This window comes from Otolemur garnettii, unplaced genomic scaffold (assembly GCF_000181295.1).
Source record: "Otolemur garnettii isolate 467f Iridium unplaced genomic scaffold, OtoGar3 scaffold00001, whole genome shotgun sequence".
NCBI classification, from domain to species: domain Eukaryota; kingdom Metazoa; phylum Chordata; class Mammalia; order Primates; family Galagidae; genus Otolemur; species Otolemur garnettii.
In genome coordinates, this window is record NW_003852396.1 from 33,886,732 (window position 1) to 33,952,834 (window position 66,103).

Below are 66,103 nucleotides of genomic sequence, written 5' to 3' on the forward strand. Positions count from 1 at the left end.
TCAACTGAAAGGAGTTGTGTCAGAATCTTTGATGATATTTGGGAAAATATCCCTCTGAAAGGAGTGTGTCAGAATCTTTGATGATATTTGGGAAATTTTCATTTATAATATTCTCTAGTATGGCTTCCATTCCCCTGAGGCATTCTTCTTCCCCTTCTGGGATACCTATAACTCGTATGTTTGAATACTTCATAAAGTCTTCATAATTCTGTCAGTGAACACTCTGCTTTCTCTCTCTTCTTTTCTGCTTCTTTAACTATCTGAATTATATGAAGAGCTCTGTCCTCTACCTCTGAGATTCTTTCTTCTGCATGGTCTAATCTGTTGTTGATACTTTCTATTACACTTTTAAGTTCCCTAATTGAGTGCTTCAGTTCCTTCAGCTCTGCTATATCCTTTCTATATTCTTCATATCATTCATCTCTTCTTTGATTCTGCTTTTAGATTTCCTTTTGGTTATTTTCTACTATATCAGCAGTTTCCTTCATTGTTTCCATCATTTTCTTCATTGTTTTCATCACCTGTATTCTAAATCCCCCTCTGTCATTTCTAATATTTCTGTATAGGTGGAATCTTCTGCAGTAGCTACCTCATGGTCCCTTGGTGGGGTTGCTCTGGACTGTTTTTCTTGTTGCCAGGATTTTTCTGCTGATTCTTCCTCAAGAGTGTTTTCTTTTATCTGTTTCCTTGCCCTAATTTTCCTTTCATATCATCTTGCTCTTTAAGTTATTATGCCTCTCACCTAGAGTTCTGATGAGTCAGCTGCTGGTAGGATTAGACTGAATGAACACAACAAACCACTTACCAGTTCTCCACTGTTTTTTGTCCTTCTCATGCAATCCAGAAGTCTTGCACTGACTCCCTGTGTTCCCAAAGAGTGTTTCTGGTTAGATCCCACCAGCCAGAGATGCCTGGAGTCTTTTCTCCCCAGACTCACTGTGCTCAGTTGCAAGGAAACTGTCACTTGGCCACCATCTTGCTCCAAGTCAAATCCATTAATTCTTTATCAGTAGAATCTTCTGTAGTAGCCTCATGGTCTCTTGGAAGTGTTGCTCTATTTTAGTTCTTCATGTTGCCTGAATTTTTCTGTTGATTCCTCCTGTGTGTGTTTTTTGTTGCTCACCTCCTTGTTTTCTTCTTCTTTTTTGTCTCCTCCTTTGCTTCTAATTACCTTGTCTCAGAGCTTAGGTTTTAAAGTGGTCTGTTTGTATAAGGCCAAATGGAAGAGAAGGGTGAAGAGTAAGCAGAGAGAAACAAGAGGAAAAGAAAGAAGAAAACAGAAAAATAGAAGAAAAAGGAGAAAAGGAAGGGGGACAAAAGAAAGAAATTGAAGCACAGGAGAGAGGAAGGACAGTAAAAGGCAATGAGAATGATAGATGAAGTAGTATTCATGGGCATGTTGCAAAGGCTACACCTATAACTCAAGGATTTTGAAGGGCTGGACTGAATGGGTTCCTCTAAATCAGGAACTCCATCAGCCTGAGTAAAGCCAGACTCTTCCTCTAGCATGTCAGATCTTCACCACTCCTGATCATGTGCTGTCTCCTGTACCCCACTATCACGCTGTGCACCCTGAGCTACAACTCCGGGTAAGGTCGCCACTCCAGGTATGGCTGAGTTTTCTTTTTTCCCCCAGACTTATTAGGAGATCTCAGCTGAATGATTCTTTCTAATCTACTACCTTGGTCTGCCCCCATCTACCTTCAAATTTTAGATCTATTTGGAGAGTTCTGTCTCCGTACTTCTTTTCAATATTTCCCATCACCAATTTTCTCATCCCTTTTCTTCCAGTTTGTTCCTGGCCTACCCAAACCATTGGCCACTTCCTATGAGTTAGTCTATAATCACATATCTGGTCATTTCCCTTTCTCAGCAATTTAAACAAGTCAGGACACTGCTTCATATTCTGTCCACCTACAACCCTTGAGCTTATTCAGATCAAAATCAAAGTTCACTTTTATGAACTGTGTACAAAATCAAAGTTCACTTCTAGGAACTGTGTATACATATAAACCTATTCTTATTGTTTTTTTAAAATTATTTTTTTAACTTTTTTTTTTTTATTTTTTTAACTTTAATAGAGTATGGGAGTACAAACATTTTGGTTACATATACTACTTTTATACCATTTGAGTTAAAGTTATAAGTGTGCCCATCACCCAGATAGTGCATTTTGTGTTAGATTTAAATTTAGCCATCCCTTCTTCTACCTTTGTACTACTTTATTTTTGATGAGTGTTATTTCCATATGTTCACATAAATGTTTATTGATTAGTTCCAATTTAATAGTGAGTACATGAGGGGTTTGTTTTTTTCATTCTTGTGACATTTCACTTAGAAGAATGTTTTCTAATTTCATCCAGGTTAATACTAGAGGTGTTAATTAGTTCATGATATATATATATATATATATATATACACACATTTTATTAATCCACCCATATATTGATAGACACCTGAGTTGTTTCTGTGTCTTTCCAACTGTATATTGTGCTTCTATAAACATTCAAGTATTTTTTTTTTTTTGAGACAGAGCCTCAAGCTATCCCCCTGGGTAGAGTGCCATGGCATCATGCTCACAGCAACCTCCAACTCCTGGGCTCAAGTGAGTCTCCTGCCTCAGCCTCCCAAGTAGCTGGGACTACAGGCACCCGTCACAGTGCCTGGCCATTTTTTGGTTGCAGCCATCATTGTTGTTTGGTGGGCCCGGGCTGGGGATTCCAACCCGCCACCTCAGGTGTATGTGGCTGGCGCCTTAGCCGCTTGAGCCACAGGCACCGAGCCAACATTCAAGTATTTTTAATAAAATGTTTTTTTTTTTTTCCTTTGGGTAAAATACCAAGAAGTGGGATTGCTAGATTGAATGGTAAGTCTACTTTTACTTCTTTGAGAAATGTCTGTACTATTTTCCATAGCCCCACCAACAGTGTCTGAGTTTTCCTATCTCTCTCTCATCCACTCTAGAATTTATTTTTTTGTTACTTTTAGATAAAAGCCATTCTCACTAGAGTTAAATCTTATTGCTCTTTTGACTCTTCTGTCCATTATGATAATCATGCCTGCCCACCTTGCCTTACTGTTTAAGTATCATCAGTTTAGCCCACGAACCCTATGACCCAATCATCCCTATTGCATGTAGGTCTTCCAATTTAGTATTAACAATTCCCACTGTAATGTCTGACCTGCACAGAAGAGCAATCAGAGATTATGAGGAGGATGTTGTTTCTTCCTTTTCACTCATGCTGCAAGGTATGCCCTCTTGATCTTCCGAACTTGGGCAAACAGGTCTCAGGCAACAAATCTGCTCTAAAAATTTCAAAGTTTTTTTGAGGGGCGGAGAATAGAGTCTTACTTTATCACCCTTGGTAGAGTGCCATGGTGTCATAGCTAATAGCAACATCAAACTCCTGAGCTCATGTGATTCTCTTGCATCAGGCTTCGAAGTAGGTGGGACTACAGGCACCTGCAACAATGTCTGGCTATTTTTAGAGACAGGGTCTTGCTCTTGCTTAGGCTGGTCTCAATCCTGTGAGCTCAGGAAATCCACTCACCTTGGCCTTCCAGAGTGCTAGGATCACAAGCAGTAGCCACCACGTATAGCCCTCCTCCTAAGATTTTAAATTCCTTCCTCTGCAGTATACCATGGTATAAATGGCATTTAATCTTCATTTATTATAGGACATCTTTTAGTCCATGTTTTAGGCAATCAGTCAAGCGGAATTCTTTCTAACCCCTAGAGCTGTACAATTAAATAGAATCTCTGCTTAGTGGTCCCACGTCAATAAATTGAGCTAGATATATTTTTATATTCCTTCAACCCTTATCCCATGCCCTTAACATCTATGCTGGATGAAAACACATGTTTTCTGGATTACTATCTGTATAAAGTATAAAAACAATCATTTGGGAGTATGGCATACCATCTTTATACCACATCTGTTGAGGGTAATTATAAATCTAGAAGAAAAGAGGGGTGTTAAGCATGGATTATGAGAATAGGCAGACAACTACCTCAGGAAAGACCATTATAGTTTCCTCAGAAATAGCAAGCGTAATATTCTGAAATGGAGAGTGAGGTGTGGCGGAATGTCTCCTTCTCCTTGCAAACAAGATACCATAATTCAAGGTTAAATGTTCCCAGCTTCAACAGATCCCTTTTGTATGTAACCATTTTGATTTTCATAATCCTATTCCATCCTCCATTTTAGCAGAAGATACCTCAGAAATTCAATTTTCTTGTAATTCAGTCACTTGCAGAATGAGATTATAGATTTTGTTTTTAACAATCTCAGCTACATTAGAAAAATGTAGACTTTTTTTTTCACCTATGTAGACTTTGAGCTGGCATTTGGAATCCCTAAGACCATCCATTTATTTTCCTACTTTGTCTAGCAACACTAGGAACTAACTAATGCCCTACTTGCTATCATGACAAAGATGTTGAAAGGTATCATACGCATGGTCATGCTGAATTTTTCCCTTTATATGCATTTGATAAAGAGAATCTAGTGGTGATATTTTGCATGCATATATTGTCACATCATGCCATGAAACATCAGGGTTGCCTTTACAGTGAAAAATAAAAAACTAATTGAAATATGATTCACATATGGAATTCTGTATATATTTGATATATACTGTTGACTGTCAATAAAATGTGGCAGTGAAGACTAAACATAATTTTTTTACCCCCAGGGCCAACAGATGTACAACCATTTGCTTTTAAAATCCACAAGAAATTCAAAATTCAGACACTTATATTGGGTCTGCACACATGGACTGCCAGTGGTTAAAAGATGCTGAACCAGCATTGAAAGGCTGTCTTGCCTGCAGACCCTGGCCAAAGTCAATAATAACACTTCCAAGATTCTGATTCCCTGATCCAGTAGGCCAGGACATTTCTTGTGGTAGTTCACAGTAGACTTCCTGTCCCATTCAGAGTTGCATTGGATCCAGCTTGCTGATGACACTTTCTCTGGTTTGGTCTATCCATCTTAGTTCATTCTATTGATTTGGGCCATCCTATCTGTGTCCAAGATAGACACATTTGTTTCCTATTTGGGTTTCCTGAGAACACTGGATCTGAATACACTTATGATCCTGGATTTATGGCCCAAGCTTCACATTAGTGGGCCAATCATGGAGTATAGGATGAACTCTCCATTATCGATATCATCCCCAAGCTCCAAAGGTCATTGAGCTTTTTAATGGCAATTAAAAGACAGGCTTTTATGTTGACTTACTTAAAGAACCTTTAGTTTGGGTTTGAAATACTTTCACAGTCCTTGTGTAACTCTTAACTGCATTCCAAACAGAGGAAATATGATATTGTCAGGACATAGTATTTTATACTGTGTCCTGTATATTATACTATGTATAGGTACATGTCCTAACAATAAGGCACCTCCAAGTTTTAAACTGACATGATGTGTTTCTTGAACAAATTTTAGGAAGCTTTGAAACAGCTTAAGAAATAGTAGTAAGAAGCTGAGGATTTGGAAAGTGATATCAGATAAAAGATGTCTTGGAAAACAGAGAATGCTCTTCTGAACCCTTGAATTACTCCTTCAGTACATTCTCTGAAACTAAGTAAATTAGTTTTGTTGAGAAAAGAAGTTGAGAGGTAAGAGAGTGTCATTTAATAAATAAACAGAAGTGCTTTGTCTGTATTCCATGAGAAGTAAATGGTACAAATGTAACTTTCTCCTTTCCTGCAAGCAAATTGAAAAATTAATAAATAGTGGGAAGGCACCTGTGGCTCAAAGAGTAGGGTGCTGGCCCCATATACCAGCAGTCGGAGTTTGAAGCCTGGCCCTGAGCAAAACTGCAAAAAAGCCCTCAAAATTAATAGAAATACAATAAAAAATAAGTGAATGAAATTGAGTTTTCAGGTTCTGGGCAAACAGATACTAATGGCATCTTTACTGATCATGAAAGTAAAATAAAATAAGAATTTTTTGTCAGAGATCCACAAATCCCTAGGTTTTTCAGGGATCCAGATTTAGAGAAAGGACTCAGTACCTTAGAAAAATACTTAGATTCTGAAAGTGATTTTAATCATTCTTTCATACTCAGAAGCCAAATGAGGTCACTTCTTGAAGCAAGGAGTGAGTGTAGGTTTTATAAGCAGACTGAACACACCCACACTATGAAAGCACCTCCAAAAATCAAAGTTTATAGAGAGCACCTGCTCTGGAGATGTGAGTGGTATAGACTCATTTTGTCCTTGGGAACTGAAACAAACTTCCTTTGTCTCAGAAACTTGATATTTGATATTCATGAACTCACTACTAGCTCAGGATCCCAAACCAATACATTAAGCTTCGATTTAGGACAGAATTTTCTAAGAAAAAAGGTTGAGATACCTGGAAGGGTTAACATAGGAAAAAAGTAGGGAAGAAAGAGATGTCAGAGGGAATCTCCTACTCAAAATGATCCTACAAACAGGAGACATGAAAACAGAGAATGTATATCCACACATAGAACAAATATATAAAAACTAAATAGCAAGAGGAAAGGCAATAAAACCAAACAAGACCTTTAAATGCATGTATTATTGCCCATATATCTAGCATATTAAAATTAACCAAGTATCGTACATTCAACAAACATAATTTACAAAGTATGTGGTAGACAAAATAATGACCCTCCAGAGGATATCCTTTTTCTAAACCATAACCTGAGATTATATTGAATTGTATGGCAAAATGGAATCAGTTCTTAAAGTAGGGACATTTCCTCCTTTGTCTGGATGGGTCAAATGCACTCAGAGAGTTTTTAGAGGTAGAAAAAGGAGTCAGAGTAGGGCAGGGAGAGGAAATATAACTGTGGCAGAAAGGCAGAAGTAACATCACTGGCTTTGAAGAGGAAGGAAAAGAGCTATCAGAGGCCAGAAAAAGCTGAGGAATAAATTTTCTGTCCAGAAAACATTCAGCCTTCTTGACCCCCTTGCTTTTAGACCAGTGGAATCTATTCTGGACTTCTGAATATATCTGTGTTGTTTTAAACCATGAAGCTTTTTAAGGATAGGATAATAATATATACTGGTACTCAAAAAAGGGTATTTGTATATTTTAAGTATGTATGAAATATATAAGGACATTTAAATCCATTGTTGAGAAAATTGAAAAACTACATTAATGAAGGGATACATCAATTAAAAAACTAATAACATGATATACATTATTCTAATCACATCAAATATTTCCATTTTAATATATAGATTCAATACATACATTTGTCAAATTAAAGCCCTAAGAGTGTGTGTGTGTTTGTGTTTTGAAATTGAGAAAATGCTAACAAAACATTCATGGCAATGCAAGGCACTGAGAATGACACAGAAAATTTTAAAGAAAAAAATGGGAAGATGTACTCTCCTATCTCAAGTACAGAGAAAGTTTTAATTATATTTGTGTAGTATTGGTGCAAGTTTATACAAATACACTAATTAAAGAACAGTGAAAGTACATAAGCACTCTCAGTCTTTTGAGAATTCTACCTCAACTGATTGTGTCTGATTCATCTTAGTTTGAATCTCGAAGGGCTACAAAATCCACAGGCCACTAAAACCCTCAGGCTGCATTTTATCCCAGGAGAAAGGAGGAAATACTGTGGCTTCCATCCCATGTGTGGGAGTAGAAAATTGAGGGGCCCATATAACCTAAGTTATCTCCTGGAAATATGGGAAAATACATAAATATTCCTCTTGCCTCTTACTAGAATATTTCCCAGCCTAAAATTTAACTGACTTTTCACTAATCCTGTAATCTTAGAGACAGAGAGAGCCTGGTGAGTGGAAAACAGTGGTCAGTTAGTGAGAAAAAAACGCTAAACTGCTTCTGTGATTTCATCAAATAACAGAGCCTCTGGTTTGTTCAACAATTGGGGTTGTTCCCTGGATGACATGACTATGGGTAAGAGGAGTCTTGACACTGATGGCTCCATCATAGAAAGATGACATCAGTGAGAGGCTCGATTTCATGTCAGACCAGCTAATGTGATTAGTGGTACAGCAGAAGATTCAGGAGGAGAATGCTTTGTACATAGAGAAAATGAAGGCAGAATGGGCTTTGACTGAACCCATAGACCTTGGTTAGGATATTTTCTCTGGGTACCCTTTACAGTGTTAATGATTAGTGATTTATTTTTCTCCTCCTAAAATGTATTCTCTGTAACTCAGGGTGAATGTGCTTTCTATTAGGAGACAGTGAATCTATGCTCCAAGAGGTTGAAATGCAATTCAGCCTAAACTGTAGAAACACTTTTGGTGTTTATTAGTCACTTGGTTTTCAAACTATAGGAGGTCATGTAACCAGCATTTTAAGGAGGACAAGACTATGCTGCTCTGTGTTTTTCAGATAAGAACAGTATCTGTAGGAGTTCAGTCTATATCAGACCTAGGGACGTGATGTAGAGCGGATGTTCAGGGAACTGCCTTTGGGCAATGGAAACCAGTTGCCTTCTCTTAGTTAGATGTAATATGTCAATTTAGACTAATTATGGGCTCTGCTGATGGCAAAACTATGAGATGGAAGCTCACTACGTAAGCTCCCTGTGACTCAGGACTTGACAAAGACATCACCAAGTCCTATATAGCTCTATCCACTCTACTTCCCTTATGCACAAGGCTATACATTCCTGCTAAACACAATCATATAGAGCTGCTGTGACTTGCTCCTAAAATCTACTTCCTCTCTTAAAAAACTTTTTAAGGGACGTTGTAAATGTGTTGAGGCAGATAAGACCCCAACATGGCTCAAGTTCTGTGGGGCCTCTCCAATGCTGGGCTCCCTAATACCAATTTCCTGATTCCCTTTCCTTCCCTTTTCAAAGTACTCCATAAAATAGGTGATACAGGGTTAAAACTCAGAAAGTATTTTCAATGCCAAAGCTGCCTTCAAAGGCAGCCTCTACTTAGCACAAAACTAGAGAGTCCCATAGACTGAGTCCAAGCATTGAAAACATTGTGCTACAACTTCGAAATTATTCTTTCTTTCATATCTAGGAGGTGAGAATGTGCTCTGTGTGTCTTTGCTGATAGCACTAGGTATTTTTGGAGGCATTGTCAGACTCACTTGTAGAGTCATTTCTCCTACTAATATGAGGGAACAGAGATGCTGCGAGGTTTAGGTTGCTGCCCCTGAAGTCATAAATTATTCTGAATATGCTGTTCTCTGCTTGAGTCAGGCTAATGATGCTTAACTTGACTGTGCATGCTTCTTGATAGATACATTCTCTCATATCAATATCTAAGTAAGCCTACTGTCTAATTTGTCTATATTTTAATCCCTATGGAACAAAAGTCTCACACCACCCACAGTACTGAAATCTGATCTTTTCCTTCTTGTTCTGTCATTATTTTTTCTCCTGGTTTCTTTATTTTATTAGACCCATTGTCTAAAACGTATTAACTCTGGAAAAATCCATTTTGCCCCTTTCTTCAGAGTTCATTTTTATCTAATTGATATTTTTAAATATTTTTAGTATTCTTCCTCCCTTCTCTGTCCTCTCTTTTCTCTCACACTTGTTTGTTTTTCCCTCTTTTGAACTTGAGTTTATCCTAAATATTCTGCACTCAGAAAGGAACACAGGTAATTATGTTTAGCATCAACAATTACTGGCCTACTACAATAACTCTTTTGTATGTTTTATTAGTCAATATACAAAGATACGAAGTAGGGCCAAGGGCAAAGAGAAGGGCTGAAAGCCAATTGGTCATGTATATGACCGGTCTTCCTGGGAACGAGCAGTCCTTCTATTGTGGGAGCCCTGAATATGACAGTTGCATTCTCCAATGATTTTCCGTACCAGAGTAAACTGTTAGCCTCCACAGCCCATCCTGACAGTTGGTTTGTCTTCAGGGCTTGAGGACCAGACAATCCCAGACTGAAGAGAACATGTCTAATTTGAGCTGCTACAACCCCAACTCCTTTACTCTTGTTGGAATACCTGGCCTGGAGAAGTTCCACATGTGGATTGGGATTCCCTTTTTTGTCATCTATGCCATGGCTATTGTGGGCAATAGCATCCTCCTCTATCTCATTGCAGCTGAGCGCAGCCTCCACAAGCCCATGTTTTTCTTCCTCTCCATGCTGACCACCACCGACCTCATCTTGTCCACTGCCACAGTGCCCAAACTGCTCAGTAGTTTCTGGCTTGGCTCCCAAGAAATAACCTTCTCTGGTTGTCTCACTCAGATGTTCTTTCTGCACTTCAGCTTTGTAGTGGACTCAGCCATCCTGCTGGCCATGGCATTTGATCGCTATGTGGCCATCTGCTTTCCCCTGAGATATTCCACCATTCTCACTCCGCAGGTGGTCATCAAGCTTGCAGTGAGCATCATCATGAGGAGCTTCTCTGTCATCTTGCCAGCTGTTTTTCTTCTAAAACGACTACCGTTTTGCAGGACACGTGTAATCCCACACACATACTGTGAGCATATAGGTATTGCACATCTGTCCTCTGCTGACATCTCTGTCAACATCTGGTATGGATTTTGTATACTTCTCATGACTGCGATCTCAGATGTGATTTTCATCGCTGTTTCTTATGCCTTCATCCTCCATGCTGTCTTTCAGCTTTCGTCCCAGAGTGCCCGCCAAAAAGCCCTCGGTACTTGCGGCTCCCATGTCTGTGTTATCCTCATGTTTTACACACCTGCCTTCTTCTCCATCCTTGCTCATCGCTTTGGGCACAGTGTCCCGAGAAATGTGCTCATCCTATTTGCTAACCTCTATGTGTCCATCCCTCCTGCTCTAAATCCTGTTGTTTATGGAGTGAAGACAAAGCAGATCCGGGACAAATTTATTCTCCTCTTTTCTTTGTAGAAGTCATAATGAGTAGACACTGAAGGACATATTTAGGTAAAATTGACCCATAACATAAGAAATTACACAAGCATAGAAAAATATGAAAATAAAGCTGCAACTACTATTAATTTTAGCATTCTAACCAGGTGGAAAGTATTGGCAGGAGAGAGAGGGTATTGATAGAATTTTTTTATCTTGCTGTCAAAGATTTGAAGAATGCACTCATAGACTACAAATTAATAATAGTGAAAGTTGTGCTGGAACTTTAAGCAGTGGGTTCGTAGGTGGTCAAAGAGTTGAAAGACATGGGCAATGCCTGTGGCTCAAAGGAGGAGGGTGCTGGTCCCATATGCCGGAGGTGACGTTTTCAAAAAATGTCTGTACAACCAAGAACACAACAACCAAAGCAAATACCCACCCAATGGGAAATAATGTTTGCATATGCACAAAAGCTTAATAACTAGGATCTATAGAGAACTCAAATTAATCCACATGAAAAAATCCAACAATCTCATACATCAATGGGGAAGAGAGATGAACAGAACCTTCTCTAAAGAAGACAGATGAATGGCTGGCAAACATATGAGAAAATGCTCATCATCCCTAATTATTAGAGAAATGCAAACTAAAACCACTTTGAGATATCATCTAACCCCAGGATGAATGGCCCATATCACAAAATCTCAAAACTGCAGATGTTGTGTGGATGTGGAGAGAAGGGAACACTTGTACACTGCTGGTAGGACTGCAAACTAATACAAACTTTTTAGAAGGAAGTATGGAGAAACCTCAAAGAACTCAACCTAGACCTCCTGTTTGATCCTGCAATCCCATACTGGGCATATCCGGGGTGGGGGGGGACTTTTATTATAAAGACACTTGTACTCGACTGTTTATTGCAGCTCAATTTACAATCACTAAAATGTGGAAACAGCCTAAATGCCCCTCAACCCAGGAATGGATTGGCAAGATGTGGTATATGTCTACCATGGAATACTATTCAGGCATTAAACAATTTGGAGATTTGGCAGCATTTGTATTAACCTGGATGGAGGTGGAACACATTCTTCATAGTGAAGGATCGAAGGAATGGAGAAACAGGAATTCTATGTATTTAACTTTGGTATGAGGACAATTAATGGCAATTAATTGTATGGTGGGGGTTGGGGAGGGGAGAGCAGACAGAGAGAGAAGGGAGGGATGAGGGAAAGGAAAAAAAAGAAAAGAAAATAGTGACTAATTCTCACATAAATTGGATTTAATTTTAACCAAAGTACATTATTTGAATAATTGTTTTAAATTCGACTTGTTAATATGTTGTTTAGGATATTGCATCCTCATTTATAAGTGAAATATGTTTGTAATTTTCCTTTATAATAATATATTTTTTCCAATTGTAGTATCAGGTATATCCAGATAAAGCAGAATGATGTTGAAGTATTTCTTCTTTTTCTATTGTCTATAAGATTTGGGATGATCTGTTTTTTGAAATTATCTTTTATTTTTATTTATAAAAATAAATATTCTCTATTTTTTGAGACTTTAGAGGAAAAAAAAGTTAACTGATGCCTCCATACTAAACCCCCGAGTCAAAGCATTCTATGATAGATACACTTTATCTGACAATGTGAATGTTACTTTTCTTGCATTATTATTATTATTGCTCAATATTTCATTGCAGTAATCATCTGATTTCTTTTCTGATTGTATTCATCTTCTTTCATTCTTTGCAAGGTTTTTGTTTCTAGACTTATGTTAAACATCATTATTGTTATTAAATGTTAAGACTCTTTAATATGGTGAAGGCAAATAGTGGAAACCAAATAAACACATGTACAAGTATAGAGAAAATAAAATAAATAAATAAAATGTATTAACTTCACATAATATAATATTGTTAAATTTACATCTTAGCCTCCACATCTTCATGAGGTAGTTCCTTGAAGTTGCTCATCTGGGTGCTCATTCTTTCTCTCTCTCTCTGTCCCATTTAGATAGAAATATAGTTTCCCTGGAGAACTTCTGATCAATATAAGTTCTAGGAATGTACATGGAGAGTCTCAGTGCCTAAGCTCATTGAGGAGAAAAACAATGCCCCATTTCTCATCCCAGGAAGACATGAGTCACCTAAACTGGGAGGGTACATAGCTTTAAGGAGGCATGACAGAGAGGAGTGTGAACTGTGGGTGCTGAAATTGAACACAAACTTGCCATTGAACAATATGGAGAGAGTAAGAGTCAGAATGAACTGTCAAGAATGGTCCTTGGGAAAAATAGGTCATTGAGATACCATACTAATGGGTGCAGATGCTGTGTCTATTCTGATGAAGCTCATAGAACCCCAGATCTACAAACTTCTGATCTCTCTTTGGTAATGGCTGTAGTGGTCATGCCTACTGCTTGTCCATGGATAACCTTAGAAGCTAAAATCTGCTTATGTCCTGAGATTCTGCTGAGCCCAGTCTAACATCCCACTGTGAACACACATCTGCATAATTAATGTCTCAGAAAGTCCCAACACCCCAGAAAAGGCAGGGTTATAAGGGAAAATGTATAGGTTTGATTTCCTCCACTTCCAGATGTGAGTGCCAAGGTAGGGGTGTATATACACATACACAGATACTGCAAATATCGACATTGGAATCCCTTTCTCACCAGAGTTCATTCCAAAGATAGAGATCTTGAAATTTCTGGGGCCAACCAAGGTTAAGTACAGGACCTCATTGAAACATTTTCTAACTCAGAACCTAACTGGGGAGAGATGTATATAAAAATGCCAAAAGCATGCGAATCCCACCAAATTCAGTGTAAACATCCACTGCCAACAATAATTCCTCTCACTGAACAAAGATAACAATGCTGTTATCTTCATTCCTAACAGCTATCATACTAACTGAGATAAACAAAATACTGACCTATATATACCACTGTTGAGAAATATCACAATTGTACTTCTGACTCTACTTGTATCACTGGGTATAATATTAAATAGATTTGTAAAGGTAGGAAAACAGGTAAATTTTACCAGTGAAATTTAATTACCCTGAAATATTAAAAAAATGATTAAGATTAGGCAGTCATGAAGTCAATAGTACAAATATTTTTTTCATTCATAAACATTTTAAAATTTTCTAAAATGAAAAAAATCTGTAATTCTTTTATTAGGTTATTCTATTTGTTAAATCAAAGTAGGATAATAATTTTGAAAATAAACTGTAACACACTCTCAAAAATTATTTATTTCAGTCACAGTGAGAGGAAATCAAGAATTAAAAGACACCACCCTGGATTACAGCTCATGTGCTAAAAATGATAGAAGTTCTTAAAAAATATTGTTTATTCTGTTGTTTATTTTGTATACTACTACATCACATAAATTTCTTTTTTTTTAATGATATTTACAAGTGAACTGAATCCCATAGAATTTAGTTTACGTGATAGGGGCTAATATATAGCAATACCAGAATTAAAATTAAAACCTAAATTGTGTGTGTGTTTATACCAAATGTAAAACTGGAATAGTCTTGATAGTGGTGTCTCACATCTAAAAAATGAGAATTTAGCAAATCTACCCTAGTTCCCCTGAAGGACAACTTGTTTCATGAGTCACTAACATAGCTTATTGTGTTTAGTAATAAGTAGAACAAATATATATTAAGTTGAGACACATAGAGGCTTTTTACTTTATTAATTTATTTTTGCATAGTGATCCAAAGTAGAATGTAAGTATTGCTTTTAATTTTGTTTTTAATCGACATATGATAATTCTACATATTTATGGGGTACAGTGTGATGTTTCCATACAAGTATACATTGTGTAATTATCAAATCATGGTAATGAGCACATCCATCACTTTAAACACTTGTCATTTCTTACTGAATAGCACATTCCAAATCCTCTCTTCTAACTATTTTTTTTTTTTTTTTTTTGAGACAGAGCCTCAAGCTGTCCCCCTGGGTAGAGGGCCGTGGCATTACAGCTCACAGCAACCTCCAACTCCTGGGCTTAAGCGAGTCTCCTGCCTCCGCCTCCCAAGTAGCTGGGACCACAGGTGCCCGCCACAATGCTCGGCCATTTTTTGGTTGCCGCCGTCATTGTTGTTTGGCAGGTCCGGGCTGGGGATTCGATCCCGCCACCTTAGGCCTATGTGGCTGGCGCCTTAGCCGGTTGAGCTATAGGCGCTGAGCCTCAGCTGACATTTTTAATGCAAAATTAATTTCAGAAGATAAACACAGCCATATGAATATATTAATCATGATTACACTGCTAGTGTATGGAGAGACAGGATTTGAACTCAAGTTACTCTAGATACAAAATATTTACTTGGAGTGTATGCTGTTTATGACAGTTTCTCCTTAACTCTGTTGAATAAGGGACATGCTAGGGAAGCTCATTCTTTAGTGAGCACAGTAATATAGAAAGGTTGTTGAAAAGTTTTCCTTTATCTTCTTAGTCAGTGTCAGAGGGAATTGGGTTATGAGGATGTGGCAGGGCTGTTGAAGATGGCAAGGAAATTATGATTAAAATAGCACAGATGAGCTCAGGTGTAGGACATGTACCCAGGGCAAGCAAGAGGTGCTGCAGGGAAGTGGCCAAGTATGCAAGAAGGTTTAGGTACTCAGTCAGCACAGAGTCATGTGGACATGACATGCCGTAGTGTTGAAATATGGATGAACAGGATATTAAAGATGTGTAGAGAACTTATAGATGAGACACCTATGATCTGTGACATTGAAAAATGAGACAGTGCCAGCACTATAGTCTAGGAAAACCCCGATACGATTAGGAGGGACAGTTAGGTAGAGGGGCAAAGGACCAATAGAGCAAGAATCCTGAAAAGAAATATATTGAGATTTATCTTTTAACCCTATAACCCAGTAGCCATTTCTAAGTTGATAACGTACATTTGCTATATTATGAACCTTCTCATTGTATGGGAAACCTTGTTTAACATATACACCCAGGATCCAAGAAAGTTTATTGGCCATATCTACTCCCAGTAACATTCCCCTGATGTGAAATCTGGAGAGCCTAGGATACCATAATTGTCCTTCATTAATTTTTCAGGGTTCCTGCATACTGGCCAGATCTCACTTCTCTCTTATCTGAAGAAATGATGACTTGAATTGCTCATTGGAGGTAATAAGAGTGGATTGAACTGCAACCTCCGGTTTATAGGCCCAGCATCCTTACCCCATTGAGCCATAGGTGCTGCAAATATTGGTTGAAACAGTGGGACTTCTCATGCAAGTCTTAGTGGGATTCTGTCAGCTCTGCACTGACACGTATGTCTCCTACAGATTGGAGAAAAAAGAGGAGACTATGGTAGAACAATGAACTTGTGAATGAAAGGATCAACTAGGTAGCTGGCCATTCCCCATTGAATATGACCAGTGCACATTAGTCCTCACTTATCTCCTCTATCCACACCTAGAAACCGTACACTCTCCCCCATTTATCCCATGCCACCCCTAGAATTCCACAGCCATACAATTGATCTAGCTCTACTTACGTTTAAGCACTTGCAGCAATCGTTTCAGTTTAGGCACTTGAAATACTTTCCTTTGTTCCTTGGGAAAAGTTTTTGGCTTCTTCAAGGTCAAGCTTTCACACCTAGATATGAAAAAAAAATGACCTCCATAGCTCTAATTTTGTGTTCCTTGAACATCACTAGCTTTAAATCATTTCAACCCACTAATGCAGTTGAACTTTCTACCCTAGAGAACCTGAGAAGGGAGAGTACTAACTCTTAACCCTGGAGCCAGATGAAACGTCCTCATGTCCACCTTTTCACATATTCTCTGGGTGATCATGGAAATGTCTTAACCTCCTCAGAGGCACAGTTTCTTCCTTCTAAAATGAAATAATTAACCTTTCCATCCCTATCTCCTTGAAATCATAGAAAATCATGAAATGGATTTTAAAACAAAACATTTTAGTGGCTTAAAAAAATTGAAATGTAAAAACATTGTTGCTATGGATGTGAGGTTGCAGAACCTGGTACCTGAGTTTTTGAGACATATTAAGTGTGGAAATCCTATCTGGATAGACCCAGGATCTTTAATGCCTACTCCCAGTAGGAAATTCCATAGACAACATTTGAGGTTTCAGGTTCTCTGGGAAAAATTACAAATACTCATCAAAAAAGATATTGTGAGCACCAAATTTAAACAAATCTGAATTTCATGTGTTTAAAAAAGCTTGATACTACCAAGTGAGTGGGTAATTTTAGACATAAGGATGCCGCTTTCCATACTTTTCTGAAGTGGATGGATCCATTGGATCTTTGGATCTGAACAAGATGGATCCATTGTTTACACCAAAACCAAAATACAGTTTTTAGGAATTTATGTCATTTTTTGAAATCTAAATAGAGAGACAAAGAAGGACCAGGTCTCTTTTATTCCTAGAAGAAAACTATAAATATATAGGAATTATCCCAATATGCAAATCTGGGTACATGGTAGACAGAAAAGATACATCTCTTCCACAGTAGGTCAAGCACCTATTAAATAGAGTACTAGAGTAAGATATAAAATATAAAAGGTGATATACTACCTTATCCCTAATACCACTACTGATGCAAACTCTGTGTCTTTCACCAGCTAAATTTCCTAACACAGAATCTGGTCTATTCTCAATAGTTACAAAACACTCAAACCCAGATTTGTGGACAGACATTTAAGATAACACTATAGCGAAAATTTCTTCCCTGGGAGATCTTTTATTCTATTGAACAGACAATTCAAAAGATTACAAACTTATTCTCACAGCACAAAAGGACCATCCCGGGTCTCCCACACATACCTTTCTATCATGCCATTCACATCCTAGAAAGAAGAGAGAAAATATAAATTGAGAAATAATAGAATCTCCTCACTTAAAAAGCTATATCACATTTCCATCAGTACCTGGTATGCTAAGAATGAAGAAGGTTATAGATGTAAAAGTAAAAACAGAACTCAGGCCAATCATCCAGAAGACTCATGTGAGGCGGTCAAGTTCCTTAAAAAGTAGAGTAAACTTTCAACCATCAGGGAGAGGTTTCTAACATGTGAAGATGGGTCAAGTTTATAAGATAAAGAATATGGTAACAATTTTTATTTTTGTCCAAATGTACATGACTCCCCTTGAGATGATTTAAAAAATTCATGTTTTTTTGATTTATTCAACAGATGTGTAAACTGATTCACTATTATTTGCCAGTCATTGTGCTTGGTTTTGGAGACTCAAAGATGAATTAATAGTACTTGTCAGGAGGAAGCTTACATTGTTTTTGCAAAGAGTTATATAAAAGCAAATAAGTATTCTAAAAATGTATAAATTTTCTCTAGCCACTTTTTAAAATTCTATACATTAACTATTATTGACCTCATCCAGTCCCTCAAATTCAATACTCACATATGTGCAGTTGATTTCTAACTTTATTTTTACTCAAATTTGTCACTTAAATTAAGTTTAATATATTTAATAATGAAGGAGCTACTAGGACAACTCAGGATGCCTAATCTGTAGCACCAGCCACACTGTTTTGTCTTGTACATATTCATAATTTTACATCTACTCAATTAACGTCCTAAGACCTTCAATGTTTACCCTGAACTCCGTCTCTACCTGCCCAGTTTAATCTACATTTTAAGGACTTCATGTTATCTACTCTTCTCTGTTATCACAGATATAGATTTATTTGGTAGCAATGTACAGATTTTTGATCTTTGTATTATAATTTTATGTTGTATATGACATAACCAAATAAACCTGGATTGAGTAGTAAAAATTATTTTATAAACAGCAATTATAACTTCAGTAATAGCTAAATTTGAAGTTTAAACCTTATCATCAAGATCTGGTATATATTTTTCTCCAAATGCTACTCGTTACTCTATATTGATTTTATTTTCCATACATGAAGGAAATGTGAATCTCCCAGAAGAAGGGAGAACTTATAAGTTTTTACAAAAAAAGCTTTGAATTGCAAATTCACATTTGTCTGAATGGGATCAGATGCCCTTCTTGAAATCATCACTGCATTCTTGTTTGAAACACAGGAATATCAGATATTAAATTGTTTGCATTTAACCACAAACATTTATAGATCATGGTAGGTGCTAAAAATGAAATAGTGAGCAAAACAGGAATGGTATGTTCCTGCCCTCAGAGAGGTTGTACTCTAATGGTGTGATGTAAGATACAGTCAGTTACACTTAGAAGTGATATGAAGAAAAAGTCCTCTTAGAGAGCATAAACAGAGACTGTAATAATAAGGTCTGCAGGCCACACACTAGAGTCTCTCCTCCTGTCAAGGAGAGAAGCTTGGGAGTAGGAAGGTGTGTCCCTCACGGCAGGTAGGAGGGGAGAAGCTTGGGGGCACAAAGGTGTGTTCACTCCCAGGCCAGAGGGGCAAGGTGGACAACTGGAGTCAGCCTCCAGAAGCTCTCATCTAGAGGGAAGGATAATGTCCTGAAAGTACCAAATTAAGCTGAAGACTGGGAGCTCAGCCAAGAGAAAATAGCAGTAATTGTAGGTCACCTCTCCTGAAGCAAGCTGTGACTGCAAGAAAGCAAACTTTAGCTAAGACTTTACCAGAATCACTGATACACTAGGATTGGACAAGAACCAGCTGAATACAAGGCAGAGCCACCTAACCCCACCACACCAAACAGGTTTCTTCAGCCTCAGACTGTAAAACTGTACGGGTCCTTTGCAAAGCGATAGGGGAAAAAACTGCAGTCATCAGTCCCAGATCCTTGACAAAGGGCTGGTTAACCACAACTCCAGGAACTCACAATCAATTTCACCTTACCTGCCCATCTAGGCAATGGTGAAAAATAATCATGAGGTGGAATCAGCCAAAAAGCTCTGGCAACATGAATAATCAGAGTAGATCAACTCCCCCAAGTAACGATATGGCAGACACAGCACAAGATTCCATACATAAACAAATGGCTGAGATGTCAGAAATCGAGTTCAGAATCTGGATAGCAAATAAGAGCAACAGAATGGAGGTAAAGATGGGATTAGAATTTCGAAGAGTAATTCAAAAGATTTCTTATGAATTCACCTAATTCACCAAGGTTTTTGACACACTGAGGCAAGAACTTGCAGCCCTCAAAGATCCAAAAAATATAGTAGAATCCCTCAGTAACAGAATGGAGCAGGCAGAAGAAAGGATTTCTGACATTGAAGGCAAAGCTTCTGAATGCTCCCAAACACTTAAAGAGGAAAAAAGGGGAGAACAAAAATGGATCATTCTCTCAGAGAGCTCTGGGATAATTTGAAGAGATCTAATATTTCCCTTATAGGAATACCTGAAGGTGATGAGGTTGCTGCAAAGCATACAGATGCTTTACTTCATGAAATAAGCAAAAAGAATCTTTCTAGACATGCCAAAAGATTCTGAAATTCAGACAGCAGACAGTTTCAGAACACCAGAACAACTCAACCTAAATAAAAATTCTCATAGACACATCACAATTAGCTTTGCCAAAGTTAATATGAAGAAGAAAATTTTGCAACCTGCAAGATGTACAAAAACCATAACCGACAAGGGGAAGAACATAAGAATGACAGATCACTCTGATGAAACCTTTCAAGCTACATGAGGGTGGTCATCGACCTTTAATCTCCTTAAACAATATAACTTTTTACCTTGCTGGAGAGAGCCGCTAAACTCCACATCTCTTTCTCCAGGGAGGTCCCACTTATGAACCTAGACACTACCTTCCAGGCATAAAATCGAACACATATTTTTCCCCACAAGTCCAAACTCTCAGTTCACCCTTTCCCCCTTGCATGGTGGTCTGAAGCTCTGGCCCCTGCAGAGCATAGAGTGTTTGGTTTTGTCCTGAGAGACCTGGGCATAGTGTGGACTACCAACCATCAGGATGAAATCTGTGAGTAATGGGGAAGGAAGAGAGTGTGGGAAAAAAGGAACATTTGGTGGGAGGAGGAGCAGTCCTCTGGTTATGACTATGCCCCACCAGTGGTAGTGTTGACCCTTGGTTTGGGCTGTGTCTGATGGGATGGGATGCAGAACCCCTGGCCTGACAGCACCCACAGCAGGAGAGTGATTGCCCCGTGTGGACTAACCTTCACAGATAGTGCTGGTCTTTGCTGGGCCTGCGAGTAGAGGCTTAATAGCCATGGACTGTGACCTGAGAGCAAGGGCATGGTCTCCTGATTCCAACAGAACCCTAGAGTAATGGCTTACTGGGTGTGAACCAAGCCCTGAGGGTGAAGTTGTACTACACTGCCTCCAGTGGGGCTGGTGAGCAGAGGCTTACCAGGTGAGGACTGAGACCTGTGGGTGAAGTGTTGTGCTCTGACTCTAACAGAGTCTGTAAACAGAGGCTTGCCATGCAGTGGACTGAGAATGGCAGGTGGGGTGTGGTCCCCTGACTCCAACTGGTCTGGCAAGCAGAGGCTACCTGTGTGTGGACTGAGACCAGAGGGCAGGCCTGGTGCCCTGACTTCAACAGAGCCTGCAAACAGAGGCTTGCCATACAGTGGACTGAGACTGCCAAGAGGGGGCATGGTCTCCTGACTCCAACTGCTTTGGCAGGCACTACTCTAGACTCTACTCCAGAGGCTAGCTGTGTGTGAACTGAGACTGGTGGGCAGGGGTGTTACCCCTGGCTCCAGCTGGGCCTGTGAGCAGAGAAGCAGATAATAGGGTGGACTGAGTCTGGCAGGTGGGAGTGTGGATCCCTGGCTCTAATTGTGCTTTGAATCTTTTTGCTTTGAATTGTCCTTGAATCCCTCTCTGTTGGGCTGGGTTTGCACTGCCAGAGACAATTTGGTTGGAGCCCATGTCTGGGGCTGCCCACTCTGGAACACTCTGAGGTTGACCTTTGAAGTTCTGTAGTGCAAAATAACTGAAGAGTGGGGGCTGGGCACTGCAGCTGTTTGTATCTCTTCACAGTTGAGATTTAAATCTAATAGGGTGGTTTCTTAGGATAGGGTAGATGTTGGCTGATATCAAAACAGAGCTAGCCTCCACTATCTCACCAAGTAAGTCTTCTGAGTCTCCAGCCAAAACTCTGAAAGGGACCTTTGTAAGGTTGTAGGAGATAAGTCACAATTACAAAGCCTAGAGCTTTGGTAAGGGGCTATCGCTACAGCCTGGGCACCCCAATTCAATCACCCTACCAGTTCTAATAACCAAACACTAGAAAATAAACATGGTGTGGACTCAACAGAAGAACTCTGGCAACATGAGTAACCAGACTAGGTCAACCCCCCCATGAAATGACAAAGGAGATACAACTGAAGATGCCATGCATAGACAAATGACAGCAATGTCTGAAACTGAATTTAGAATATGGATTGCAGATAAGATAAACAGAATGGAAGAAAAAATGAAAATTGAATTCCAAAAAGTAGTTCTAAAGTTGTCTCAAGAAATTAATGAATTCAAAGCCCAAGTCACCAAAGATATGGACATAATGAGAAAAGAGATAGCAGAGCTCAAGGAAATGAAAAAGTTAATTGAGGAGTTCCAAAATACAGTAGAATCCCTCACTAATAGAGTTGACCAGGCAGAAGAAAGAATCTCTGAAACTGAGGACAAAGCTTTTCAACGTTCCCAAACACTCAACGAGGTAGACAAATGGAAGGCAAAAACTGATCATTCCTTGAGAGAGTTGTGGGATCACTCCAAAAGATCAAACATTCATCTTATAGGAATTCCTAAAGGAGAAGAGGATGGTCCTAAAGGTACAGATGCTCTACTCCAAGAGATTTTGGAGGAGAATTTCCCAAACATTGCAAGAGATTCAGGACTTCAGATAGCAGACAGTTTCAGAACTCCAGCAAGACTTATTCCAAATAAAACATCTTCTAGACACACTGTGATTAACTTTTCCAAAGTTAAGATGAAGAAGAAAATTCTGTAAGCAGCCAGATGTAAGAAAGGCATCACCTACAAAGGGAGAAATATCAGAATAACTAATATATTTCTGATATAGCAGATCTCTCAGCTAAAATGTTTTAAGCCAGAAGAAGATGATCATCAACCTTCAATCTCTTAAAACAAAACAACTTCCAGCCCAGGACTCTCTATCCAGCTAAACTGAGTTTCATTTGTGACGGAGAAGTCAAATACTTTAGTGACATAGACATGTTGAAGAATTTTGCCATAACTAAACCAGCTCTCCTGGATAGTCTCAGACCCATCCTCCACAATGACCAGCACAATGCTCTATCTCCAAAGTAAACTCACCCAGAAATTTTTTGAACAAAACCCAAATTCCACAGTGGTGAAAGGGTTAAAAATGTCCACTGGACATCTAAAAATCATGACAACCCCAAAACAACCAGGTTTATCAATTCTCTCAATTAATGTGACTGGTTTAAATTGTCCTCTAAAGAGGCACAGGCTAGCTGACTGGATACATAAACTCAGACAGGATTTCTACTGTATACAAGAATCTCACCTTACCCTAAAGGATAAAAATAGACTCAGGATGAGGGGGTGGTCTTGTATAATACAGGCTAATGGAAACCAGAAAAAAGCAGGGGTTGCAATTTTAGTAGCAGATGCAATTGGCTTTAAACCAACAAAGATAAAGAAAGATAAGGAAGGTCACTACTTATTTGTCAAGGGAAACACCCAACATGAAGAGATTTTGATAATGAATATTTATGCACCCTACCAGAGTGCTCCTCAATTCATAAAGCAGACCCTAATGGATATGAACAACTTGGTATCTTCCTGCACTATAATAGTTGGAGATTTTAATACCCCTTTGACAGTTTTGGATAGATCATCCAAGAAGAAATTAAACAAAGGAATATTAGACTTAAACATGACCCTAGAACAAATGGACTTTACAGACCTCTACAAAACATTTCACCCTAACAAAACTGAATATATATTCTTCTCATCAGCCCACAGGTCATCCTCCAAAATAGACCATATACTAGGACACAAGTCTAACCTCAACAAATTTAAAAGTATAAAAATTATTCCTTCTATCTTCTCTGACCACCATGGAATAAAAGTTGAACTCAACAGCAATGGGAATCTCCATATTCAAACAAAGTCATGGAAGCTAAATAACTTAGGCTGACTGATAGCTGGGTCAAAGACAAGATTAAGAAGGAAATCACCAAATTTTTGGAACTAAATGAAAACGAACACACAAATTATCAAAACCTGTGAGATACTAAAAAGGCAGTCCTAAGAGGGAAATTTATAGCATTGGAAACCTTCCCTGAAGGAAAAAGAAAGAGAGGAAGCCAACAACTTAATGGATCATCTCAGGCAACTGGAAAAGGAAGAACGTTCCAACTCCAAACCCAACAGAGGAAAAGAAATAACCACAATTAGGGTAGAATTAAATGAAATTCAAAAACAAAAGGATCATTCAGAAGATCATCAAAACAAAAAGTTGTTTTTTTGAAAAAAATTAACAAAATTGATAAACTTCTGGTCAACCTAACCAGAAATAGAAAAGTAAAATCTCTAATATCATCTATCAGAAATGATAAAGGAGAAATAACAACAGACACTTCAGAAATTAAAAAAATTCTCAATGATTACTACAAAAATCTCTATTCCCTAAAATATGAACATCTGAAGGAAATGGACATACCTAGAAGTACTAGAAGCACGCCACCTTCCTAGACTCAACCAGAAAGAACTAGAAATCTTTTTTTTTTTTTTTTTGAGACAGAAGCCTCAAGCTGTCCACCTCCCAGTAGCTGGGACCAAGGGCGCCTATCACAATGCCTGGCTATTTTTTTGGTTGCAGCCATCATTGTTGTTTGGTGGGCCTGGGCTGGATTCAGACCCGCCACCTTGGGTGTGAAATAGCACCATCGATATTAAATCTCCCTAAAAAAAAAGTCCAGGACCAGATGGCTTCACATCTGAATTCTATCAAACACTTCAAGAAGAACTAGTATCTGTATTATACAAAGTTTTCCAAAGCATAGAAAAAGAAGGAATACTTCCCAACACATTCTATGAAGCAAATATCACCCTGATACCCAAACCAGGAAAGGATCCAACGAAGAAAGAAAATTACAGACCAATATCATTAATGAATATCAATGCAAAAATATTCAACGAGATCTTAGCAAATAGGATTCAACAACATATCAAAAAAATTATACACCATGATCAAGTTGGTTTAAGACCATATGATTCTCTCAGTTGATGCAGAAAAAGCCTTTGTTAATATCCAGCAAAAAGACCTTGATGCTGAGTCTATATTTAGGATCTATCCAAAGTAAAAATGAAATACACAGAAAATGTTCCCCACAACATGACAGAGAAGGAATTCTGGACACATTTTCTCTAGTTCCATTATTTTCAAAGGAACTGGCTGAATGCAGGGTCAAAGGTCTCTTTGCAGAATGCACCAAAATAGGGTTAAAAACAATGGTTTCATTAGGAGTGAAAAATCCACTACTCGATTTGACAGCTTTGGAAGATAAGCCATTAGATGGGGGCTATGGCATTTCCTCTGTGCCAACTACTTCCAATTCTAAATCCATAAAGGAAAATGGTAATGCTGCCATCATCAAGAAGTTTAACCATTGTAGTGACATGGTCCTGGCAGCAGGACTCAGGAAACAAGAAGTGTAAAATGAACCAAATGGTGAGCTCAGCAGCATGGATGGAAATTCCAGAGATGCAGATTGCTTTCAGTCAGCAGTAAAAATGGCGAAGTTACAAGAGTCTGTTGAATATGAAGACGTGGCAAAACAATTCTGTAAACACAATTGCACTAAACCTCAAGAAGTCAGATAGGAATTACCATGTCCAACTCCAATCCAGTCACTACAGCATTCAACAAGTCAGGATACTACTAATTCTTTTCAACGTATTAGATAAGAAGTGGAAACGTATATGCCCAGGTTAACCCAGGTTCTCTCATGTAGTACTGCCAGCAGTACCATTGCAGCACTGTCACCTGGAGGAGCACTTCTCCAGGCAGGAGCACAGCAAGTCATCAATCAGATGGTGCTGAAAGATATTCAGTCTGAATTGAAATACTTGTGTGTAGCTGTTGGAGAACTACTATGGCACTTCTGGTCCTGCTTTCCTATTAATAAACCATTCCTAGAAGAAAAGGTAGTGAAAATGAAAAGTTATTTGGAATGATTCCAAGGTACAAAGATCTGTCCATTCCAAGAAAAAAATTTGGAGACAGTATTTGAGCACAAATTTAGTAAGTCACATTGAAGAGATGCTCCAGACTACCTACAACAAGCTCCAGACTTGACATTCATGGTGCCTGTTAAAGAAAACCTGAAGCAATCATGGCACTCACAGATTTTATAACACTGAAAGAACTGTGACTTGTAGCAACTTTGGAAACCTGGCCTAACAGACATGCAGATGACCACATAGGAGTGAAGAGAAACATTTTGCACCATGCTAACTCTCAGAACAGATGCTACTGTACTCGCACACTGGGAACTGAAAGGAAAGAAGGGACTGTGATTCAACTAAACATTAGGGAGGTAAATTAAGGCAGAACCAAAATGAGCTAAGTTGCAACTATACGTATATATATGTGTATGTGTGTGTTTGTGAGAGTGTATTCATATATATGTATATATACATATATATGTATGTATATTTAAAAAGACTGTTTATTGTAGTTACTCAGGAAGTGCTTTTGATTCATATTAAGCTGCTTTCAGAAAAAAAAACTTTTTTAAAAAAGGAGAAATATAAAATGCAATTAGCAAAATGGCAAATTTAAATACAACCATATCAACAAATCTCAACTCAGTCAAAAGGAAGGAATTATCAGATAAACTAAATAAAAAGGAATATTCAAGTATAATTATCTATAAGAGACATATATATGTATATATATATATATATACATTAATTAGATTCAAAGACACATATAACCCCAAAGTAAAAACAAGAAATATATTTACTACTCAAGCAGAAAGCATAGATATCACACAAGTGGATATATTATATTAGATAAAGTAAATGTAAAGGCAAGAATTATTATGAGAAAAGGAAAGGAATATTTCATAATGAAAAAAGGTTAAATATGTCAAGAAGATATAACAATATAAAAGTATATGTACTTAACAACACAGCTTCAAAATACTTGAAGTAAAATTCAAAGAATTAAAAAAGGGAAAATAGCTCATAATAGTTGAGTATTTCAAAAAATTTATTCTTGATAATTGACAGAATACTTGATTATAAAAAAAAAAAAAAGAAAAAGAATAAAGAAGACACGGACAATAGGAGCAACTTTGACCTAACTGACATCTTAATCATTTCACCTGATGAATGTAGAACATATATATTTTTCAAATGCACATAGAACATTTTTCTGAACATATAATATTCTAGGCCATAAAACAAGTTTCAATAAATTTTGAGATACTGAATAATAAAACATTTTCTTTGATTAAAATAGAATTAAATTTTAAATTCATAGCAGGGAAAACATTGAGAAATTTCTAAATACATTAAAATGACAAAACACATTTTTTTTTTAGGTATTGTCTCTCTCTGATGCCTGCATGTCATCATAGCTCACTGCAGCCTCAAACTCCTGGGCTTAACTGATCCTCTCACTTCTGTCTCTCAAGTAGCTAGGAAGACACATACCACCTAGTCTGGCTAATTTTTAAATATTGTGTAGAGACAGAATCTTGCTATTTGCCCAGATTGATCTTGAACTCTGGCCCTCAAGCAATCTTTCAGCTCCAGCCTCCCAAATTGCTGAATTACAGGTGTGAGTCACTGTACCTGGCCACATACTTCTGTATAATTGAAGAGTTAACAAAAAAACACAAAGAAAATTAGAAAATACATTGAAACAATGGAGAATTTTGTACATTTAACAAAATTCAACATACTTTTATAATAAAACAAATACTCTTACAAATTTTCTATACAAGAAATATACCTGAACACGATAGAGGACATATATGACAAACCCATGGCTTACATCCTAACATCAAAATACAAGAAGTTGAAAGCTTTTTCTTTAAGACAAGGAAAAAGACTCAAAGGTTCCCTGTTATGGCTTCTATTCAACATGTCACTGAAAAAGTACGAGCCAGAGGAGTTATGTAAGTGAAAGAAATAAAAGGCACTCAAATTGGTATTAAGAAGTTAAATTGCCCTGTGTACAGATAGTATAATCTCACAGATAGCAATTCCTAAAAATGCTACCAAAATCTCTTAGAACTAAGTAACAAATTCCAACAGTTGCAGAATATAACATCAAAATACAAAAATCATTACCATTTCTGTGTACTAATACCACATTATCTGAAAAGAAATTAATAAATCAACCTCATTAACAATAGCTACAAAATGTTCAAATACTTAGGAGTGAATTTTACCAAGGAGGTGAAAGACCTGTACTCTGAAAATTATAAAGCATTGATGAAGTAAATTGAAGAAGATACATACAAATGAAAAAAAAAACCTGTGTTCACAGGTTGGAAGAATTATTATTGTTGAATGTCCCTGCCACCCAAAGTGATCTACGATTCAATGTAATTTCTGTTCATACATTTTAAACAGAAATAGATAAAACAATCCTAAATTTTTTATGGGACCACAATGCATACTTAAAATGTGTATGGTGCCCTGAATCACCAAAGCGATCTTCATTAAGAAAGAAAGGGAAAAAAAAAAAAAAAAAACTAGAGGCATTACAATACCTGACTTTAAAATCTACTACAAAACTACATTAATCCACACATCATGGTTCCAGCATTATAAACAGAGACAAGACCAGTGGAACAAAAGAGAAGCTCAGACAAAAAAATCTACATATTTATGGTCAGATCATTTTTGACAAAAGTGTCAAGAACATGCAGTGGGGAAAGGACAATCTCTTCAATAAATCGTGTTTGCACAACTGAATATCCACACGCAGAAGAATGAAATTAGACCCTTATTTAACTTCATATAAAAAAACAACTCAAAGTGGATTAAATACTTAAATAAGGTGTGAAACAGTAAAACTACTAGACGAAAACCTAGGGGAACATCCTTGGACATTGGTATAGGCAATGATGTTTTGGCTAAAACCCCAAATGTATAAGCAGCAAAAACAAAAACAACTAAATAGTCCTGTATCAAGTTAAAAAGTTTTTGCACAGCCAAGTAGCAATCAACATAATGAAAAGGCAGCATATGAGTTGGAGAAACATATTTGAAAGCCATATCTGATAATCAGGTTTAATATCCAAAATATATACGGAGGCTTGACTCGTGCCTGTAATCCTCACACTGAGAGGCCAAGGTGGGAGAATCACTTTTTCAAGAGTTTGAGGCTGGCCTGAGTAATAGCAAGACTCTGTCTCTACTAAAAGACATTAGCTGGGCATTATGGCAGGATCTGTATTCCCTGCTACTTGGGAGATTAAGGCAGGAGGATTACTTGAACCCAGTTAACAGACTGTTGTGACCTAGGCTGATAGCATGGCACTCTAGCCTAGGCAACCAAATGACACTCTGTCTCAAAATGAAACAAACAAATAAATATATACATATATATACATGTTATTTTATATTGGGATATTTGTTCTTCTACCTAAAGAATTCACACAACTCAATAGCAGAAAAACAAATGTCCCAATATGAAAATGGGCAAAGGAACGGAATAGAAATTTCTTCTTTGTGTGTATGTAAGTTTTTACTCTTTATTATTTCTCATTTTGTTTATTTTAGATTTTTTTTTATTGTTTGGGTTTCATTGAGGGTACAAAGAATTAGGTTACACTGATTGCATTTGTCAGGCAAAGTCCCACCCCCAAGAGGTGTGCCTGACACCATGACCCCCTTTACTTCCTTCCCACCTCCCCTCTCCCGATCCCTCATCCCTCATTTAGACATTTCTGAAAAGAAGGAAAATAGTCAATAGGTATATGAAAAATGCTATTGATAAATTAATAGAAATAGGATTTTCCCTTGCTATTTACACATTCAATTATTCCTATAATCTCTGATATTGGTTCATGAAATGGATACTGCAGTGCAGTGATGGAGCATGTATTGGTCAAAGGATACCAACTTTAGATAGAGGAGGAATATCCTCAAGATATCTATTGCACAACATGGCAGTTAACAATGTCTGATGTATCACATTCTTGAAAATTGTAAAGAGTAGATTTTAAATGTTCTCACACAGAAAGAAAACTATGTGAGATAGTGAGTATGTTAATTAATTTGATGTAGCCATTCCATAATGTGTACATATTTCAAAACCACATGTTGCAAATAATACAATAGTATACCAGTTTAAATCAATAAGTTTAAAATTAAAAAAATAAAAATTAAAGAGACTACAAAGAAGTTTTATGACTAACTTAAAGACTATAAATTAGATGAAATGAAGAAGCCTATGGAGACTTCCATTACCAAGGAGAGACTCAAGAAAGCTTAAAAGTCTTAATAAACAAAAAGCATGTAAAAAGTTAGAAATTTGATACCTTTCTTGAAAGTAAGAAATACTAGCGTGGCGCCTGGAGCTCAGTGGCTAGGGTGCCAGCCACGTACACTGGGGCTGGCGGATTCAAACCCTGCCTGGGCCTGCTAAACAATAATGACAACAACAACAAAAAAATAGCCAGGCATTATGGCAGGTACTATAGTTCCAGCTACTTGGGATGCTGAGGTAAGAGAATCACTTAAGCCCAAGAGTTTGAGGTTGCTGTGAACTGTGATGTCACTGCACTCTACCCAGGGTGACATAGTAAGACTCTGTAAAAAAAAAAAAAAAAAAAGAAAGTAAGAAATACTGAGGCAGCTTTACTGATAAACTCTATTGAATACTTAAAGAAGAAATAATACTAGTCTTTTTCAAATATTTTTCAGAAAATAAAAAGAGGTAACTTCTCAGGACATTCTATGAGGAGAAAAAACAAAAACAGCTCTTGTAATCTGAAATGCATTTGCTTGACTAAGCTGAACAATGAAAAGCTGTCTGAGAAATGCTGGTGATTACAAAGAACAGAGGCCTAGAAAATATCAATGGATACAACTGATCTTCTCCCCAAGGGCAAATTTTTGTACTGCTTTTGATATGTTAAAAATAGGATTTTCCCTGCCTACTTATGCATTCAATTATTCCTATAACCTCTGATATTGGTTTAGGAAAAGGGTGCTACAGTGTCCAGAAAACTTTAGTATCAGCATTAGAGGCAGCACAGAAACACAGAGAAGGAAACAGTCTTCAGTTTCCTGCATTTTAGATACTGAGGATTCTCTTCAAGTCTTACCTGCAGCATCTCTATTGCTGGGGCCTGCAATCGACGTTCCACATCAGAGATGAACATTCTTACCACCTGATGGTGCTGGTGCAGCTCATTCTCAGCCTCAACTAGACTATTGAGAATACCTTTTTCCTCTTCATCAAGAATTTGCAGTTTCTTGTTCTCCTCAGATGCCAGGAGGTCTCTCAGTTCGCCAAAGTGTGCCTGGATGTTTTCTCTGTCAGACTGTATTTGATCCTCCAGGTATGAGAAAGAAAAGAGAGGCATTCAGTGTATGAGGCAGAGGCTATGCACCAGGAAAAGAATCACTTTTCTGGGAAGTTCTCACAAGGAAGGGAAAGAGAAGTAGGAAAGCAATTCTTAGACAAGCTGAGATTTTTTTTAAAATATTTTCTCTTCTTAACATTTTAAAAACCTTTAAATTGACATGTGGAGGCCCACCTAAACCAAAATGGGATGCCTGGGTGTGGCTTAGCCATCACACAGTTATCCAGGACACCCACGCCTACTTGCACTACTGTTCACCTCACTCATGAACGCTGAAGGCAAAACCATGAACCACTGACAAAGTCTTCCCCCAGGACAGCCATAGATTCAAAAAGCAACATAAGAATGGAACTCAAAATTCACTAGCCATCCCCACCAGAGAGTCCCTCCATGTAACAGCTTCCTCAAAAGAGCTGTATTCATTTGTGACATAGTCAATCTCTACCCCGGAACCCTCATATGGGAATGGATAAAGAAGAGGACTAATCAAATGATTCCTGGAGTTATCAACCATCAGGGAATGAAAAAGGGAGGGAGCTTCTGCCCAAGATCCTGCCCAGGTTTCTGGATAATTCCCTCAGGAAGTGGCTCCTCTTACCTTCCAGAAAGTTCTCTCTTTGCTGATGTCAACTTCTATTTGCTCAACTTCCTGCTGTTGCTTCATCAGCTTTTCGAGAGTTCTCTGGAGCCTCATCTGTGAGAAAGAAATTACAACAGAATTAAGCTCCAAGCTTTCTTAGCACTTGGATAGAAGATAAAGAAGAAATCAGAGTGATTGTAGAAGAGACTAGAGTTTACAGAAGCTCTCAGAATAGCAATTAGAATCCCTAACTTGGAAGAAAACCCAACATGATGAATGTGTTCCTTAAGTCTTAGGTAACTGAAATCACCATCACCCACACCAAGATTAGATGTATTCTTTTTCTCCTAAAAGAAAAACCCGATCTACAACAAGGAGAGAACTTGTGTCTCAGTTCACCCCGGTTGCTCTATTGCTGACAGGAGTGACTGGAGCTTTTCTTTAGTATCAAATCTCTACCCATATGGCTCAAAGTACAAAAATATTTACTTATCTCCGAGAGTATATACTCTACACTTATTCTCTTATAACTGCATGAAGTGTATAAGAATGTCCTCAGGTCCAGGGCTCAAAAGATAAATATAGGATTGAGAAAAACCAGAAGACTTGGATCTATGATGACAATGTAATTAAAGTAAAATGCAGGGCGGCACCTGTGGCTCAAGGAGTAGGGCGGTGGCCCCATATACCAGAGGTGGTGGATTCAAATCTGGCCCTAGCCAAAAACTGCAACAAATAAATAAATAAATACAGTAAAATGCAAAGTGAAGGTTTCCAGTTTGGTACCATTTTCTTCCCTGTCTTCCCTCCATTCTGGTCTCTTACTTGGTACTCCTGGGCAGCCTCCTCCAGGAGGGATGTCTGGTGACCACGGTGCTTCTGAGACCGCTCACAAAGCCAGCAAATGACCTCTCCATCCTCCTCACAGAAGAGCAGTAATTTCTCTCCATGGTGCTCACAGTGATCTACCTTCTGTCCCTCTTCTGAGTTTAACGTGATCCCTCTGAGCCTCTCCACTATGTTGGCTAGAGGTCGATTGGGACGCAGATTCTCAAACTGGTAAGTGATTCGGCACATAGGACAACTGCTTTGCCCTTCTTGGTCTATCGTGGACTTCTTTTGGTTTTCAGAGATGCAGGCTTGGCAGAAGCTGTGGCCACAGTCTAGGCTCAGGGGCTCTATAAGGAGTTCCAGGCAGATGGGGCAGGTCACCTCCTCCTTCATATTCAGCAGGAGTTCTGAATCCATAGCAGCTGATCCCTTGATCCTGCTTATGCTGACTGCAGAGGTACCTGTTGCTCACAGAGCCCCCTGCAGGATTGGGAAAGTTAAAAAGGGACAGACTGGGTAAGAAAAGTAAGAATACAAAGGATACTGATTATGCAGAAATAAAAACTAGGCCAAGATCAAAATCTTAAAATATTACAAAAATGTGGGAAGAGATAGAAGGAAAGAGGTTTGGTGACTTGGTAAAAAGGGCTTTTTTTGTAGTAATTTTAAGCAGTTCATGTCAAATGACAAATTTCATCCTTATCTGTAAGGTTTTCTGCTACCCTACAAAGTCAATCAAAGACAACAGAAGTATCTAAATAGAATAATTAATCCCCAGATCAATTGTGATGTGGAGCTAGAGTAATCCTAACCAGCTGGGGGGGGGGTGTCTGGGGAGACTTTTATTGGAAATTTGCCAAGGACATTCATAGGAGCCTAAAGATGTATATGCATATGGATGAAAAGTGAGGAGAGGATGTAGATATACTCATAGTACACACATGAGAGAGACCTAAAAAATATAAATACACATGAAATGGATGTGTTGGAATCTTAGAAGAGATGCTTCAAAATATATCAGATGAGATCATTTGACAAATTATCACTGATAGTGGATTATATGCTAGTAACTGAACCAAAATCTAAAACACAAAGATGAACGTATGGTTTAACCCACTATGAACTTACATATATATGAAAGAGCAGATGTGACAAACGCAATAGAGAGATGTATATGCTGTTGGAAATCAAATAATGGAGCAAGCAAGCAGAGGGTCCCAAGAATTACAACTTGAAAACATAACCTTCTAACTGACCTCTGAAGAATATGAAAAAAACTTCAGAAAGAGGATAAATGTGTTAGATAGAAGCTACTGCATATATAAATATGCAGCATTTTCCATGAGTTATAAATTGCCAGTGTGACTGGTGTGTTGAAAGCTGCTAGTCCTGGGACAGTAAATTTGACAATTCCCAAAGGAAATAAATTTAGAGTCTTTTTCCAAAGAGCAAGAAGAAATTATCAATGTTAATTATCAATTTCAAATGGCAGAGCAAAGTGAGGACACAATGAGCTTTGCATGGAGGTTGTGAAAAGTGAGATGGATCCACTGTGAAAATAGGAAGATCAGTTAGGATGCAGGCACAGTTGCTCAGGGGAAAGATGGCAGATTGCAGGACAAGGTAACGGAGAAAACAGAAAACAGATGAGAGAGATAAATTTAAATTAAAGGATAGGCCTGGGAATTAGTGTGGACAGGTGGGAACAAAGGGTTAACATTAGGTTTGAGCTCTTTCTTCCTGTACAGGTGACATTTGCTTATCGTTCTCCTGCTATTGTTTTCCCCTCAAAAACTTAAGTAGAATGTTAGCTGTCTTGCTATTTCACATTACTGACAGTAAAAACAGCCTAATATGTAAAGTACATTTAAATTGTGAAAACTGTATATATCTTAAATTCCAGTTGGTAAGAATAAAACTCATTTTTCATGATTTAATCAAATATGCCTCTTTTAGGTCTCTGGAAGCTAGGTTTGTGAGTTTTCACAAGATAATTAGGCATTTGAATAACTAGGCTTCACACATCTAGCTAGTCTGATTTCTTAAAAAGATGAGGTGAGTTGTACCACTGTAAAACCTCTCACTGAAAGCTCATCTGAGATCGCTATACTAGCCATGTTTCCACTCCTAATCCCCTGGCTAAACTATAGAAACATGGATTGATGGTTTATGTCCTATATATTCCCATGAGAGAAACTGTAAAGCAAATTGTAAAGTACTGCTAGTGTTCAGTCAGAGGGGGTCTTACAGCAATAATGACTCTCAGGTCTGGGTTCAATAACGGCCCTGTGGGTTCAGGGTCACTGTTAGGAACTAATGTGCTGGACCAAATGTGCTGGCAAATGAGGATATGAGGCAAAAAACTAAGAAAGGGAAGACACAAATAGATACTGATGTACTCATGGTTGCCAAGGTTTGATGATGGAAAAAAAAATGCTTCTAATATGAGGCAACTGATGTCTTCCCTTGTTCTGGAAAAAGAAAGGGGTAGTTATAAAGAATATAAAGGTTTATCTATGAAAGGAACCCAATAAAGAACAAGGAGTAATTCAGCCAAGGGTACAAATACTGTAAATCAACAAAGGCTATGTTGGTATCAGGCTGCAGAGACTGTGACCTGGTTGGGGCTGTGATAAATGGCAAGATCAGTGGCTTATGACATACAATGATGTCTATCCCTGCTTATGACTCAAGTTGTGAGACCAACATGGCACTGTTTCATTTAGATATTAATATCCTCTAATACCATTTTTGGTCAAACAAATAAAGTATTACCTATTATTCTTGTAAGCAATCTGCACAGAACACTTCTGTACAGCAAGCAAGTTGAGCTGCAGGCTCCAGGTGGGTGTCTTTTAATTCAATTCTGATACACCATACCTGGAGATAGTGCCAGACCTCATACTTCCCATAGACTGCCCCAACTTCTGATGCCAATCAGGAGCCCCAGGATCTTTTACCTGTTCCTCTGGTCTATTGGCTATCATTTGAGGTTCTCTTTGCATTTACAGATTTATTACAAAGGATACAACTGAAGAAATGCACAGGAAAAGACATGTGGGAAGGGCACAGAGTTTCCATGCCCTCCGCACTTGCACCACCTGCTCAACCCTATTAAGTGTTCTGCCATCCAGAAGCTCTTTGAATTTTGTACTTAAGGGGTTGTATAGATGATTCATTATATAGGCACGATTCATTAAATCATTGGCTATTGCAATTTAAACTTGGGCCTGTATGCACTCCCCAGAGGTTGGGGGCTGAGGTTGAAATTCCCAGCCCTCAAATCCTGCCTTTGTATTTCCCAACTTGAAGCAACTCAGAGGCAGTCAGCCATTAGCCAATTCATTAGCATACAAAAGATGCTTGTCTCTTGGAACATTTGAAGGATTTTAGGAGATCTATGCTAGGAAATAGGAAGTAAGAATACATGTATTTCACATTGTCACAACCATTTAATGTATGTTCCTTGTAATACTAGCAAAATTAAAAACTGCGAGGGGAAAAGAATGGTTGGCCTTGATAGTATAATAATGGAAAAATTATCAATTCACAGTTTTTCAATAGGGACCGAAAATGTAAGCTCACTCTCTGCTTTCTTTCTTTCCCTAGCAGACATGCTTGTAAGTACCCTGTGAATTTTTGTTTTCACAACATCTAAAAGGAGCCCAACAGACAAAAAGGAAATGTAAGTTCCTCTTTCTACATTCACCAGCTCTTTGTGGTGACTCTATTCAGAATTTATTCTATAGCCTCAAGGCTTTCTAAGTCCCCAGAAGAAAAATAGGGTGTGATGTCTGGCCTCAGACTGGGGCCCAAAATCACATCTTGAGCAAAAAGTACACAGGAAGATCAAAAACACCAAAGAAAAGTTGGTCTCCCTGAGAAAGACAGCTGCTTTTCATCCAGAAGGTAAGAAGATAGAAGGAGCAGGTGGAACAGATTCACATTCACAGTACCCTGCCAGCTTGATTGCAATTACTTTTTTTTTCTTTTTGTCCCCCATAAATTCACACAGACACTTGACCTTAGGGCAGACATCTTCCCTGTCTCTCTTTGGCATGCCAAACCCTCTCTTTGGGCTTTTTCCCTGTTTTCCCACTCTCCTTTGCTCTCCCTCTACTTCCCTTCTTAGAGAATAAAATAAAGTTTCTCCTTTTATGTTCTAATCTTAGACTATAGAAAATCTTTGTTCAATCTACACAGAGCATGTACGGAGCTTTTCACCCTAACAAGAAGCAGAAATAAATGAATCAATTATAAAATTCTGTAATGTATGGATGGCACGGTAGGTACATTGTGTAAGTTCAGAAGTCAGGTACCAAACACTTACTTATTACCAGAAAGGGGAGGGGGGTACAAAAATGTGACACAGAGGCGAAAATCTTCCAAATCAATCTCCACAGTGTAAGATTTATTCAGAGGAGGGGAAGTCACAGTGAGAGAAAAGACTTGGCTTGGAGTCTTCTGTATGCCTGAATTAGCTTCAGTGAAAGTATAGAGACCAAGAGAAAGGTGTTGGGGGATCTAACAAGGCCCTACACAAATCCTTCCCCCTCCTCTCCTCCTAAGACAAAGGATACAAAGGACCTAATTAGCCCCACCTCCAAAGAAATAGAGTCAAAGGACCGTAACCCACCAAAGCCACCCCCCCAAACCTATGTGAAAGGGGTCTCTAATTGCCCAGTATGCAGATGCCCTGTCCAGACTGGTCAGCTTTCCCTTTCAATAAATCTGGCCTGAACATCTCTACTCAGTTCTTGTTTCTGGGGGCCACCACTTTTCACCATTTTAAAGGCATGGGGTAGACACTGAAGGACATATTTAGGTAAAATTGACTTGTCAAAATTATACATAACATAGGAAAATATGAAAATAAAGCTGCAACTGCTATTAAGTTTTGCATTCTAACCAGGCGGAAAGTATAGGCAGGAGGGAGAAGATGTTGATAGAATTTTTTTATCTTGATCTCAAAGTTTTGAAGAACGAACTCAGGGACTACAAAGATTAGTGATAGGGAAAGTTGTGCTGGAACTTTAAGCAGTGGGTTCTTAGGTGATCAAAGAATTGAAAGACATATCACCAACAAATGAAACACTAAAACAGACAATGAATGACTGGAATAAATGCCCCCAGTTAGGACCGCTCCATTTAGGAAGGAGTGCAGTGGATAGCCTTGGGGGCTGCCCTATCAGGCTACTGAGGAACTGCCTTCTGAGAAGTACCTCCTAAGACAGACAGGGTGGTACCCTGGCGGTGTCCCTCAGTTGGAACTCCTTTTCTGAGCAGACTGGAAAACCCGGATGAAATGGGAAAGAGTACACACTATGTTAAAACACTCAGAGCTTATTGAAAGACAAAGAAAAACTCTTCAAAGTTAAGACAAAGTTCAACAGTAGAAAGGTGGCAAAAATGACTCACACTCCCTTCTCAAACTCTCACTTCTTATATATCCTATGAACTGCATTTATCTATTGTAACATTCTTTTTTTAATATTTATTTTTCATCATGACTGCTCTCTGTGTGGTGGTTAGTACTGGCACCATATAATCTTTGGCTCCACAGGCCTGCCTTTAGATAAATTCTTCCCTAAACTGAAATATCACTTTTTTCTGGCTGCTTGTCTGCTCTACACTGTGTTATATTAATTGTCAACTGTTTCCATCAGGGCTACTTCTTCCTCTTCAATAGGACAGGATTTATTAGACAAAAAGGAATACAGAAGAAATGAAGGGCAACCTGACTTCTGGCAATAGATGGGAGAAAGCTAAGTGGAAAGTATCCTGTGGGTGTTTTGTGTGGGGGATTATGTACTGCTTATAAACAGGGAGGTCTTTGGAGTAAAACTCACACATGGCCAGCAGCTGGCAGACAGAAAACATCTTCTCAATGTTGATGAGAAATGAGTGTATTAACAGATGAATTGAGTCCCTCTAGCTCAGGGTGAGGCAGTGAAGTGTAGCTCTTCACTTCAGAAGGGGTCTACATGAAATACTGGCCAAACTGTTTTTTTTCCTATCTTGCTTGTATTTGGAGCGCAGTTTGGAGGAAAAAAGGTCTGTTTGGTTAGGCCTGGAAAACAGGGTCTCTGTCCAGGTCTGAATGGAAAACAGGGGTCTCCTCCAACCCTGATCAGGAGGTGAAAAAAAATCTTCTCAAGTTCTAGAAAATCAAGGGTTTTTTTGGTTTAGTTCTCTCACCACTTGTGTGAAAAAGCTGATGATTGATACAGAGGAACACCTGAAAGCACATGTACTGAGAATAAGATGGAGTCGGTCAGGCTAGGGCAGACATGACACAGCTGGTCTGGCTGGTTTAGGTCCTGCCTGACCTTCACTCCATGTCTCTCATTCTTACATTTTTGTAAATTTATGTCCCAACCTAAAGATGCCTATCTTGAGTAGTTTAGGTGGATTGATTTAGGAAATTAACTTTTGAATTGGAATGTTGTAATAAGTCCCTGAGACAAGCTGATTGTTATTTGAAATAGAGGTTGGTGTGGTCTTTGCTTTGAACTTTTATGTATAAAACTGCACTTTTGGAAATGGAAGAACAGAACAGTCTTGGAGAGGCTACTCTCATTGTTCTCCAGAATCCCCGCCTTCTGACAAATAGCGTTTGTTGGATCTATCGCCATCACTGCATATTGGCTGACAGTGACAGGCAACTGGACCCTCTTCATCTGGTAACAAAAGTAGTGGTGTTACTGAAAGCTGGGCACCTGTCCTCCTTGAGGCCACATCAGAACAAGTGTTTTGAAGAGAAGGAAAAAAATATTTTGTTGGCAAAGGGAGAAAAACGTGACTATTCCTCTGAAAATACTAAATCTTCTGTATAGAAGCAGAAACACAGAGCTTTCAAAGCTAGGGCCCTAAGTTCTAGGCTATTGTTGTTTCATCACATTTAATGATTCTAATTGTTCTATCTCAGCTTTAGACAAAGCTATGACCAGCGGAGACTCCTTCCTAACAGTTCAGCTACACCACTTCCTATAGGGAAGGAACTTTTCCCTGCACTGCCCAAAAATAGTGTGGGAAGTTTGAAAGACACAGAAAATATTTTTGCTATTTTTTTCAGGCCAATGCCACTGTTACACAACCCCAGTCTCAATTTTACACTTCCCTATCTATGGGTGGAGGAGCGACTACAGTGTTACATTAGCATTCAAAGGGTCCTCTGGCTTTGCCCCTGTTGTTTGGGGAAGGGACTGTTTGCCTCCCTTTAGGGAGAAGCTTGTGGCTCTCTTCAGCAAAGTGCAATTCAAAGTTATACAAGAGAAAAGGGATGTAGAGAGACTCAGCCTGGAAAAATAACCATCCCTCCAGGCAAGAAAACTTTTCTCTTCTTCAACCTCCTTTCTTTCAAAGCTGTACCTCCCAGACTGCCCATGAGTCAGAACTGGCAGCAGGAAGTCTGCAAGCTGGGCCTATTTCTCCTTCAGAACACATATCCCCGAGGAAAGGAAAAGAAACTCACCTAAGCAAATTCAGTTTTTGCTGCAAAGTCTTCCAGGTTTTGCTCTCCAGAATATACCTTCAGAAACCGTGAGGAAATGGATTCTACAAAGAGTGATGGCAGGCCAGGGCAGGCTAGTCAGAATTCATTCTCCAATCCAACAGCCTGATAATCACAAAGAGATTCATCTCAGGAAAGCGCTAGAAATGAAAGTTAAGTTCTTGTGGGTGGAGGCCAGGAAAGGGGAAGATAAACTATGAACCAATAGGGTCCCTGCACAGTCTCCAGTCCCACCCTCTGAGTTGTCCTGCTTGCTAAGCAGTTGTGACTAAGTCAAAGAGAGGTGGTAAAATAAAGAGTCACCCTGCTTTATTTTTTTTTTTCCTCATGAGTTTCAGGATGCTGTTATCATACCACTTCTTCTTACATAGTTTTGTATTAACCCTACTAATTAAAATCTAGGAAAGTTGCCCTTTCCAAAGAGCTATTCTCATTCCCTATCTCACAGCTGAGTTCTGCTTCTGGGTGGCAGACATGGCCCAAGCAGAGGATAAGCAATGCTTGGGACTTTCAGAGAACTGCATCAGGTTTACGGTCTGCCCTTGGAAATCTTATGGAACAAGGGAACAGAAAAGTTCCCTTCTGTCCCTGAGTAGGGCTGCTGAGACACCTGTAAAGCTCTCAAAACCAGAAAGAACAGGATGCTGGAGATTTTTCTGGACAGCCATGCAGAAATTCTACAGTATTACATGCACAGCAGTTAAACGCTTAAATTTCAGAGAAGTCTCCAAATTCCTTCTGCTGTTTTTGTCAAAGAATTTTTTATTTCCTCCCTGATCAGGCCCAGGCCTTACTCTCTTTTCTCTGTCAGTTACTCCGTAGAACAGTTCCAGAAATCCGGGTAGTGGTCCTTATACCACTGTATAACCTGCCTTTAATGGTTCCCTCACTAAGACACCTTACAAAGCCCTGGAAATAAGAATACTTGTGGAGTGGAGGATTCAGTTAGAAAGTGAAAATTCATGAGGAGAAAGCAATGGGGAGAGCTGCAGGGCAGCCTGTCATTGTTTAATGAATGCCATCATTAGTAACCTCATGCTCTATCCCATACTACAGGCCCCCAACTCTATCTAAGTTGTTTACTCTTTTTTTGAGACAGAATTTCACTGTGTCACTCTTGGTAGAGTGCTGTGACATCACAGCTCACAACAATCTTAAACTCTTGGGCTTAAGCAATTCTCTTGCCTCAACCTTCCAAGTTGCTGGGACTACATGTACCACCAAAACGCCCAGCTCATTTTTCTGTTGCATTTGTCATTGTTGCTTAGCAGGCCCTGGGCTGGGTTTGAACCCACCAGCCTCGGTGAATGTTGCCGGGGCCATCACCACTGTGCTACAGGTGCCGAGCCTCTACCTAAGTTTCTTGAAGTCAGACATGGAACTTTTCTATTGTATTCCTTACTGTCCTAAATCTATTAGACAGTGGTCTATGTCACAGTAATTGATAGGTATGAAATATATAGCTACAAATACAATTTTGTTGAATTAAAATCTTGATGATGTCATATTTATGGTCTGTTGTTCTTTATTTGAACAGAATTTCTGTGTCACATAACATAATTCAAATATTTTTCTGGCATTATTAATAATCATATAAACTCCCTTTTATAAACATTAGCGGATAATTTCTCATATCTTCTTCATTTTCTTCTGCAAGTTTACTCAGATTAATGTTTAATCTCTTTCTACCATCACACTCTAACCACATTTACTGTACTTTGCCCGTTTTCTGAAAGAGAAAATGTTAAAACCCACATAGCTAAAGGGAGAGGTATTTCATCAGACTCCTCTTTAAGCAGGACATCTTCTAGAGGAAACACAGAAACCTGAGAAATATATTTTTCCCAAAGTTCAAAACATCACTGGTGAAAAACTGTGTATGGTGAGAAGAGTTTCACACATTCAGGTTTCCCCCTGCCCAGGTTTTCTGGTATCTTGTCATGATCTGATATGGCTAGTGCTTTGTCTCAGCTGCAATTCATTTTTTTTTTTAATTAAATGACAGCTGTGTACATTACTGCAATCATGAGGTACAGTGTGGTGTTTTCATATACAATTTGAAATATGTTCATCAAACTGGTTAACATAGCCTTTATGTCATTTTCTTATTGTGTTAAGATGTTTATATTCTACTTTTAGAAAGATTCACTTATACCTTTGTAAGATAAACCATAGAGGTGATCCCATGAATCAGTTGTAATTCTGATACTTCAGGAGAAATACAAGGCAAGATGTGGGGTGAGTTCACGGAGTCAAGGTAGAAGAAGAAAACAAGGATGGATATGAAATCTGTGCAAGTTCTGGGAAAGGAAGAAACAATGAACACAGAGAACACCTTTGGGTAAAGGAGTTTCCCAGTAGTCCATCGTGATTGATCACTGAGCCACACCCTGTACATTCCATATGAACATATTAGCTCAGTGAGCCCCTCATCCCTGGACAAATTTCAACAATATATATATATATATAGATTTGAGCACAGAATGTACCTAAAAGTAGATGTCTTGTTCCATTGCATTAATCTCTGAATTACTCAGGGTTCACTACTGCAATAGAACCAATAAGCTCTGGACGTTCATAGAAAGATATTTAAAGAATTGTATCACACAATTATGAAGGCTAGCAAGTCCAAAATCTGTAAGGTGGACCAACAGGCTATCCAAGAAAGAGCCAATATTGAAGGTCAAGTGTGAAATTCACCTACTTATAGTATTACCACTTGTTTTGGAAAGGTCAGTATATCATTTTATTTAGGCACATTTTGGCGATCGTAAATTGAGCTGCAGTAAACAGTCTAGTGCAAGTTTCCGTATCATAAACAGATTTTTTTCCTCAGGTGTAGATGCCCAGTAATGGGACTGCAGGATCAAATGGGACATCAAGCTTGAGTTCTTTGAGGATTCTTCATACTTCCTTCCAAAAAGGTTCTTTAGTTTGCCATCCCACTAGCAGTTTAAAAGTGTTCACATCCACGCCAGTATTTGCAGTTTTGAGACTTTGTGATGTGGGCCATTCTCATTGGGGTCAGATGGTATCTCAGGGTGGTTTTGATTTTCACTTCTCTAATACTTAGGGATGATGAGCATTTCTTCATGTTTGTTAGCCATTCGTCTTCTTCACAGAAGGTTCTATTCATAGCTCTTGTCCATTGATATATGGGATTGTTGGCTTTTTTCATGTGGATTAATTTGAGTTCTCTATAGTTATCAAACTATCTCTATAGTTATCAACTTATAGAGTTCTCTCTAGTTATCAAGCTTTTGTCTGATTCAAAATAAGCAAATATCCTTTCCCATTGTGTAGGTTGTCTATTTGCTTTGGTTGTTTCCTTTACTGTACAGAAGTTTTTCAGTTTAATTAAGTCCCATTTGTTTATTTTTTTTGTTCTTGCAATTGCCATGGCAGTCTTCTTCATGAAGTCTTTCCTCAGGCCAATATCTTCCAGTATTTTTCCTATGCTTTCTTTGAGGATTTGTATTGTCTCATACCTTAAGTCTAGGTCTTTTATCCATCTTGAATCAATTTTTATGAGTGGAGAAAGGTGTGGGTCCAGTTTCAGTCTTTTACATGTGAATATTCAGTTCTCCCAGCACTGTTTATTGAATAGGGAGTTTTTTCCCCAACGTATGTTCTTGTTTGGTTTATCGAAGATTAGGTGGTTGTAAGATGTTAATTTCATGTCCTGGTTTTCTATTTGAATCCAAATGTCTATGTCTCAATTTTTGTGCCAGTACCATGCTGTCTTGACCACTATGGTTTTGTAGTATAGCTTAAAATCTTGTATGGTGATGCCCCCAGCTTTTTTTTTTTTTTTTTTTTAATCATTAATTGCTGCCTTATCTACACAGGTTTTTTTCTGGTTCCATACAAAATGCAGAATCATTTTTTCCAAGTCATGAAAGTGTAATGTTTATATTTTAATAGGGATGGCATTGAGCAGGTAGATTGCTTTGAGAAGTATAGACATTTTAGCAATGTTGATTCTTCCCAGCCATAAGCATGGTATGTTCTTCCATTTGTTAATATCCTCTGCTATTTTCTTTTTCTTTTTTTTTTTTTTGAGACGGAGCCTCAAGCTATCACCCCTGGGTAGAGCGCTATGGCATCACAGCTCACAGCAACCGCCAACTCCTGGGCTCAAGCGAGTCTCCTGCCTCAGCCTCCCAAGTAGCTGGGACTACAGGCGCCCGCCACAACGCCTGGCCATTTTTTTTTTTTTTTTGGTTGCAGCCCTCATTGTTGTTTGGCGGGCCCGGGCTGGGGATTCGAACCTGCCACCTTAGGTGTATGTGGCTGGCGCCTTAGCCGCTTGAGCCACAGGCGCCGAGCCGCTCTGCTATTTTCTTTGTTAGGCTTTCATAATTTTCTTTAAAGAGGTCCTTCACCTCTTTTGTTAAGTATATTCCTAGGTATTTAATTTTCTTTGAAGCTATGGTGAAAGGATTTGGGTCCTTAATTAGTTTCTTATCTTGACTGTTACTGGTGTATAAAAAGGCAACTAAGTTGTGGACATGGATTTTATATACTGAGATATCAGTGTATTTTTTGATGACTTCCAGGAGTCTTGTGATTGAGTCTTAGGGGTTCTCTAAGTATAAGATCATATTGTCAGCAAAGAGGCAGTTTAACCTCCTCTGCTCCCATTTGGATGCCCTTTATTTCCTTGTCTTGTCTAATTGTATTGGCTAGAAGTTCCAACACTATGTTGAATAGTAATGGTGGAGGACGACAACCTTGCCTGGTTCCAGTTCTAAGAGAAAAAGCTTTCAGTTTTACTTGATTCAGTAAAATATTAGCTGTGGCTTTGTCATAGATAGCTTTGATCAGTTTAAGAAATGTGCCACCCATGCTTATACTACTCAGTATTCTAATTAGAAAAGAATGCTGGATTTTATTGAATGCTTTTTCTGCATCTATTGAGAGGATCATATGGTCTTTGTTTTTGCTTCTCTGAATATGGTGAATAATGTTCATGGACTTGTGTATATTAAACCAGCCTTTCATTCCTGGGATGAAACCTACTTGATATTGATGTATGACTTTTTTTTTTAATTGAATGGTAACTATGTACATTAATGCACTTCTGGGGTACAGTGTGGTGTTTTCACACACAATCCAAAACACTTCCATCAAACTGGTTAACACAGCCTTCATGCCATTTTCTTAGTTATTGTGTTAAAACGTTCATATTCTACTCTTAGAAAGATTCACTTGTACCCTTGTAAGATAAACCACAGAAGTGATCCCTCCAATCCTCCTCCCTCCAACCATTCCTCCTCCCTTCTCCTTCCCCCCTCCCCATATTCTTAGCCTGTTATTAGGTTATAGCTTTCATATAAAAGCTCTAAATTAATTTCATAATAGGGCTGTGTACATTGGATACTTTTTCTTCCATTCTTGTGATACTTTGCTAAGAAGAACATTTTCCAGCTCCATCCATGTGAACATGAAGGACGTAAAGTCTCCATCTTTCTTTATGGCTGCATAGTATTCCATGGTGTACATATACCACAGTTTGTTGATCCATTCATGGATCGATGGGCACTTGGGCTTCTTCCATGACCTGGCAATTATGAATTGGGCTGCAATAAACATTCTGATACAAATGATGTATGACTTTAGATGATAAGCTGTAATCTCTTGGGTAGGATTTTGTTGAGAATTTTTGCATCTATATTCATTAGTGAAATTGGCCTGGAATTCTCCTTACTTGGGTAATTTCCTGGTTTTGTTACAGGGTGATGTTTGCTTCGTAGAACATGTTGGGGACACCCGTTCCTCCTCATTTTTTGGGAATAATATCTGTAGTATGGGAATAAGCTCTTCCTTGAAGGTTTGATAGAATTCTGGTGTGAATCCATTTAGGCTAGGGCATTTTTTGTTGGAATTTTTTTTTTTTTTTGTAGAGACAGAGTCTCACTTTATCTCACTTGGTAGAGTGCTGTGGCATCAGACAGCTCCCAGCAACCTCCAACTCCTGGGCTTAGGTGAATCTGTTGCCACAGCCACCGAAGTAGCTGGGGGAGCCACAATGCCTGGCTATTTTTTAATTTCAGTTTGGCTATGGCTGGCTTTGAACTCACCAGCACTCTACCCACCGAGCCATATGCACTGCCTAGAAGATTTTTTATTGTTTTTTTAATCTCAGTGCTTGAAATTGGTCTGTTCAGGAGCTTTATTCTTCCTAGCTAAGTCTAGGGAGAGGGCATGATTCCAAATATTGATCCATTTCCTTCACATTGTCAAATTTCTGGGCATACACTTTCTGGCAGTATTCAGAGATGATCTCTTGTATCTCTGTGGCATCAGTTGTTATTTCCCCTTTATCATTTCTAAGTGAGGTTACTAGAGACTTTACTTTTCTATTTCTAGTTAGTCTGGCCAAAGATTTATTTTATTTAGTTTTTAAAAAAACCAACTCCTAGTTTCATTAATTTTCTGAATGGCTCTTTTGTTTTCAATTTCATTGATCTCTGATTTAATTTTGGATATTTCTTTTCTTCTGCTGGGTTTAGGATTAGATTGTTCTTTTTTTTCCAATTCCATAAGATACCTTGTGAGTTTGTTGATGCACTTTCATTCTGTTTTTTGAATGTAGGCATCTAAAGGGATACATTTTCCTTTCAGAACTGCTTTTGCAGTATCCCACAGGTTTTGGTAGCTTGTGTCTTCATGGTTGTTATGCTCAAGGAAGTTAATGATTTCCTTTTTTATTTCTTCCTGTACTCAACTGTCGTTCAACAGAAGGTTGTTTAATTTCCATGCTTTTGTGTGGGGTCGAACATTTTTGTTGGAGTTGAGTTCCACCTTTAGTGCCTTTTGGTCTGAGAAGGTACAAGGTAAAATTTCAATTCTTTTGATTCTGTTCAGGTTTATTTTGTATCCTAGGATATGATCAATTTTGGAGAATGTTCTATGAGGTGAAGAGAAGAAAGTATATTCTTTATCTTTGGGATGGAGTGTTCTATATGCCTCTATCAAGCACAGTTGTTCTAGGGTCTCGTTTAAGTGCCTTATATCTTGTTTAATTTCTGTTTAGTGGATCTGTCTAGCTCTGTAAGAGGAGTGATAAAGTCCCCTGTTTCTATGGTGTTATAGGATATCATATTGCTCAGACTGAGTAAGGTCTGTTTAAAGACTCTGGGAGCATTTAAGTTGGGTGCATCAATACTTAGAATTGAAATGTCTTTTTGTTGTATTTTTCCCTTGACCAATATGAAATGACCATCTTTGCCTTTTTTGACTTTAGTTGCTTTAAATTTCACATGTATGTGAAAATAAGATTGCATCTCCTATTTTCTTCTCAATTCCATTTGTTTGAAAAATTGTGTTCCAACCCTTAACTCGGAGTTTTAATTTACCTTTTGAAGCTAGGTGTGTTTCCTGCAGTTAGCAAATGTATGGCTTGTGCTTTTTAATCCAGTCAGTTAGTCTATGCCTCTTCAGTGGGGGAATTCAAGACATTGAATGTGTGGTAGTGTTCTATTCATCTTATTTTGTGAGTGTCCATAGCTTAGTTTTATCTTTTGCATTAGGGTGGAAGTTAGGTACTGTCCTTTAACTTCTGAGTTCTTACTTTGCTTTTATCCATTGTGATGGTCAGTGTGTAGAACAGGTTGAAGTATTTCCTATAGAGCTAGCTGGTCTTGTTGTGATGAGTTTCCTCAGTGTTTGTATATCAGAAATGATTTGATTTCTCTGTCAGTTTTAAAGCTTAGCTTAGCAGGTTATAGAATTCTCAGTTGGAAATTGTTCTGTTTAAGTAGATTGAAGGTAGATGACTATTGTCTTCTGACATGGAAAGTTTCATTAGAGAAATTTGCAGTCACCCTGATGGATTTGCCCCTGTAGATCAACTGGCACTTACTCCTGGCAGGTTGAAGAACCTTTTCTTTTGTCTTGACTTTGGACAGGTTCATCACAATGTGTCTTGGAAAAGCTCTGTTAGAGTTGTGGTGACCTGGGAACTGCTATCCCTCTGAAAGGAGTATGTCAGAATCTTTGATAATATTTGGGCAATTTTCATTTACGAAATTCTCAAGTAAGGTTTCCATTTCCCTGGGGCATTCTTCTTCCCTTTCTGTGATACCTATAAATCATATGTTTTTTTTTTTTTTTTTGTAATTTTTGGCTAGGGCTAGGTTTGAACCCGCCACATCCAGCCTATGGGGCTGGCGCCCTACTCCTTTGAGCCACAGGTGCCACCATAAATCATATGTTTGAATGCTTCATAAAGTCCCATAATTCTGTCAGGGAACATTGTGCTTTCTCTCTCTTCTTTTCTGCCTCTTTAATTATCTGAGTAATCTCGAGAGATCTTTCCTCTACCTCTGAGATTCTTTCTTCTCCGTGGTCTAACCTGTTGTTGATACTTTCTATTGCATTTTTAAGTTCTGTAGATGACCATTTTAATCCATTCAGCTTTGCTATATCCTTTCTATATTCTTCATATCGTTCATCTCTTATTTGATTCTGTTTTTGGATTTCCTTTTGGTTATTTTGTAGTATATCAGTAGTTTCCTTCACTGTTTCCATCATTTCCTTCATTGTTTTCACCAAGAGGAAAAGAAAGAAGAAAATGGAAGGAAAGAGAAAAAGAAAAGAAAAAGGAGAAAAGGAGGGGGGACAAAAGAAAGAAATTGAAGCACACGAGAGAGGAAGGACAGGAAGAGAGAATGAGAGTGATAGAAGAAGGAGTATTAATGGGCATGTTGCAAAGGCTACACCTGTAATTCAAGGATTTTGAGAGGCTGGACTAAATGGGCTCCTCTAAATCAGGAGCTCCATACCAGCCTAAGTAAAGCCAGACTCTTCCTCTAGCATGTCAGATCTTCATCACTCCTGATCACATGCTGTCTCCTGTACCCCCCTAACACATTGTGCACCCCAAGCTACAACTCTGGGTAGGTCCCTGCTCCAGGTATGGTTGAGTTCTCTTTCTTTCCCCAGACTTACTAGGAAAGCTCAGCTGAATGATCCTTTCTAATCTACTATCTTGGTCTGCCCCCTATTGACCTTCATATTTTAGATCCATTTGGAGAGGTCTATCCCCATACTTCTTCCCAAGGCTTCCCATAACCAATTTTCTAATCCTTTTTCTTCCAATTTCTTCATTGTCTACCCAAACCATTCACCACCTCCCATGAGTTAGTATATACAACATATCTGGTCATTTCTCTTTCTAAGCAATATAAACAAGTCAGTACACTGCTTCATAATCTGCCCACCTAGAATCCTTCAACTAATACAGATCAAAATCAGATTTCACTTTTAGGAACTGTGTGCAAAATCACAGTTCACTTCTAGGAACTGTGTACACAAATAACACTATTCTTATTGCTTTTCTAGAATTATTTTTTTAGGTTCAATATAGTATCAGAGTAGAAATATTTTTGTTATGTATGGTACTTTTGTACTGTTTGGGTCAAAGTTATAAGTATGCCCATTATCCAGATAGTGTGTGTTGTCTTAGATTTTAATTTACCCATTCCTTCCTCTACCTTTTCACTACTTCATTTTTGATGAGTGTTATTTCTATATGTTCACATAACTGTTTATTGATTACTTCCATTTTAATAGTGAGTACATGATGGGTTTGTTTTTCATTCTTGCGATATTTCACTTAGAAGAATGTTTTCTAATTCCATACAGGTGACTACCAGAGGTATTAATTAGTTCATGATATACATATACCACATTTTATTAATCTACCCATGCATTGATGGACACCTGAGTTGTTTCTGTGTCTTTCCAATTGTAAATTGTGCATCTATAAACATTCAAGTGTTTTTTATAAAATGTCTATTTTTTCCTTTTGGTAAAATACCAAGGAGTGGGATTGGTAGGTCTACTTTTACTTCTTTGAGAAATCTCTGTGCTATTTTCCATAGCCCCACCAACAGTGTCTCTCCCCAATCCACTCTCACATTTATTGTTTTGTGACTTTTTCATAAAAGCTATTCTCACTAGAGTTAAATCTTATTGCTCTTTTGACTCTGCTATCCATTATGATAACCATGCCCTCTCACCTTGCCTTACTGTTTAAGTATCATCATTTTAGCCTATGAACCCTATGAGTCAATCATCCCTATTGCATGTAGGTTTTCCAATTTAGTATTAACTATCCCCACTGTAATTTCTGCCCTGCAGAGAAGAGCAATCAGAGCTTTTGAGGAGGATGTTGTTTCTTTCTTTTCACTCATGCTGCAAGGTGTGCCCTCTTGATCTTTCCAACATGGGTGAGCAAGTCTACCAATGTATTGATGGACATCTGAGTTGTTTCCGTGTCTTTGCAATTGTGAATTGTGCTTCTATAAACATTGAAGTGTTTTTCATAAAATGCCTTTTTTTCCTTTGGGTAAAATACCAAGGAGTGGGATTGCTAGATTGAATGGTATGTCTACTTTTGCTTCTTTGAGAAATTTCTCTACTATTTTCCATAGCCCAACCAACATTGTCTGAGTGTCCCTATCTCTGCCCCATCTACTCCAGCATTTATTGTTTTGAGACTTTTTGATAAAAGCCGTTCTCTCTGGAGTTAAATCTTATTGCTCTTTTGATTCTGCTGTCCATTGTGATAACCACACCCACCCACCTTGCCTTACTGTTTAAGTATCATCATTTTAGTCCATGAACCCTATGAGCCAATCATCTCTATTGCATGTAGGTTTCCCAATTTAGTATTAACTATTCCCAGTGTAATTTCTGACATGCAGAGAACAATCAGAATGTTTGAGGAGGATGTTGTTGCTTCCTCTTCACTCATGCTGCAATGTGTGCCCTATGGATCCTCCCAATGTGGGCGAGCAGTTCTCGAGCAACAAATCTGCTCTAACAATTCCAATCTTCCTAAGGTTTTTTTTTTTTTGGAGGGAGGGACAGAGTCTTACTTTGTCATCCTCAGTAGAGTGTCATGGTGTCATGGTGTCATGGTTCACAGCAACCTCAAACTCCTAGGTTCAATGGATTCTCTTGCCTCAGGCACCCAAGCAGCTGGGAATACAGGAACCTGCAACAATGTCTGGGTATTTTTAGAGACAGGGTCTTGCTTTTGCTCAGGCTGGTCTCAAACCTGTAAGCTCAGGAAATCCACTCACCTTAGCCTCTCAGAGTGCTAGGATCACAAGTGTTAGCCAGCATGCTTAGCCTTCCTCCTAAGATTTTGAATTCTTTCCTCTGCAGCATACCATGGTAGGTATGACATTTAAACTTCATTTAGTATAGGACATCTTTTAGTCCATGTTTTTGGCAATCAGTCAAATGGAGTCCTTTATAACCCCTAGAGCTGTACCATTAAATCTAAAATCTCTGCTTAGTGGTCCCACATTAATAAATTAAGCCTGATAGACTTTTATATTTCTTAACCCCTATCCCACAGCCTTAATATCTATGCTGGATGAAAACACATGTTTTCCAGATTGCTATCTGTATAAAGTATAAAAAACAATCATTTGGGAGTATGGCATACCATCTTTGTACCATGCTTGCTGAGGCTAACTATAAGTGTAGAAGGAAAGAGGGGTGGTAAGCATGGATTATGAGAATAGGCAGGCAACTACCTCAGGGAAGACCATTACAGTTTCCTCAGAAACAGCAAGCTTAATCTTCTGAAATGGAGAGTGAGGTGTGGTGGAATGTCTCCTTCTCCTGGCAAACAACATACCATAAATGTTGCCAGCTTCAACAGATCCTTTTCATATGTAACCATTTTGATTTTGCTAATTCTATTCCTTCCTAATAAATATCCCCCATTTTAGCAGAAGATACCTTCGAAATTCAATTTGCTTATAATTCAGTCACTTGCAGAATGAAATTGTAGATTTTGTTTTTAACAATCTCAGCTACATTAGAAAAAAGGTAGACATTTTTGTCACATATGTAGACTCTGTGCTGGCTCTGTGCTGGCATTTGGAATCCCTAAGACCATTCATTTCCTTTCCTAATTTGTCCAGCAACACTAGGAACTATCTAATCCCATACTTGCTATTATGACAAAGATAATGAAAGGTATCATAAACATGGTCATGCCGAATTTTTTCCCTTATAAGCATTTGATTCAGAGTATTTAGTAGTGATATTTTCCATACATATATTGTCACATCATTCCATGAATAATCAGGGTTGCCTTTACAGTGAAAAATAAAACAACTTATTGAGATATGAGTCACACATGGAAGTCTGTATATATTCGAAGTATACTGTTACCTGTCAATTAAATGTGACAGTGAAGAATAAACTTACTTTTTCTCCCCCCTAGAGCCAACAGATATGTAAGCATTTGCTTTTAAAATCCACAAGAAATTCAGACACTTACACTGGTCTTGCACACATGGATTGCGACTGGTTAAAAAATGCTGAAGCAGCATAGAAAGTCTGTCCTGCCTGCAGACCCTGGCCAAGGCCAGTAATAAAACTGCCATGATTCACATTCCCTGATCAGTAGGCTAGGACATTTCTTGCAGGTAATTCACAGTAGACTTTCTATCACATTCACAGTTGCACTGGATCCTGCTTGCGGATGATACTTTCTCTGGTTTGGTCTACCCATCTTAGTTCATTGTACTGACTTAGGCCACCCTATCTATGCCTGAGATTGTTTCCTCTTTGGGTTTCCAGAGAACATTTTATCTGAATACACTTATGGCCCTCTATTTGTAGCCCAAGCTTCACATTAGTGGGCCATTCATGGAGTATAGGATGAACTCTCCATTCTTGATACCATCCCCAAGCTGCAAGGGTCATTGAGTTTTTAATGGCAATTAAAAGACAGAATTTTATTATTGACTTCCCTTAAAGAACCTTGAGTTTTGGTTTGAAATACTTTCACAGTACTTGTGTAACTCTTAACTCCATTCCATACAGAGGAAATATAAGATTGTCAGGACATAGTATTTTATACTGTGTCCCTTATCTTATACAATGTATAAGATACTATGTCCTAACAATAAGGCACCTTCAAGTTCTAAACTGACATGATGTGTTTCTTGAACATGTTTTAAGAAACTTCAAAATAGGTTAAGAAATAGTAGTAAGAAGTTGAGAATTTAGAAAGTGATATCAGATAAAAGGATGTCTTGGAAAACAGAGAATGCTCTTCTGAACCCTTGAAATACTCCTTCACTATGTTCTCTGAAACTAAGGAAATTAGTTCTGTGGAGCAAGGAAGTTGAGGGGTTTGACAGTGTCATTTAACAAATGAACACAAGTGTTTTTTCTTAATTCCATGAGAAGTAAGTGGTACAAGTGAAACTTTAGCTTTCACTTTAAGCAAATTAAAAAATAGGTGAATGAAAATCAGTTTTCAGGCTCTGGGCAAAGAGATACTAACAGCATCTTTGCTGATCATGCAAGTAAAATAAAATAAAGATTATGTGTCAGAGGTCTACAAATCCCTAGGTTTTTCTGGGATCCAGATCTAGAGAAAGGAATTAGTACCTTAGAAAAAATTTAACTTCTGCAAGTGATTTTAATTATTCTTTCATACTTAGAACCCAAATGTGGTCAGTGTTTGAAGTGAGGAATGAGTGTAGGGTTTATGAGCAGAATCCCAGAATCAAAGTTTAGAGAGAGTGACTGATCTGGAGATGTGAATGGTATAGACTCATTTGACCTTGGGAACTGAAATAATCTTCCTTTGTTTCAGAAAATGAATATTTGATATTCATCAAGTCATTACTAGCTCAGGATCCCAAACTGATACATTAGGCTTTGTTTTAGGACAGAATTTTCTAGGAAAACAAGTTGAGATATCTTGAAGGATAAACATAGGAAAAAAGTAGGGAAGAAAGAGAAGTCAGAGGGAATCTCCTATGCAAAATGATCCTACAAAAAAACAGGAGACATGAAAACAGGGAATGTATATCCATATATAAGTATATAAATACTAAACAGCAAGGGGAAAGGTAATAAAACAAAACAAGACCTTTAAACACAACTACTATTGCCAATATATCTAACATATTAAAATTAACCAAGAGTAGTAATTTCAACAAACATAATATACAAACTGTATGGTGGACAAAATAATGACCCTCCAGAAGATCTCCTCATTCTAAACCAGAACCTGAGATTATGTTGAATTCTATGGCAAAATGGAATCAGTCCTTAAAAAAAAAGGACATTATTCTGGTTAGTCTGGATGGGTCAAATGCACTCAGAGAGCTTTTAGAGGTAGAAAAAAGAGTCAGAATAGGGCAGTGAGAGGAAATATAACTATGGCAGAAAGGCAGAAGTAACATTATTGGCTTGGAAGAGGAAGGAAAGGAGCTCTTAGTGGCTAGAAAAAGCTAGGAAACAAATTTTCTTCCCAAAAGACATTCAGCCTTCTCAATCCCATGCTTTTACCCAGTGGAATCTATCCTGCACTTCTGAATATATCTGTGTTGTTTTAAACCGTGAAGCTTTTTTATAGTAGCTATAGGATAATAATATATCCCAGGACCCAAAAAAGGGTATTTGTATGTTTTAAGTAAGTATGAAATATTTATGGACATTTTAATTCATTACTGAGAAAATTGAAAAACTACATTAATGAAGGGGATATGTCTTTTAAAAAATACTTATAATGTGATATACAGGATTATAATCAGATCAAATATTTCCATATTAATATAGAGATTCAATACATACATTAGGCAAATTAAGGCCCTGAGTGTGTGTGTGTTTGCAAGTTGAGAAACTGCTAGCAAAACATTCATGGGAATGCAAGGCGGTGAGAATGACTCAGAAAATTTTAAAGAAAAAAATGGGAAGATGTCCTCTCCTATCTCAAGTACAGAGAAAAATTTAATTAAATTTGTGTAGTATTGGTGTTCACTTATACAAATAGACTCATTAAAAAACAGTGAAAGTACAGAAGCATTCTCAGTCTTTTGAGAATTCTACCTCAACTGATTGTGTCTGATTGGTCTTTGTTTGAATTTCCAAGGGATGCAAAATCCACAGGCCTCTAAAACCCTCAGACTGCATTTTATCCCAGGAGAAAAGAGTTAATACAGCGACTTCAATTCCATGTGTGGGAGTAGAAAATGGAGGGGCCCATATAAGCTGAGTTATCTCCTGGAAATACGGGAAAATGCATAAATATTCCTTTTGCCTCTTACTAGAATATTTCTCAGCCTAAAATTTAACTGAGTTTTCACTAATCTTGTAAACTTAGAGACAGAGAGAGCCTGGTGAGTTGAACACTGGTCCACTCACTGGTCAGTTAGTGAGGAAAAAAACTCTAAACTGCCTCTGTGATTTTATCGAATAATAGAGCCTCTGTTTGTTCAAGGTACAAATTGGGGCTGTTCCCTGGAAGATATAACTATGGGTAAGAGGAGTCCTAACACTGATGGGTCTATCATAAGAAGATGACACTGGTGGTGACTCAATTTCACATGAAACCAGCTAATGTGACTAGTGGTACAGCAGAAATTTCAGGAGCAAAATGCTCTGTGGGTAGAGAAAATAAGGGCAGAATGGGCTTTGACTGAAGCCACAGACCTTGGTTAGGATATTTTCTTTGGGTACCCTTTACAGTGTTAATGATTAATGATTTATTTTTCTCCTCCTAAAATGTATTCTCTGTAACTCAGTGTGAATGTGCTTCCTATTAGGAGACAGTGAATCTATGCTCCAAGAGGTTGAAACGCAATTCAGCCTAAACTGTAGAGACATTTTTGGTGTTTCTTAGTCTCTTGGTTTTCAAACTATAGGAGGTCATGTAACCAGCATTTTAAGGGGGACAAGACTATGTTGCTCTATGTTATTCAGATAAGAACAGTATCTGTTGGAGTTCAGTCTCTATGAGATCTAGGGACTTGACCTAGAGCAGACTTTCAGAGAACTGCCTTTGGGCAGGGAGAACCAGTTGCCTTCTCTTTGTTAGATGTAACATGTCAATTTAGACTAATTATGGGCTCTGCTGATGGCAAAGCTATGAGATGGAAGCTCACTACGTAAGCTCCCTGTGACTCAGGACTTGACAAAGACATCACCAAGTCCTATATAGCTCTATCCACTCTACTTTCCTTATCCACAAGGCTATACATCCCTGCTAAACACAATCATATAGAGCTGTTGTGACTTGCTCACAAAATTCACTGCCTGTCATAAAAAACATTTTAAAAGACCTTATAAATTTGTTGAGGAAGGTAAGACCCCAACATGGCTCAAGTTCTATGGGGCCTCTCCAATGCTGGGCTCCCTAGTGTCAATTTCCTGATTCCCTTTCCTTCCCTTTTCAAAGTACTCCATAAAATAGATGGTACAGGATGAAATATCAGAGGGTGTTTTCAATGCCAGAGCCGCCTTGATTGGCAGCCTCTATTTAGTACAAAGCCAGAGATTCCCATATCCTGAGTCCAAGCATTGAAAACACTGGGATACAACTTTTTGTGTGTGTGTGTGCAGTTTTCACCTGGGGCTGGATTTGAACTCACTGCCACCGGCACAGGGGGCTGGTGCCCTATCCTTTTCAGCCACAGGCACCGCCCCAGGTACAACTTCTTAATTATTCTTTCTTTCACATCTAGGATATAAGAATGTGCTCTGTGTGCCTTTGCTGATAGCACCAGGTATTTTTGGAGGCATTATCAGACTCACCAGTAGAGTCATCTTTCCTTCTAACATGAGGGAACAGAGATGCTAAGAGGTTTAGGATGTTGCCTCTGAAGTCATAAATTACTCTGAACATGCTGTTCCCTGCTTGAGTGAGGCTAATGATGCTTAACTTGACTCTGTGTGCTTCTTTGTCCCGTCCTGCGGGACACGGTTATTCGTGGGGCGAGGGGGACCCAGCCTGTAAAAGAATAGGCGAGAAAGAAGGAAGCGAGACCAAGCAGATTTCTTGTCAAGGTCCCATTTAATGGAGGTAACAGGTCAGTTTTTATAGCATTCAGAGAAGACAAGAGGTGGGGGGCAGAGGAATGCAGGAGGTAGAGCTTGCATCAATCTCCTGCTGGGAATGTAAACGATGTGTCTGAAACATTTTATGGCTTCTCTGGGAAGAACAGCTCCTTGTCTGATAAGGGAAAAGCAGCTCCTTATCTGATAAAAGTTAGCACACTCTTGGGGGTGGGGATGGGCGGCCATCTGGTGTCATTTGGCTCCTGACACTTCTTGATAGATACTTTCATATCCACATCCAATTAAGTATACATTCTAATTTGTCTATATTTTAATCTTTGTGGAACTAAACTCCTAAACCACCCACAGCACTTTTCCTTCTTCTTCTGTCATTATTTTTTCTCCTGCTTTCTTTAGTTATTTTATTAGACCCAATGTCTAAAACATATTTGCTCTAGAAAAGTTAATTTTTCCTCTTTCTTCACAGTTCATTTTTATCTTATTTTTTTTCATTAATTTTAGTATTGACTCTTTCTTTTCTGCCTTCTCCTTTCTCTCACACTTGTTTGCTTTTCCCTCTTTTGCACTTGGGTTTATCCTAAGTAACCTGAATTAAGAAAGAAACACAGGTAATTATGTTTAATCATAAACAATTACTGGCTTACTATCATAACCCTCTTGCATGGTTTATTAATACATATATAAAGATATGAAGTAGGGCCAAGGGAAAGAGAAGAGGTGACAGCCAGTTGGTCATCCATATGACCACTTCCTAGGGACAAGGAGTGCTTCTATTGTGGGAGCTCTGAATGTGACAGTTGATTTCTCCAATGATTTGTTCAGTACCAGAGTAAATTGTTAGCCTTCACAGCCTATTCTGGCAGTTGGTTTGCTTTCAGGTCTTGCAGACCAGACAATTCCAGACTGAAGGGAACATGTACAATTTGAGCTGCTACAACCCCAGCTCCTTTACTCTTGTTGGAATACCTGGCCTAGAGAAGTTCCACATGTTGACGGGGATTCCCTTTTTTGTCATCTATGCTGTGGCTACTATGGGCAATAGCATCCTCCTCTATCTCATTGCAGCTGAGCACAGCCTCCACGAGCCCTTGTTTTTCTTCCTCTCTTTGCTAACCATCAGCAACCTCATCTTGTCCACTGCCACAGTGCCCAAACTACTCAGTAACTTCTGTCTTGGCTCCCAAGAAATAACCTTCTTTGGTTGTCTCACTCAGATGTTCTTTCTGAACTTCAGCTTTGTAGTGGACTCTGCCATCCTGCTGACCATGGTGTTTGATTGCTATATGGCCATCTGCTTTCCCCTGGGATATTCCACCATTCTCACTCCACAGATGGTCATCAAGTTTGCAGTGAGCATCATTGTGAAGAGCTCTTCTGTCATTCTGCTGGCCATTTTTCTTCTCCAATGATACCCTATAGCAGGACACATGTCAGCCCACACACATACTGTGAGCATATAGGTGTCTCATGTCTGTCCTCTGTTGACATCTCTGTCAACATCTGGTATGGATTTTGTGTACCTGTCATGACTGCCATCTCAGATGTGATCTTCATTGCCGTTTCCTATGCCTTCATCCTCCATGCTGTCTTTCAGCTTTCGTCCCAGGGTGCCCGCCAAAAGGCCCTCAGTACTTGCGGCTCCCATGTGTGTGTTATCCTCATGTTTTACACACCTGCCTTCTTCTCCATCCTTGCTCATCGCTTTGGGCACAGTGTCCCGAGAAATGTGCTCATCCTATTTGCTAACCTCTATGTGTCCATCCCTTCCACTCTAAATCTTGTAGTTTATGGAGTGAAGACAAAGCAGATCAGGGACAAATTTATTCTCCTCTTTTTTTTTGTAGAAGTCACAATGAGTAAACACTGAAGGACATATTTAGGTAAAATTGACCCATAACATTGGAAGCTACACATAACATAGGAAAATATGAAAATAAAGCTGCAACTGCTGTTAATTTTCGCATTCTAACCAGGTAGAAAGTATTGGCAGGAGAGAGAGGGCATTGATAGAATTTTTTTTATCTTGCTGTCAAAGATTTGAAGAATACCCTCATGGACTACAAAGATTAATAATAGTGAAATAGTGAATAGTGAAAGTTGTGCTGGAACTTTAAGCAGTGGGTTCTTAGGTGGTCAAAGAGTTGAAAGACATGGGCAATGCCTGTGGCTCAAAGGAGGAGGGTGCTGGTCCCATATGCTGGAGGTGGCATTTTCAAAAAACATCTGTACAGCCCAGGACACAACCACCAAAGCAAATACCCACCCAATGGGAAATAATGTTTTCATATTTTGAATCAGAAAAAATCTTAATAACTAGGATCTATAGAGAACTCAAATTAATCCACATGAAAAAATCCAACAATCCCATACATCAGTGGGGAAGAGAGATGAACAGAACCTTCTCTAAAGAAGACAGACGAATGGCTAGCAAACATATGAGAAAATGCTCATCATCCTTAATTATTAGAGAAATGCAAACTAAAACCACTTTGAGATATCATCTAACCCCAGGATGAATGGCCCATATCACAAAAATCTCAAAACTACAGATGCTTGTGTGGATGTGGAGAGAAGGGAACACTTGTACACTGCTGGTGGGACTGCAAACTAATACAAACTTTTTGGAAGGAAGTTTGGAGAAACCTCAAAGAACTCAACTTAGACATCCTGTTTGATCCTGCAATCCCATTACTGGGCATATCGGGGGGGGGGAACAAAACTTTTATTATAAAGACATTTGTACTCGACTGTTTATTGCAGCTCAATTTACAATCACTAAAATGTGGAAACAGCCTAAATGCCCCTCAACCCAGTAATGGATTGGCAAGATGTGGTATATGTCTACCATGGAATACTATTCAGGCATTAAACAGTTTGGAGATTTTGCAGCATTTGTATTAACCTGGATAGAGGTGGAACACATTATTCTTAGTGAAGCATCAAGGGAATGAAGAAACATGAATTCTATGTATTTAACTTTGGTATGAGGACAATTAATGGCAATTAATGGTATGGTGGGGGTTGGGGAGGGGAGAGCAGACAGAGAGAGAAGGGAGGGATGAGGGAAAGGAAAAAAAAAGAAAAGAAAATCGTGACTAATTCTCACATAAATTGGATTTAATTTTAACCAAAGTGAATTATTTGAATAATTGTTTTAAATTCGACTTGTTAATATGTTGTTTAGGATATTGCATCCTCATTTATAAGTGAAATATGTTTGTAATTTTCCTTTATAATAATATATTTTTTCCAATTGTAGTATCATGTATATCCAGATGAAGCATAATGATGTTGAAGTATTTCTTCTTTTTCTATTGTCTATAGGATTTGGGATGATCTGGGTTTTTTTTTTTTTTTATTGAATGGTAACTATGTACATTAATGCACTTCTGGGGTACAGTATGGGGCTTTCACACACAATCTGAAACACTTCCATCAAACTGGTTAACATAGCCTTCATGTCATTTTCTTAGTTATTATTTTAAAATGTTCACAGTCTACTCTTAGATTCACTTGTACCCTTGTAAGATAAACCTCAGAAGTGATTGCTCTAATCCCCCTCCCTCTACCCATTCCCCTCGGATGATCTGTTTTTTGAAATTATCTTTTATTTTTATTTATAAAAATAAATATTCTCTATTTTTTGAGACTTTAGAGGAAAAAAAGTTAACTGATGACTCCATACTGAACCCCAGAGTCAAAGCATTCTGTGCTAGATACACTTTATCTGACAATGTGAATGTTACTTTTCTTGCATTATTATTATTATTGCTCAATATTTCATTGCAGTAATCATCTGATTTCTTTTCTGATTGTATTCATCTTCTTTCATTCTTTGTGAGGTTTTTGTTTTTAGACTTATGTTAAACATTGTTATTGTTATTAAATGTTAAGCCTCTTTAATATGGCGAAGGCAAAAAGTGGAAACCAAATAAACACGTGCACATGTATAGAGAAAATAAATAAATAAATAAAATGTATTCACTTCACATAATAAAATATTGTTAAATTTACATCTTAGCCTCCACATCTGCATGAGGCAGTTCCTTGAAGTTGCTCATCTGGGTGCTCGTTCTTTCTCTCTCTCTGTGTCCCATTTAGATAGAAACATAGTTTCCCTGGAGAACTTCTGATCAATATAAGTTCTAGGAATGTACATGGAGAGTCTCAGTGCCTAAGCTCATTAAGGAGAAAAACAATGCCCCATTTCTCACCCCAGGAAGACATGAGTCACCTAAACTGGGAGGGTACATAGCCTTAAGGAGGCATGACAGAGAGGAATGTGAACTGTGGGTGCTGAAATTGAACACAAACTTGCCATTGGACAATATGGAGAGAGAAAGAGTCAGAATGAACTGTCAAGAATGGTCCTTGGGAAAAATAGGTCATTGAGATACCATACTAATGGGTGCAGATGCTGTGTCTATTCTGATGAAGCTCATAGGACCCCAGATCTACAAACTTCTGATCTCTCTTTGGTAATGGCTGTAGTAGTCATGCCTACTGCTTGTCCATGGATAACCTTAGAAGCTAAAATCTGCTTATGTCCTGAGATTCTGCTGAGCTCAGTCTAACATCCCACTGTGAACACACATCTGCATAATTAATGTCTCAGAAAGTCCTAACACCCCAGAAAAGGCAGGGTTATAAGGGAAAATGTATAGGTTTGATTTCCTCCATTTCCAGATGTGAGTGCCAAGGTAGGGGTGTATATACACATACACAGATACTGCAAATATCGACATTGGAATCCCTTTCTCACCAAAGTTCATTCCAAAGATAGAGATCTTTTTTTTTTTTTTTTTGAGACAGAGCCTCAAGCTATCCCCCTGGGTAGAGTGCTGTGGCATTACAGCTCACAGCAACCTCCAACTCCTGGGCTCAAGCGAGTCTCCTGCCTCCACCTCCCAAGTAGCTGGGACCACAGGCACCCGCTACAACACCTGGCTATTTTTTGGTTGCAGGCATCATTGTTGTTTGGCGGGTCCGGGCTGGGGATTCGAACCCGCCACCTTAGGTGTATGTGGCTGGCGCCTTAGCCAGTTGATCTATAGGTGCCGAGCCAAAGATAGAGATCTTGAAATTTCTGGGGCTAAGTAAGGTTAAGTACAGGACCTCATTGAAAAATTTTCTAGCTCAGAACCTAACTGGGGAGAGATGTATATAAAAATGCCAAAAGCATGAGAATCCCACCAAATTCAGTGTAAACATCCACTGCCAACAATAATTCCTCTCACTGAACAAAGATAATGATGCTTTTATCTTCATTGCTAACAGCTTTCATACTTACTGAAATAAACAAAATACTGACCTATATATACCACTGTTGAGAAATATCACGATTATACTTCTGACTCTACTTGTATCACTGGGTATAATATTAAATACATTTCTAAAGGTAGGATAACAGAGGTAAATTTTACCAGTGTGTTGGGTGATGTTCTTTCTCGCGGGGAGAGAAGGATGGCTTGGCCGCCGGTGCAAGCTCGCTCCTAGAATTGTTTAAAAGCAAGAAACGACTACACACTCTTAGGTGGCATGTAGCAAAATGTCTTTATTTTCTACTCCCTTTTATTGGGGGCTAGTAACGTACACCACATTGATCAATAATCCTAATATCCTCATTTCTTTTCTTAAACTATAGAAAAGAAAGAAAGTCCGGAAATGTGAGATAGCCATTATAAGATTAGCCTAAAGAAAGAAAGTCCGGGAAAGTAAGACAGACATCTTAAGCTAGCCTCAGGCTATTCCTTGTGGAAGATCTAAAAGGACAATACATTATCTGATTTCTATTGGATAGAAGGATAAACAGAGGAGTAAAACCTTTCTCTTCTATGTACTCAATTAAATTTCTGAGAAACTGGCTTCATGACTATTTTTTTATGGTTTTGGAGACCCTGCAGTTACAATGGAGTATTTTACTCAACATCATTACGATGGCGTTTTTCTTTTTACTCACATCAACCTTTGAGTCATGTCCTCTGCACAGATGGGCCGTTTCAACCCTTATCTGACAGGCTGACTTGACTGCACAGTCGGGATTACCTGTAGGAGGTTTTTACCCCTGGTCTGCAGGCCCCCACCGTGTTTTCCCAGGTTGCTTAGGGTTTTGACAAAAGCACATAATACTCACAAGTCTTTTTGCTCAGTTCTGGAATTAAAAGAGCACATTTCATTTAATTTTTGTGGGGGTTTACCCCACACCAGTGAAATTTAATTACTCTGAAATAGTAAAAAAAAAATGATTAAGGTTAGGCAGTCATGAAGTCAATAGCACAAAGAATTTTTTCATTCATTAACATTTTAAAATTTTCTAAAATGAAAAAATCTATAATTCTTTGATTAGGTTATTCTATTTCTTAAATCAAAGTAGGATAATAATTTTTAAAATAAACTGTAACATATTATTAGAAATTATTTATTTCAGTCACAGTGAGAGGAAATGAAGAATTAATAGACACCACACTGGATTACAGCTTATGTGCTAAAAATGATAGAAGTTCTTAAAAATATTGTTTATTATTTTGTTTATTTTGTATACTACTACATCACATAAATTTCTTTATTATTATTGTATTATATTTACAAGTGAACTGAATCCCATAGAATTTAGTTTACTTGACAAGGGCTAATATATAGCAACACCAGAATTAAAATTAAAACCTAAATTGTGTGTGTGTTTATACCAAAGGCAAAACTGGAATAGTCTTGATAGTGGTGTCTCACATCTAAAAAATGAGAATTTAGCAAATCAACCCTGGTTCCCCTGAAAGCACAACTTGCTTCATGAGTCACTAACATAGCTTATTGTGTTTAGCATTAGTAGAACAAATATATATTAAGTTGAGACACATAAATGCTTTTTACTTTATTAATTTATTTTTGCATAGTGATCCAAAGTAGAATGTAAATATTGCTTTTTATTTTGTTTTTAATTGACATATGATAATTCTACATATTTATGGGGTACAGTGTGATGTTTCCATACAAGTATACATTGTGTTTATCAAACCATGGTAATTAGCATATTCATCACTTTAAACAATTGTCATTTCTTACTGAATAGCACATTCCAAATCCTCTCTTCTAACTATTTTGAAAATGCAACATGCTATTGTTAACTAACTAATGACTCTACTATGAAGTAGAACACTAGAACTTACTTCAGCTGACATTTTTAATGGCAAAATTATTTTTAGAAAATAAACACAGCCATATGAATATATTAATCATGATTACACTGCTAGTGTATGGAGAGATAGGATTTAAACTCAAGTTACTCTAGATACAAAATATCTACTTGGAATGTATGCTGTTTATGACAGTTTCTCCTTAACTCTGTTGAATGAGGGACATGCTAGGGAAGCTCATTCTTTAGTGAGCACAATAATATAGAAAGGTTGTTGAAAGTTTTCCTTTTCTTAGTCAGTGTCAGAGGGAATTGGGTTATAAGGATGTGGTAGGGCTGTTGAAGATGGCAAGGAAATTATGATTAAAATAGCACAGATGAGCTCAAGTGTAGGACATGCACCCAGGGCAAGAAAGAGGTGATGCGGGGAAGTGGCCAAGTATGCAAGAAAGTTTAGGTACTCGGTCAGCACAGAGTCATGTGGACTTGACATGCCGTAGTGTTGAAATATGGATGAACAGGATATTAAAGATGTGTAGAGAACTTATAGATGAGACACCTATGATCTGTGACATTGAAAAATGAGACAGTGCCAGCACTATAGTCTAGGAAAACCCCGATACGATTAGGAGGGACAGTTAGGTAGAGGGGCAAAGGACCAATAGAGCAAGAATCCTGAAAAGAAATATATTGAGATTTATCTTTTAACCCTATAACCCAGTAGCCATTTCTAAGTTGATAACGTACATTTGCTATATTATGAACCTTCTCATTGTATGGGAAACCTTGTTTAACATATACACCCAGGATCCAAGAAAGTTTATTGGCCATATCTACTCCCAGTAACATTCCCCTGATGTGAAATCTGGAGAGCCTAAGATACCATAATTGTCCTTCATTAATTCTTCAGGGTTCCAGTATACTGGCCAGATCTCACTTCTCTCTTATCTGAAGAAATGATGATTTTTGAATTGCTCATTAAATGTAATAAGATTGGGTTGAACCCAACCTTTGTTTTATAGGCCCAGCACCCTTACTCCCTTGAGCCATAGGTGCTGCAAATACTGGTTTGTGACAGTGTGACTTCTCATCCAAGTCTTGATGGGATTCTGTCAGCTCTGCACTGACACATATCTCTCCTACACATTGGAGAAAAAAGAGGAGACTATGGTAGAACAATGAACTTATGAATGAAAGAATGAACTAGGTAGCTGGCCATCCCCATTGAATATGACCAGTGCACATCAGTCCTCACTTATCTCATCTATCCACACCTAGGAACTGTACACTCTCCCCCATTTATCCCATGCCACCCCTAAAATTCCACAGCCATACACTTGATCTAGCTCTACTTACGTTTAAGCACTTTCAGCAATCGTTTCACATCAGGCACTTGAAATACTTCCCTTTGTTCCTTGGGAAAAGTTTTTGGCTTCTTCAAGGTCAAGCTTTCATACCTAGATATGAAAAAAAAATGACCTCCATACTTTAATTTTGTGTTCCTTGAACATCACTAGCTTTAAATCATTTCACCCCACTAATGCACTTGAACTTTCTACCCTGGAGAACCTGAGAAGGGAGAGTACTAACTCTTGTCTCTGGAGCCAGATGAAACATCCTCATGTCCACCTTTCCATGTATTCTCTGGGTGATCATGGAAATGTCTTAACCTCTTCAGAGGCATAATTTCTTCCTTCTAAAGTGAAATAATTAACCTTTCCATCTCTATCTCCCTGAAATCATAGGATATCATGAAATGGATTTTAAAATAAAACAACATTTTAGTGGCTTAAAAAAATTGAAATGTAAAATCATTGTTGCTATGGATGTCAGTTTTGAAACATTAACTGTGGAAATCCTATCCGGAGAGACCCAGGATCTTTTTTTTTTTTTTTTTTTT

General features: G+C 38.3%; 3 protein-coding genes and 1 pseudogene across 3 annotated transcripts; 3 read left to right on the top strand and 1 right to left on the bottom strand.

Moving 5' to 3' along the window:
• Window positions 1–9,896: 9,896 nt before the first annotated feature.
• LOC100947065 (olfactory receptor 52H1-like) lies at window positions 9,897–10,826 on the top strand. The gene has a single exon (XM_012802500.1). The coding sequence runs from the start codon at window positions 9,897–9,899 to the stop codon at window positions 10,824–10,826; it is 930 nt and encodes a 309-aa protein (XP_012657954.1).
• Window positions 10,827–15,732: 4,906 nt separating this feature from the next.
• Window positions 15,733–40,341, bottom strand: LOC105887415 (tripartite motif-containing protein 5-like). The gene is made up of 7 exons (XM_023512941.1): window positions 40,185–40,341; window positions 32,705–33,190; window positions 31,898–31,993; window positions 31,039–31,269; window positions 17,617–17,639; window positions 16,322–16,422; window positions 15,733–16,103 (listed from the first exon to the last, which is right to left on the bottom strand). Exons 2-7 carry the CDS (start codon window positions 33,125–33,127, stop codon window positions 16,063–16,065), a joined length of 915 nt encoding a protein of 304 aa, XP_023368709.1. The 5' UTR covers window positions 33,128–33,190; window positions 40,185–40,341; the 3' UTR covers window positions 15,733–16,062.
• On the top strand, window positions 17,735–26,072 carry LOC105887136 (annotated as a pseudogene).
• A 17,647-nt stretch (window positions 40,342–57,988) lies between the features above and the next one.
• On the top strand, window positions 57,989–58,941 carry LOC100964089 (olfactory receptor 52H1-like). The gene is given in 2 exon segments (XM_012808100.1): window positions 57,989–58,478; window positions 58,481–58,941. Coding segments are annotated over 2 exon segments (951 nt in total).
• Window positions 58,942–66,103: the final 7,162 nt, after the last annotated feature.

Bases quoted from the DNA above. Each gene is read 5' to 3' on its own strand.
- LOC100947065 (XM_012802500.1), top strand. From the start codon at position 9,897: ATGTCTAATTTGAGCTGCTACAACCCCAACTCCTTTACTCTTGTTGGA.
- LOC105887415 (XM_023512941.1), bottom strand. From the start codon at position 33,127: ATGGATTCAGAACTCCTGCTGAATATGAAGGAGGAGGTGACCTGCCCC. The intron at 31,994-32,704 runs GTAAGAGACCAG...TCTTTCTCACAG, and splicing joins AGGCTGCCCAGGAGTACCAA to ATGAGGCTCCAGAGAACTCT. The intron at 17,640-31,038 runs GTAAGACTTGAA...TCTTCTTTCTAG, and splicing joins CAGCAATAGAGATGCTGCAG to GATGTGAATGGCATGATAGA.